The 72,089-nt window shown below is 38.3% G+C and overlaps 3 protein-coding genes across 4 annotated transcripts; 2 read left to right on the forward strand and 1 right to left on the reverse strand.

Annotated features, from left to right (window-relative positions):
- Positions 1-12,279: 12,279 nt before the first annotated feature.
- LOC137809241 (uncharacterized) lies at positions 12,280-13,095 on the reverse strand. The gene has a single exon (XM_068610376.1). The coding sequence runs from the start codon at positions 13,093-13,095 to the stop codon at positions 12,280-12,282; it is 816 nt and encodes a 271-aa protein (XP_068466477.1).
- A 6,032-nt stretch (positions 13,096-19,127) lies between these two features.
- LOC137811015 (butanoate--CoA ligase AAE1-like) lies at positions 19,128-43,699 on the forward strand. The gene is made up of 2 exons (XM_068612562.1): positions 19,128-19,360; positions 42,061-43,699. Exons 1-2 carry the CDS (start codon positions 19,154-19,156, stop codon positions 43,495-43,497), a joined length of 1,644 nt encoding a protein of 547 aa, XP_068468663.1. The 5' UTR covers positions 19,128-19,153; the 3' UTR covers positions 43,498-43,699.
- Positions 43,700-48,573: 4,874 nt separating this feature from the next.
- Positions 48,574-49,926, forward strand: LOC137809663 (squamosa promoter-binding-like protein 13). 2 transcript variants are annotated; one of them, XM_068610763.1, is made up of 3 exons: positions 48,574-48,692; positions 48,983-49,289; positions 49,634-49,926. In XM_068610763.1, exons 2-3 carry the CDS (start codon positions 49,012-49,014, stop codon positions 49,731-49,733), a joined length of 378 nt encoding a protein of 125 aa, XP_068466864.1. In that variant the 5' UTR covers positions 48,574-48,692; positions 48,983-49,011; the 3' UTR covers positions 49,734-49,926. The 2 variants fall into 2 exon arrangements, with proteins under 2 accessions (XP_068466864.1, XP_068466863.1); XM_068610762.1 differs by lacking the exon at positions 48,574-48,692 and having other exon boundaries at positions 48,933-49,289.
- Positions 49,927-72,089: the final 22,163 nt, after the last annotated feature.

Genomic DNA, 72,089 nt, shown 5'->3' on the forward strand with positions numbered 1-72,089 from the left:
ATAAAAGCTTGTTAAACCATGAAAACTCTTAACCTCTCCTACATTTTGGGGAATTGGCCATTCTTGGATGGCTTTGATTTTTTCGGGGTCAACATGTACCCCATTTTTGTTAACTATAAATCCTAAAAAGACTACACTATCAACAAAAAAGTACATTTATCACTATTAGCAAACAAGCTATTGTTTCTAAGCACTAGGAGAACTTCCCTAAGGTGACTTAGGTAGGCTTTGGCAATACACTAATATATCATCAAAATAAACTACCACATGTTTACCTATACAATCCCTTAAAAGACATGATTCATTAGCCTCATAAATGCGCTAGGTGCATTAGTGAGTCCAAAAGGCATCACTAACCACTCATATAGTCTAAATTTGGTTTTAAAAGCGGTTTTGCACTCATCACCTTCTTTAATTCTGATTTGGTGATATCCGCTTTTAAGATCAATTTTAGAAAATATGGTGGACCCATGCAACTCATCAAGCATGTCATCTAGTCTTGGGATTGGATGCCTATACTTGATGGTGATGTTATTGATGGCTCTACAGTCACAACACATTCCCCACTTGCCATCTTTTTTTGGCACCAACAAGACAGGTACAACACAAGGACTTAGGCTCTTTTGAACCCAACCCTTCTCCAACAAATGTTGTACTTGTGATTCTATCTCCTTAGTTTCTTCAGGATTAGTTCTATAAGCTGGTCTATTGGGTAGATTGGCTCCCGAAACTAAATCTATTTGATGTTCTATTCCTCTAAAAGGGGGAAGTCCACTAGGGCCTTCCTTAGGGAATATGTCATCAAATTCTTTTAAAAGTTCTTTTACTTGAGGAGGTAGAATACAAGTCTCAGTAAGTGTGGCAGTGCATGCAAGTGTTCCTTTACAAAGCAGGAGGCCGAAAGGTTGTTCAAAAAGAAGTATTTTTCCAATTTTGTTTTTAAATGTTTCTTCCTTTTGAATAACCTTGTGGGAAGGAACACTCTTCTCCCACGCCTCTTTTTCCCTAAGGGATTTTTCTTGATTTTCTATCTTTTTTTCTTCCTCCCTATTTTGCTTCATTTGTATTTGATCTTTTACCACTTGTGAATGTGATAAAGGACAAAGTACAAACTTTTTTTCTTTGTGGGTGAAGGTAATCTCATTGGTAAGACCATTCTGTATAGTTTTCTCATCAAATTGCCAAGGTCTACCCAACAAAATATGACAAGCTTCCATGGGAACTACATCACATAAAATTTTATCTTTATAGTTTTCCACAGAGAATTTGACTTTCACTTGCTTATCTACAGTTAATTCCCCATCTTCATTTATCCAGTTTAGGATGAGGTATTAATAGTAGATTCAACTTCTCAACCATTCTAGTGCTACAACATTTGCAGCAGGAGCCACTATCCACAATGAGAGAACAAACATTTTCTAAAACTTTACATCTTGTATAAAAAATGTTCTCTCTTTGTGTCTCTAGGTTCACGCTAGATTGATTGTTGAGGGTTCTTCAGATCATCATTAACTTCCCCTCACATGGATATGCTCCCTCACTATTTTCTTCTTCTATCCCGCTAGGTTCATCGTCATGGTTGCTATATTCATCTACCCCTCTTAGGAACATAGTTTTCTGATTTGGACATTGGGCTTTTACATGACCTCTACCATAACATTTGAAGCATTTGACATCTTTACTGCGGGTTAGTGGGGTTAGCGCATCCTTTTCTATACTCTTGGGAGTTTCTCTTGGTTTTTCCTTTGGTAAGCTTTCCTCCCTTTTATACTCCCTTTTAGGATAAGAATTAGAGTATGAGCTTTCTCTACGACTTGATCATTTTCTCAAATTTTGTTGTTCACCTTTGATACAAAGTTGGATTAAATCATTCAAGTCTTGGTAGGGCAAAAGTTCAACTCTATCTCTAATCTCAAGGTTAAGTCCACTTAAAATTTTTGCTATGGTGGTGGGTTCAAACTCCCTAATTGAGTCTCTTATCATATATAATTCCTCTACACTCATAGTCTTTTGTTGGAGTCTTTGGAGCTTGTCCATTAACTCCCTATTATAATAGGAGGGAATATGGCGGCGTCTTAAGTCTCCCCTAAGATCATTCCAATACTCTACGGGAGGGTCCTTATGAAGACGCCTATCTCGCTCAAGGGCGATCCACCAATACATAGCATTACCTTGAAAACATAGGGTGGCTAAGGGTACTTTTCTCTCTTCACTGACATGGTTGCAAACAAACAATTGTTCTACCTTCATTTCCCAATCTAGATATGTTTCTACATTTTATTTTCCATAGAAATGAGGTAACTCTACCCTTACCTCCCTTGGACTTTCTTTTCTTTCCTTTCTAGCTCTCCTAGGTTGAGGTTGATAATACTCATGCATTCTAAGAATTTTTTCATCATATGAATCAATCAACCTAGAGCTAGATGCTTTTGAAGATCTTTTTGATTTTGTGGCGTATTCACCCTTTTCTTTAACAAGTTGTAACTCTTCTTCTATTTTAGCAAAGTGAGCATCCCTTTCTTTTAGTAGGGTTTCATGTTGCAATTGTCTATATGAATGTGCTTAAAAGTCTCTTGCTAATTGTTTCAAAAGAGTTTTGGTAGACTTTCAATCACTTTCATTTGGACTTGAAGAATGAGAAGACATGTTAAAGTTGTGTTAAAAGTTATTACTATAAAAAAGATAGGTTGAGTAATGTGGGTAGATTCCCAGGAAAGGGAGGTGGATCACTTGGATCACTTAAGTGCCAAGCCTTTCCTAGCCATATTCTATCCCTCAACACTTTCACAAACCTTTCTCTAAGTAATTCACTTAAAGCACAATCAAGAATGAAAACACTATTTTGATGCAAGAAAACAAAATGCAAAGCAATAAACAAAAACACAATTAAAGATTGCTAACTAGAAAGCTTTAAACTAGACGTATCCTAAGGTGAGGCTTCTAAGCACTTAGAACCATTGAAGACACATTCACCGTCTAATGCGCAATTAATCCACTAATTTTTCAAGGTTTAATACAATCACAACTCAAAGAAAATACAATGAAAAATTGGATCACAACTTTTTAGCAAATCCTATTCTATGCACTTCTTTCTTTTTGGTACTCCTTTTCTTTTTGGCACTCATTCTTTGTGTATGTGTTTAAGCTCACTTGTTGTTGTCCTCTTGCTCAACCTCTTAAGGATATTCAACTTGGTATTCAAATTTGCACCTATTTAAGTGAGAAAGCTCTCACCAAAGATGTTAGCTCCAAACTTATCAACGCTCCTTTAAAATTCTCCCACCAAGAAAGAGGTCAACAAAATTTAAAGCAACAAAAATTCAATTTGTAATTGGACTACAACAAAGAGAGTAGGTATATGACATAACTTGAAAGAGTAATTGAATGAATATGACAAACAAACAAAATAAGGCACTCAACAAAAGGTGGCACACAAATTGAACCTAAAGAATGACACTAGAATTGGATTAATAAAACCAAAACAGTACTACTGAAATTTTGATGTATAAAATGCGTGACTTAAACAATTTATGCTGAGTTGACCAATTTAAATTTGAATTTGATATTTAAATCACAGACATTTCAAGATCTTAGCTCAATTTTGGCGCTGGAATCACACCAAAACAATGTGCTAATTAATTGTGATAAAATTTTCAAATTTGTTGCCACTTCATCGTTTTTGTTCGCGCTAGATTGCACACTGTTTGTTTTTGATTTATCATTTTTTCTGTATTTTTAATTTTGTTTCAATTTTTTTTTGCACTTTTCTTCTAACACTTCAATCTATTCAAATCTAGAGTTTCACAATTTTTTTTCAACGAAATTAATTTTCATAAACAAACTCAGCCAGCACAATTTCAAGAAACCTATTATGGAATTAAAAACAATACTAATAAACTTCAAAGACACAATATAATGGATGTATAGGAACTTGTATGGATCTAGCACACAAGTATGAACTCAAATCTAAAAGTTAAAATGCACCAAAGGTTCAAAAACAGAATTATAAAACTGTACTCAATTTTAAAATCAAACAACCAAAATTATCAATAAAAGGACTACATAAAATTGATGACATTTTAAGATGCACATGACTTGACAAAACATATATGGATTCAAAAATCAAAATGACTCAAACACAATTAATATGAACCGATTAAATTTGCAAGAAAGACTCAAATCCTGCAAAATGAAAACAACAACACAAAAACTCAAAGGAATCCTACACAAAATTGAAATTAGAAGCTCAAGAACAATTTGAACACATTGCACCGATTGGATTTGTCCAAACAACAACCAAATCAAAATTAAAATTAAAAAACAACAAGACATTAAGGAAACAAGATAAACAACATGGAATTAAGACAAAAACAGAATTAAAATGAAAAAAGAAGGCACACTTAGCTCTTGAAGAACTTAGGCTCAAGATACCACTTGATGGAGTATGCCTTCATCCGATTTGCGTTTTCTTTGGAGGAATGGCGGAAGCATCAATGAAGGAAGATGAAGGAGCTCACGTAGAGTTTTGGTTTCCTTCGAGGTGCATGCTAGGTGTGGAGAGTAAGTGGTGAGACCATCTCACTTGGAATAGGTGAAAAATAAAGATTAAGTGTCTATCCTAGGGAGGTAGGAGACAATGAGTGAAATTGGCATAAATTTGACAACAATTCACTCTTCATTAATCTTACCCAAATCATGAGTCAATCACCTCCTTTTATAGTAATGGAGGGTCGGAATTACAAAGCCAAATTCAAATGAAAATGGAGCACATGAAGCATATTTAACATGTGATGGAAAACTTTAGCACATGTTGCATATGGAACATGTGGAAAATGTGTACTCTTCTCCATGGCTTAATCATAATCGGCCTTAGTTAAATTAGGTGTTTTAGAATTCCTAATTTAACCTAGGTTGTTTTTTAGGTGCCAAATTTGGAAAAATTACAAATAAAATTTCCTATTCTACTTTGACAAAAATTAAATCCTAATCTACACTAGAGTTATGGCATTTTAAACATATACAAGAAAGTTTCCCTGCCATCAGTAGCAGTATTCCAGTCTTCCTGAATCTTCTTGGCCATGACTCTAGTGGTAAGCCCAAATCTTCTCTTTATTGGGCTTGCATTTGGGCTTGTGCTTGGGCCTCTTCCATTAGGGAGGATGATTGGCTCGGGTAAATAACATACAGGCTTATACTACATGTCCCCTCTTTCAAACCAAGCCCACGCATCACAAATTTCGACCGACCATGATTTATGACACAAGCGCCTCGAAAACCCTTCTCTGGCGTGTCTACAACTTGCATCTTCATTACTATCTATCAGTGAAAATCTGATTCCCATTCATAATAATTATAGTATTTGTCCCAAAGATAAATAGACAAGGCTACCCTTTCCTTTAAGCACAATAAGATCTCATTCTTCATTTAATCTATTGCATTGTGACATTTGGGGTCCTCATAAAACCCCAACTCATTTTGGAAATCGTTTTTTTTTCTTACTATAGTCGATGACTATACTAGATGTACTTGGCTATTTCTTATGACTCACAAGTCTAAAACCCAACATTTATTAGAATCATTCATTACTTTTGCACAAAATCAATTTCAAGCATCTATTGAAACCATCCGCGTTGACAAGGGATTGGAATTTATTTTAATGCGTAATTTTTTTCTCAAAAAAGATTTTGAATGTCAACGCACTTGCGTCTACACTCCTCAACAAAATGGAGTAGTAGAATGCAAACACAGACACATTTTAAACACAACACGAGCCCTCCTATTTCAGTCTCATTTACCATTAGAATGTTGGGGGCAATGCATTTTAATCGCCACATATATCATTAATCGCTTGCCATCATCTTTACTAAAAAATAAATCACTTTTTGAGATGTTATATAATCGCCCACCTTCACTTTCTCACCTAAAAACTTTTGCTTGCCTCTGTTACGCAACTGTTGTTTCACCTAAGCAAAAATTTGATCTATGCGCTCGACAATGCATCTTCATTGGTTATCCTCTCAATAAAAAAAAGGATATAAATTATTTGATATAGATGCAAACACTATTTTTACAAGTCGGGATGTCACCTTCCATGAAAGTGTTTTCCCATTTTGCCAACAGTCCCAGACACAACCCTCACCTCCATTACAAGGTATTTTGCCTGCTATTGACATTGACTTACCCACTCCTGTCCAACATTCACTCGATCAACCTTCTTCTCCTACCCGTCACAATGCACCTGAACCTCTAGTAAACCAACCTTCTTCTCCTACTCGTCACAATGCACCTGAACCTCCAACAAACCAACCTTATTCTCCTACTCGTCACAATTCACCTGAACCTCCAGCAGACCAACTTTTTTCTCCCATGCCAGGAAGTCTAGCACCCATTACTGAACCTTCTCCAACTGACCTTCCTGTTCGACGATCTAGTCGCACATCAACCACACCTTCCTGGCTTCAAGACTACGTAATGGAATCCCAAGCCAATCATTCGACCACTGCCCAATCGGCCGAATGGAACCAGGTATCCTATGCATTATTTTCTTTCTAATTCACGATTTTCTTCTACACATAGTGCATATCTTGCTAACATCACAACCACCAAAAAACCTCACATTTATGCTCAAGTTATCCTTGATCCAAGTTGGCAAAAAGCAATGGACGAAGAGCTTTCCACCTTGCAGCTAAATCAAACGTGGACCTTGACACCGTTACCTGCTGGGCAGAAACCCATCGGATGCAAATGGGTCTATAAAATAAATTACAACTCAGATGGCAACGTCGACAAATATAAGACGCGCATTGTCGCAAAAGAGTACACTCAGATTGAAGGTGTTGACTATTGTGAAACTTTTTCACCAACAACAAAATTAACAACTTTGAGGGGTCTCCTCACCATTGCAACAACCAGAAATTGGTTTACTCACCAGTTAGATGTGCAAAATGCCTTCTTACATGGCACATTGCATGAAATTATTTACATGAACTTGCCACTCGGGCATCATTGACAGGGGGAGAACATTGTATGTCGACTCAACAAATCCCTTTATGGTCTCAAATAGGCATCCCAGACATGTGATTAAATTTGCAGGATTTCAACAATCCAAGATAGACTACTCTCTATTCACAAGACAAAATAACTCGTCATTTACTGTCCTTTTGATTTATGTGGACGATATTCTTTTGTCAGAAAATGATTTGACAGAAATTCAGCGTGTTAAAGACTGTCTATTACAACAATTTCGCATTAAAGATCTTGGAGACTTAAAATATTTTCTAGGGATTGAATTTTCCCGTTCCAAAGCTGGGATTTACATGTCACAAAGAAGATATGCGCCTGATATTTTGCAGGATACGAGACTCACAGGTGCTCGTCAAGACAAATTTCCAATGGAGCAATACCTAAAACTCACACCAGACGGTGGAGAGTTATTAAAGGATCCAGTCAAATACAGATGACTTGTGGGACGACTGATATACCTCACGGTTACTCGGCCTGACATAGTATTTTCGGTTCGAACCCTAAGTCAATATATATAGGCTCCATGGAAACCTTATTGGGATGCTGCAATTCGATTCCTAAAGTACATCAAAGGATCACTGGGACAAGGATTGTTATTGCCATTTGAGAACAATTTGACATTGACAGCTTATTACGACTCAGACTGGGGAGGTTGTCACACAACTCGGAGATCAGTATCTGGGTATTGCATTTTTCTTGGTTCCTCTATTATGTCATGGAAATAAAAAAAAAAACAGACAAACGTATCAAGATCATTTGCAGAAGCAGAATACCACGCGATGGCCAATACTTGTTTGGAGATAGTTTGGTTGCGACGAAGGTCACCACTGCTTCATTGCCTGTTGTTTGGGTTATTGCTATGCCATATTTGCTCTGTTGTTCCTGTTGCCACCGCTATTGTTGCCTCAGGGTTTAGGGTTTTAAATTTTCTTTTAAATAAGAATGCGGCTATTTACTATAGCCGCATTTATAAATCGCATTTACGAATGCAGCTAAAGAGCCGCACTTGTAAATTTCCGATTTAAGAATGCGTGCTGATCAAGCGCGACTATATAGCTGTCCTTATAAATGTAAAATAGCCGCATTCCTTTTGTCTTTCTGCACTAGTGCAACTTGAGGGGGAGTATTAAAGAAATAATAATTATAAAATTTATATGCAATTATTGTACGATATTGTATGCAATTATATGCAATTAATTTAATAATTATAGAATCCCATGATTAGTGAATCCCTACCTAATTAACTTGTAATTTGGAGAGAGAAAGTCTCCATATATTAGGTTTGATGGCTACAACAAGATGGGAGGGGGGGGGGGGGGGGGGTGAATTGTTTTCAAACTATTTTCACAAATACTTTGCTTAGAATGAAGCTTTAACAAACAACACACAAAAGCAGTTCAGAAAACCAATTCAATAGCCAAACAGAAATTGGAATCAGAAATTTAATCGGTTAAAGTTTCGATTTAACCGGTTGTTTATGACAACGGAATATACAAACAATTTAATAAGAGATGAGATAGAGAGAATTACACACAGAGATTATACTGGTTCACTCAATCACATAGCTACATCCAGCCTCAGTCAAACCACTGAGTTTTCACTATGCAATCAATCACAGATTACACAAACACCACACACAAGAAGGTGACTTTGAATCCCACAAAGCTTATTCACCCTTCTTGCACACAACAACCACCTCAAGCCAGAATCCCACTAACTTTACAGGATTTTACACAGTTATACAGAAAGTTACATGAACAATACAAGAACTTGAACAGGGTTAGAAAACACCTGGTAAGACGCACAACACCAGCACCCTATTGATCGTTCTTTCAAAGCCAGCAAAGCATAAGGAAATCTTGCTAAAAAACTTGGTTGAAACCTTTTCACAAACAGTTTTGGTAATCTCTCAAATCAGTCTCAACTCAGAGTATCAAAAGGTTTTTGTTTCATCAATCTTAATCACTTTCATCAATTATTTTAAACGTTTGAACCAAACACATATTTACAATACTTGAAATGCTAACGTTGGAGCAAATCAGTTAAAAACATATTTTCAAAAAACTGTTACAAGCACACACACACTTAATCGGTTAAAACCACGAATTAACTGGTTGAATGCTCTTGTCAGTTATAAAACAGTTTTAAAACCTTCTTTGCCAGCTAAGTTACAAACAACCGATTATCTCGACATTTTAATCGTTTGTTTTTCCCTTTGCATGGAAAAACACTTTAATCTTTAAAACTGGTTGAAATGAGCTTTGTCTGAGATTCAAAACTGATCTTACAAAGATTATAAACCCCAAACCAAAACCTAAACCTAAAACATCACCCTAGCTTTAGGCTTCACTTGGATTCGACACATCAAAGCTTCCCATCTTCAACAATCTCCCTCTATTTGATGGAGACAAATCCCTGAGAGCTTTTGGAAATGTTCTTTGTTTAGAATCTGTTGAATCCTTCAAGCACTGAACAAACACAAAATAGTCTTGTCCAAACAGATGTACACTTTATATCAGTTCTCAAAACAAGCAGAACCATACAAGAACAATCAGTTATAATACAGAGATAACCGGTTGATATTATGCTAAAAACCAGAAATAACAGCTAAACAATAAACCATATACAACAGTTTATAAAGGCAAGTAATAAAGCAATGTTCAAAAGCAATAAAGCAATATTAAGAACTTTACAAATCCCACTACTTCTCCCCCTATTTGTCTCATCAAATAAACAAAAAGGTAGGATTAAAAAACAACATAAAAGAAAAACTTTTGAACTAAAAGGAAGGGCTATCCTCCCTTTGAAATTGTAATTCTAGAATCTGCCTTTGAACTTCTTCAATCTGTTTATCCAGAGTAGAGAACCTTGTATCCATGTTTGTAAACCTCGATTCGCACATCTCATAGAGATTCCTTTGATTATCGGCAAAGGTGTCCATTCTATTCAAAATTTGCATTTCAAAGGATGACATGCTTGGCATCCTTTCCTCCATGTTGATATCATGATGCATTCCTTCTTGAGGTCCAGCAGCATGATCATCTTGCATTGTTGCCTCTTCAGCTTCATTTCCTTCATTGGTTCCACTTGGGCCAACATAATCACCATCTTTGCTTACCCATCTTCCACCAATCTTAGTAAACCCCATTTTTCTTAGGGATCCACTATTGACTTCGCTGGAGGGCTTGATAAATTCTGCTAGCTCTCCTTCTATATCCACTTCAAAATAGTGAAGGAACTTAGAAATCAAAATAGCATAAGGATAATGAAAATCACATAACCTCATGGCTTTTTGCATTTGCTCTTTGATAGTGTGAATCCAATTGATATTCACTTTATTCGTGATGCAGTAGATCATGAGGAGATCTTCTTCAGAAAGAGTTGAGTGGTTGCTCCCCCTAGGTGTGATAATCCATGAAACTATGAAGGCCACAAGCCTTTGGAGTGGGCATTCTTGAGACAACTCTTGTAAAACTGGATTTTGTTGAAATCTTCCACAATTCCAAGGTTTCCCCTATTGATTCTTAGACCAGAAGACTTCAGCTCGGTCATAGCAGACCATACCTCATTTGTAATAACCATATCTACACCTTTGACATGAGAAACAAGTGAGTCACCATCAAAAGTAAGGTTAGTGTAGAATACCTTTACAAGATCAGGATAAATGTTCCCTGTGATTTCCAGAAATCTTTTCAACTTTTGTTCTTTGAGGACACTCCTTACAGAATCTAACTTCTGTTGTTTCATCCAAGAGAGGGAAACAACCTTTGGAGTATTCACATTTTTTCTACTAGTCTCTAGTAGGTATTTGTTGATGAGATTGGTATCCCCTGCAAACCAACCTTCAAGCTTTCCAGAACTTTTGACACCCCTGGACTTCATTATTTTTGCAGATGGAGGAGTTCCAGCCATTGCTTGAATCAGAAATAGTTTTTGCAAAGAAAATTGTTGAAGAAAGAAATAACAGTTCTAGTTTAACCGGTTATTTGTGAGTGAAAATTGCAGCTAAATGCATTGGGTTTTATAGTAGAGAACCCCTGGTCAAAGTTGAATGTATTCAACACAAAAACGAATCAAATCTGAACAATAAAGCTGACATAGTCAAATCAAAAAGTACAAATTCACATGTGATATTTGACCAAGCATTTAAGACAAATTTGATTTTCAAGATAGGTAGAGATCTGATCTATTAAAAGCTAATGTACTAGTGTTAAACTGTACTCAAACATCAATTAAAACAAGTTTGACCATACATGTCATTAGGTTTAACAAAATCACAAAACCCAGAATTAAAAAAATAAAAAAATAGATCCATCCAGAGCTTACCTGACAGAAATAATCGGTTATTTCGAGGAAACAATCGTTTAAATTTTTGTTCTGAAAAAAAAAACATTATTTTAAACCAGAAACACATGTTGCATGTAATTATTAGGTTTTCATATAATTGCAAGCTATAAAACATAAGCAGAGAAGATGGAGCACATAGAAATCATTCGTAGAGACACAAAGCAGCATATTGAACTGAATTTCGTACATTTATAACTCTTAACAAAGAATAAGAGTTTAAATCCATAGATTACTGATTTTCTAATTACAGAAGCTCAAGGAAATCAGCACAAGATCCTGATATGTTGACAAGTACAAAACATCCAGTCCTTGTTGAACCTTTCAAAAGAAATCATAAATCTGCAAAATAGAACTTTGTCAAATCTTAAGATTTGATCCCTTGAAAAATTTGGGACCTTCAGTGTTAGATTTATCTTTTGTATTGAAAATATATCTTGAAATCCACTTATAGATGCCTTTAGGTACAAGAGATTTACAAAACCTGCAATACCTGACAGAATGACCTTTCTTCATGCAATAGAAACATGTAACAACTGGTTGAAACAATTTTTTAACCGATTGTTTTTCTGGAAAATTTGAAAAAGGTTTTGCAATTCTTTTCTCTTTGCTTTGGGGATAAAATCCCAAACCTGATTTTCCAAACACACATTTCTGTGAGGCTAAAATATCTTCAAAGTTGGACCTTCCAGTTGTAAGCTTGTCCAAGGTTTTCAAAAGATAACAAACCTTCTCTTCAAGAAGTTCACAATTTTCACAATTCATTTTTTCACAACTACAAGAAGAATTCTTGTAGATTAAATCCAGATGTTCTAAATCTTCTTTGGTGTTGTACAACTCTTTCTCAAGATCCTTAACTTTATTTTCTAACCAGTTATTTAATCCTTTCAACCAGTAGAGAGAAAGGGCTAATCAGTTGACTTCATCATGAGTTTCATAAAAAACATTAAGCAATTGATCATAGGTGGTACCTTTACTTGTTGAAGTAGAACCTACACTACTTGTTACTGATGCTAGAAGACACAGATTTGCTTCCTCATCATCTGAAGAGCTTGAGGATGAGGCATCATTGTCATCCCATGCTATATAAGCTTTCTTTGTTTTTCCCTTTTTCTCCCTTTTGAAGTCTCCATTTTCTTTGACTTCAATATTTGGACATTCAGACTTAATATGTCCCTGTTCACCACAACCATAACAGGTATACTTGTTAGAATTGAATTCACTAGGTTTCTTTGAGTCATACCTTTGAGAAGCTTGTTTCTTTCTCAAGAACTTGCTGAATTTTCTTGACAACAAGCTTATGTTTTCCTCTTCACTTTCACGGGAAACATGTTGTTGTTTGCTAGCTTTGAGTGCTATGCTCTTGTTATGCTTGTCTTCACTCTCTTGAACAACAAACCTTTGAATCTCCATTTCATGCTCTCTTAGTTTGCCAAAAAGAGATGCCATAGTCAATGAGGAGAGATCCTTTGATTCTGAAATGGCAGTCACCTTTGGTTGCCATGTTCTGTCAAGACACTTCAACACCTTGATGTTGAGTTCCTCTTCATCAAACTTCTTGCCAAGACTTATGAGGTGATTCACAATATGAGAGAACCTCTTTTGCACATCACATATTGATTCCCCCTTCTGCATTCTGAAGAGTGCATACTCTTGGATTAGAGCATGTTTCCTAGCTCTCTTTACATCATTTGTGCCTTCATGTGTGACCTCTAAGATGTCCCACATTTCTTTGGCTGAGCTACATTGCGAAACCCTGAAAAATTCATCACTACTCAAAGCAGATGTTATAATGTTCTTAGCTATCCAATCAAATTTAGCTTTCTTAGATTCTGCCTCTGTCCATTCAGATGAAGGTTTATCAACTAAAACATCATCTTTCTTAACTTGAGGTACAAAAGGACCATTTTCAATTGATTCCCAAATGCCTTTGTCAGTTGAATGTATAAAAATCTTCGTTCTAACTTTTCAGAATTGGTAATTAACTCCACAAAACAAAGGTGGTCTGTTTATTGAGGCTCCTTCCCCAAAGGGCATTTTATCAACCATCAAAAGATTTTCAAAAACTAAAAATAAAAAACTTGAATAACTTTCAAGAACCTGCTCTTGATGCCAATTGTTAGGTTTGATGGCTACAACAAGAGGAGAGGGGGGGGGGGGGGGGGAATTGTTTTCAAACTCTTTTCGCAAATACTTTGCTAAGAATGAAGCTTTAACAAACAACACACAAAAGCAGTTCAGAAAACCAATTCAATAGCCAAACAACAACTGGAATTAGAAATTTAATCGATTAAAGTTACGATTTAACTGGTTGTTTATGACAACGGAAAATACAAACAGTTTAATAGGAGATGAGATAGAGAGAATTACACACAAAGATTATACTGGTTCATTCAATCACAGAGCTACATCTAGTCCTCAGTCAAACCACTGAGTTTTCACTATGCAATCAATCACAGATTACACAAACACCACACACAAGAAGGTGACTTTGAATCCCACAAAGCCTACTCACCCTTCTTGCACACAACAACCACCTCAAGCCAGAATCCCACTGACTTTACAGGATTTTACACAATTATACAGAAAGTTACATGAACAATTACAAGAACTTGAACAAGATTAGAAAACACCTGGTAAGACGCACAACACCAACACCCTATTGATCAGTTCTTTCAAAGACAACAAAGCACAAGGCAATCTTGCTAAACAACTTGGTTGAAACCTTTTCACAGACAGTTTTGGTAATCTCTCAAATCAGTCTCAACTCAGAGTATCAAAAGATTTTTGTTTCATCAATCTTAATCACTTTCATCAATTCTTTTAAACGTTTGAACCAAACACATATTTATAATACTCGAAATGCTAACGTTGGAGCAAATCAGTTAAAAACATATTTTCAAAAAACTGTTACAAGCACACACATTTAATCGGTTAAAACCACAAATTAACCGTTGAATGCTCTTGTCAGTTATAAAACAGTTTTAAAACCTTCTTTGCCAGCTAAGTTACAAACAACCGATTATCTCGACATTTTAGTCGGTTGTTTTTCCCTTTGCATGGAAAAACACTTTAATCTCTAAAACTGATTGAAATGAGCTTTGTCTGAGATTCAAAACTGATCTTACAAAGATTCTAAACCCCAAACCAAAACCTAAACCTAAAACATCACCCAGCTTGAGGCTTCACTTGGATTTGGCACATTAAAGCTTCCCATCTTCAACACCATACACTTGTATATATTTTTCCTATACACGGAGCGATGTAAATACACGCAAAAGAATAAACACATCTTCATTTTTCTTACCATCTTATATAATTTTCTTATATATATTTTGGATTTTTTTAATGTATTTTTTAATTCTGAATTTTCAATTTCAAGACAATTTTAGAAATTTGAGAGCTGATTGGGTGCAAGTAAAAAATAATTGAATGCAGAAACAATTGCCTAATTTTAATCCATATAAAAAATCATTTTTTAGCCCGAATTGTTTCTCTTGCCCTCTTCATAAAAGATTGAGGTACTCTTTATCATAAGAAACAAACAGAAAATAAAGATGTCCAAAAGGGATTACCAAGGTACTATTTCATTAGGCAGTGCAAATTACAAACCAAATTTGCTCTCAGCACTTTAATAATTAATAACTACACCTCCAAATTAAGAAAAAAAAATTAAAATATTCTTCATTGTTCACCATTCTGCTTTCATTTCCTCCATCGCTGCCACTTCTTTCGCCACCTATAACTTCATTATCCATATGGTGTTGCACTTTTGGAGAGATAGAAAAAGAGAAAAAAAAAAAAACTTGTTCTAGAAGTTATCATTTACGTTTTGAAAAAGTTGTTTTAGAAATTTTATTTCAAAAACTTTTTTCAGAATTCATTTTATATGTTTGAAAAACTTGTTACAAAAATTATTATTTACGTTTTGAAGAGTTTGTGTTTGAAAATTTTATTCTAAAAAACTTGTTCAAGAAAATTCGTTTTAGAAAGTCCTTTTCAAAATGTATCGCATATGTTCTACAAATTTTGTTCTACAAATTTCATTGCAAAATGTATTTTATGTGTTCAGAAAAATTTATTTCGAAAAGTCTCTTCTAAAAATCATGTTTGAGAATTCTTCTAAAAATCATGGTATAGAAATCATGTGTTGATAAAGCTTGTTATAAAAGATTTTCTGAACAAATAATATAAAAATCACTTTTTTATCTTTAAAAATTATGAAGGTCCGGGAAGAAAAAAACCTTAGTGTTGAGGCAAGCAATGCTAAATCGGTGTCATTTGACATGTGCAACACCTGTGTGCCTATGGTTGCAACACACAAAAGGGAAAAAAAAACATGCAAGACAAAAAAGTTTAAAAAGCAGGCATAGTACTCATAAATGTAATTTACATTTATTTTATATTTAAAGAAATTATTATTTAATTATAATATAAAATTTTATTTGGAAAAATAGTTATAGGGTAGATTTATTTTTTGAATAATGGTGTGAAAAGGTATTTCCTTAGAAAGGAAAGAAAGTTGGATTGTGGTGACACAAAAGATTAAAGTGACTGATAAAGGAATTTAAAGATGGCAGAGAAGGGAACGGTGGAAGCAAAAGGTTTCACGTGAAAAAGTTATTCTTCATAACTATAATTTAATTGTTTTTTTTATAATGATTATTTTAAAATTAAGTAGTTCTTAATGTTTTATTTAATTAACAGTAAAAAATATACCGATAAATACGAAAATGAAATTTTATAATAAGTATTTTTCTGAACAGTTTTTTCAACATTAATTTTGTGATTCTAGTTACCCATTGACCTCAATGAACTTCTTATAACTTATCCTACACAACACGCTAGCCACTGCCACTTCCCAGTGTTCACACACCGAAACGAAGATCTAATTCGCGTTTTGCATTGTCATTCTGCGCCTTAAAGCGTGTTTGTTTGGCACCGTGCGTGATTTTTCACGTAATAATAAGAAACAAAAACATTCAGTTTTTCTGCCTTTTTTTTTTTTTACTTGAAGTGAGAGATAAGTCAATCGTATTTGAATGGTTATTTATTTTGGAAGTTGATGTTTTATTATAATTTTATTTTTTTAAAATTATTTTGACTTGAAGTGAGCTACTCAATATCATCGTATTTGAATTTTTATTTATTTTGAAAGTTGATGTTTTATTATAATTTTATCTTTTAAAATTGTTTTGATAGAAGAAAAATTGTATATAAACTGTTTTTTTACTCTTAAACTATATTAATAATTTTGGAGGGACATTAAATAAAAATCAATTTTAAAAATAATATATATTTAAAAATTATTTTAAAGATTAAAAAAATTATTAGTTTTTAAATTAATTTTTATTATTAATAATAATTTTTAAATTGGTATTTAATTAACTAACAAGATTTTAACTACTAATTATTTACATTTTAAATTTGATAGTTTGATAACTAATTAAATATTAATTTATAAATTATTTATCAATAACTTTAATTATTAAAATAATTTATAATTTAATTAATATAATAATTAATTATTTTTTATTTTTAAAATTGATTTCTATTCCATAGTTATTCCATATTTCTACTTGTAGTGTGATAAATTTTGGGTTGTTGAAACTATGTTCACCTGGGAGGTTTAGATCGAATTTATAAGCAGATAATAATTTTTTTAGTGTCTTTAATTTATTTAAAATTTTCAAATTTTTAGATGATTTAAATTATATTAATCTAATTAATAACAATTTGGTCTAGTTCTGATGAATAGTTAGATCCAACGTTATTAAATTTTACTTGAAAAATGTTAACACATACTTTAAACAAATAACAATAATAATTTTATATTAGCGAACTGATATCCATATTTTCAGTAGAACTAAGTAATAAATAATTTGGGTGATGACCTGTTATGATAGGGAATATATCATATAATCAATGCTAAATTGTTTTAATTAATGCATTTTCTGTTTCTTAAATTATATATCACTGTTTAATAGGAAAGTATTTCAATCAACATATCTATGATATTCAAAACAAATTAAATTTAAATCCCTTTCCAATTTTTTTTAATCATTTTGTTGAGATAAAAAAATTATTAAATTTTAATTTTATTATTTTGAATAAATTATTTCACTAATCACAAAATATAAATTTGATTTCAAATATTAAATAAATATTAATAATTTAAAAATATAAATAATATTGTTAATCTTTATTAATCAATCTTTGTTGATGCTACTTTTTGGTATGTCCGTCAATATTTTTTAATTGACATTTAATTTAGATTCGCTAACATTATTTTTTTTTTGCAAATGTTGACTATAATTATTTAAATTTATTTAAATTACTTTTACAACATTATTGGTTACAAAAAAAAAACATTAAAAAAACAATAAATTAGAACAAATGTAAATAAAAAAATAAGCTCACATATTAAAAAGAAAAACTCTTAAGCAACCACTCTAGTTAACATAAACAAAAATAATTTTTCTAATAATATTCCAATCTTAATGAGGTCAATAACATCTTGACACAAAAATAAAGTTAAGGAAATAATAGAAAAAAAAAATAAACAAATTTAAGAATACGGAAAATTTTAAAATTTTACTTTTTTATTTGATATTTAAAATTCTCAAATTTTAAAATTATTCTCATAAAATCCTAATTTTTCAATGTATTTTTGAAATGTTTTATCCAAATAACATATTTTGTTATAAAATATTTCAAATCGTATTTTTTTTAAAACTTATTAAATTTTCTTATTAAAACACACATTTTAAAAGTTCTCATTAAAATAATTACAGAAAAGGGGAAGTTAATGTTATATGGCCATGTTGTAAACAAATAGCCATGAAATTTATACATTTACGAGTACTAGGAATCTATGTTGATATTTATTAAAATACAAACGTTAAGATAAGAGTAAACTAAAAAAATGTATATACATTTACACTAAAATAAATAATTTATTAATATATAGTTATACAGAAAATAAATTATTTTATTTTCTCTCTAACAAGTATCCTATTATTATTTTTTCTCTCCTTAATAAGTATAACATCCATTAAATTTTATTTTTAATTGACAATGGGTTGTATTCCAAGTATGTCATTTCTAAATTTTGTATGGTGTAAAGTTATTTTTATTAATAATAAGGTTAAAAATTATTTTAAAAGTCAAATGTAAGATGTTTAAGAAATTCAAGAATCTAAATAATTAATGCAAATTATTAATCTAAATCGTAAAACATAGTTTAAAAGTCAAATGTTGAAGAAATTAAGGAATCTAATTAGTTAAACCAAATAATAATCTAAATCGAGTTCAGTAAACCAGTTTGAGTTTAATATTACATTATAAAACTAATGAAACCATATAAGATAATTTTTTTTTGTATATTTAATTCAAAGAACCTTTTTGATGAACTGGGATTATTCCCTCTAATACGTATGTGCCCATATACGTCAGATAGCAATTAGGTAAAAATTAAAATTAAGAAGACGATAAGTTAGTTACTGGTGCAGATGAATTAGTGTGATGATGCATGAATACTCCATTAATAAAACTTGCGTCTTCTTCTGGAACGGTCACACCCAATTTGACACGTTAGATCCAATTAATTTAGTTTATTTATAAAAAAACATTTCTTTTCTGAACAACCATTTAAAGTAATAATAAAAAAAATGATTTTTTTGCAAAATGAGTCTGACTAGGAAAACCAAAAACACAAATCATATAGAAATGAGATGGTATAAAAAATATGATGCACTGAGAAATAATTTTAGAATCATTTTACACGATGAGTGAAGAAGAGTTGGTTGAGTGCTCCAGAAAGACCATGCCATTGTCACCTATCAATTTCTTGGAACAAGCTTCCACTGTCTATGGTGACAACATCTCTATCATCTTCAATGATAATGTCAGATTTTCATGGAGACAAACCCATCAGAGATGCCTCAAACTTGCTTCTGCTTTGCTTAACTTAGGACTTTCTCACAAAGATAATGTAAGTTTATTCACCTTCCAATCTCTCTATCTCTCTATACATTTTTTCTCTGCATTTTCTGAGATTCAGAAAAAAGATAATGCCTTCAAAACTTCTCTCCCTCCTGCTTTCATCAATATTTCTTGTATGCCTACATGAATACTTCATGTGTATGCATAACAAATTGCATGTATGTTGTTTTTGTATGGAGTAGGAAGATGTCTTCTCCTTTAATTTTGCTCTTGGAATCTTGAATCTTATCACATATAACATATAAGATGTTTAATTACTTGAAAAAATTATCTAGTATAAATTAGTATTTAAAATTAGAGCAGAAAATAGGTTGAAAAAATGTATCTAGTAACATTCACTAAAGGTGATCAACAAGAACACAATTCATATGGAATATATATTATCATAGTTCTTTAGATTAACCTTATTTAATCTTAACAATATGAACTAATTAGAATATTAATTGAACTTTAATCACTATTTAGACCTATTGGTATTTTAGGTTTACGATGTAGTCTCAACCTCAATATAATCTTGACAAGTCATTAATTTCGATCATCTACAATCCTTGAGAGCCTAATTTATTAAAAATGTTTATGATATGCTGGTGATCTTGGTCGTCTAGATTACATATTATAAATTTAAAAATGTGAATTCTTATCCTAACTAGATTCACATGTTTTCAATTTGTTAATTATATATATAGTAATATATATCCAAAACATCCTAATTTCAATTTGTCTTCATTTTTCTTGTAACATTATTTTTCCATACCCTAATTGTACGCCAATCAAGAACATTGCAATGTGGAAAGTCAATGGTCTAGTCTTATATATATAATGCTTGAAAAATATCCTATTTTTTAAGCCATTTTTTAGTGTTGCTAGGTAGTTAGAAAAATATCTGAAATATTTTCGTATATAGTTAAGTGCTGAAATTAATTAACCCAACAAATAAAAATAAAAATAAATCTTACTAATTGTTACACCATAAAGTTTTATAATGCTGAGAATTGTGTTAGACTTTCAAAACTACTCTGTTTAATTATTTGAGTAAAAAACTCATCATATTTTATGTTAAATATTTTAATATATCTAGAATATTATATTAAAAAAGAATAAACTTAATTTATATAATATTATTGGAGTGACCTTATAGTTAGTAGTATATTGACTTGACCACGTGGTACATACATGGTATGGTTGTTAGGGTATCATGAAAATTCTGTGTCCATATGATAAAGTCACCTCTCAGGTACACCTTTTTCTGGAGGAAAAAGTCACTCATTCTTTTTTTCTATTTTAATTCACCAAATCAACTTCACATTTTAGATATTCTCACTTTCTTTTATCGTTTTCATACTTATTCCTACTTCAAATCCATATCACATATAACAACTATTTTTACAAACCTATTACACAAAAATTATAATTCCAAACAAAAACTCTTAAAGTTTAAATTTGAGTTATTTAGACTACAAAGACCAAAATAATAATATTTAAATTTGACAGAAGAAACTACCTAAACCCAAATTTAAAATATCAGAAACTATTTATTATATTTTTTTTTTACAAATATTACTTGATATAATAACACCCAAACTTAGGCACACAAATTAAATTTGAAACAAACTTGTATTGGTATAGTCGGATGATACCGTAAGTTGGTAAGAAACCCTAACCATCTAAACGCTCACCCATGATAAGAAAAATCGCATGATAACACGTGGTCGACCGACCCATGACGACGAATCATGGGTTGACCAAGTCAACATGGCTAACTCATAATTAAGGATGGTTTAGTTCAACCCTAAACACGAACCAACCTCCTAATCCGACCCATCAACGAAGGCTCATTAAGGTAATATAAATAACGTAGATTTCAAGAATCAGGTACGTCATTATCTACAGTACCGACACCCTTACTGACTTGATCGTCGAAGTGCCTTCTGCAGGTACCAGCCAAGCCTGTGCTACCAAACGACCGAGAGGAGGAAGGAGAAGGAGAAGCAGAAAGCAGAGTGCTGGAACGACCGACCGAGTGAAGGAGCAAAGCAATCGTTCTCTGGGCCCCAACATCCGTTTGAGAACAATTGGCGCCCACCGTGGGGCCCAAGAGAGTCGGCGTGAGAAACGTTAGTAGATGGTATCAACCCGAAGTATGACAAGCGAAAGGATGTTGGAAACAGATCAGGCAGCAATGTTGATGACTTAGCTGAAGGAGTTGGCTGAAATGAAGAGGACGCACGAGGAGACCACCAAAAGGAACGAGGACGAGATTAAGAGCCTCAGGAAGGAGAATCAGGAGATGAAGAAGCTTGTGGAGGGAGGACCGTCTGTAGATCCGACCAACCAGGTCGGTAGGTCTTTTGCCACCACTGGTCCTTACCTTGGAAATGGGTGGTGAATACCACCCCAACAAGTTGCTGAACACGACCAGAACTGCTATCACTGGTTGTCGCCACCCTTTCACTGACTTTGTCATGCAAGCTCCCCTGCTGGACAAGTGGAAAGGGTTCAACAGGGATCATTACGATGGGACGACTGACCTAAACGAGCACATGGATGTGTATACCACAAACATGCATATACCAGGTCAATTATGTTGCCATCCGACCAAGGATGCCTCATATCACGTTCACCGAAGAAGACTTCAAGGGTGTCGACCCCTCTCAAGACGACCCGATGGTGATATCGGTCAACATTGACAACTTCACCATCATGAAGACCCTTATAGACCAGGGGAGTTCGGTCGACATCCTCTATTGGAAGACCGTTAAGGCCATGAGGATACCAATATAAGAAATGACACCCTACGTTGATCACATGGTCGGCTTCTTCAGAGAGCGAGTGGGCACGAAGGGGTATATCGAGCTATACACCACCTTCGGCCTGAAAAAGGAGACCAAAACCCTGAAGATTAGGTATTTGGTTATTGACGCCAATACCTCGTACAACATTCTGCTCGGGCGATCGTCTCTCAACAAGCTTGGAGCGATCGTGTCCACCCCACATCTCGCGATGAAGTTCCCATCTCTGTCGGGAGATATCTTGACCATCCATGTGGACCAGAAGGTCGCAAGGGAATGCTACACAGAGAGCCTGAGAGTGGAACCCACTTGTCAGAAGGCGTTAGGTAGTCGGCCACCCAGGAGTAAGATGCCTGGACGAAGGAAGTCCCCCCGAAGAGGAGGACGGCCAATAGAGCACATGGTCGCCATGATTGACCTCGACCCTCGAGAGGTGGAACCGAGGTTCAAAGCCAAGGACGAGTTGTGTCATGTCCCGCTTATCGACAAAGAACGTTATACGAGTATCGGCACGACAATGGCAGTTGTTGATGCCGAACTTGCCGAACTCATAAACCAAGCTTTAAAGAAGAACTTCGATCTTTTCACTTGGATAGCCGCAAAGGTACCAGGTGTCAACCCTGAAGTCATCACCCATAGGCTATCGATGTACAAAGAAGTGCACCCGGTCGTGCAAAAGAAGAGAAATCACAGAGAAGAGAATAGGCTCGTGGCCCAAGTGGAAGCTAAGAAGCTTCTAACAACCGAGTTCATCCGAGAGGCTCGGTATACCACTTGGTTGGCCAATGTGGTCACGGTCACCAAGTTCAACGGCAAGTGGCGAATGTGTGTTGACTACAAAGACCTGAACAAAGCATGCTCGAAGGACTCCTATCCCCTGCCCAACATCAACCAGCTGGTTGATGGGGCAGCCAGACACAAAGTATTAAGCTTCTTGGACGCTTACTCTGGTTACAACCAGATAAGCATGCACCCCAGGGACAAGGAGAAGACGACATTCACGACCGATGGCGCAAATTACTTCTATGAAGTAATGTCGTTCGGCCTAAAGAATGCAGGAGCAACTGATGGATACAATCTTCAAAGGGATGATCGGCAAGAGCGTGGAGGTCTACGTGGACGACATAGTCATCAAGTATGACTCGTGTGACCAGCACATCAAAGACCTGCAAGAAGTCTTTAACGCTTTGAGAAGGACCACCATGCGCCTCAACCTCGAGAAATGTGTGTCTGGGGTTGAGGGGGGCAAGTTCCTAGGTTTTATGCTAACCCATCGGGGAATCGAGGCCAATCCCGATAAGTGCAAAGCAATAACTGAGATGAGAAGCCCGAAAAATCTGAAAGAGGTGCAACAACTGCTCGGCCAATTAACAACACTATCCAGATTTGTTCCTCGGCTTGCCGAGCAAATCAGAACGATGGCACATATGCTCCGAAAAACAACAAAGTTTAGTTGGAACGAAACCTATGAAGACATTTTCAACCAGCTAAAGGAATTTCTTTCATCACCAGCCATCATTCAAAAGCCAAGGCAGGATTAGCTGATCGAGGTGTACCTGCAAGTACTGGAAGAAGTGGTCAGTGCGACCTTGGTACAAGAGGTCAACAAAGAAGAACGACCAGTGTACTTTGTGAGTCACACGCTCCACGCGGCCGAGACAAGGTACCAGATGATAGAGAGTGGCACTAGCATTGGTTCTGACCGCAAGGCGGACGCGACCATACTTTCAAAACCATGCCATAACGGTAAAAACCAACTACCCATATATGAAATATTGTATAATCCCGATCTTGCAGGACGAATGATAGGGTGGTCAGTCGAGCTATCAGAGTTTGACATCCGATACGAATCGAGAGGCGCCATCAAGTCCCAGTGCTTGGCAGACTTCTCGACAGAGTTAACGCCACAACAAGACGTCTCGACCGAGTGGACGTTGTACGTGGATGGATCATCCAATAAGACTGTCTGCGACGTTGGGGTCATTCTGGAAGGACAAGGTGACCTTCTGATTGAAAAAACATTGTAGTTCTTCTTCAAGACGACAAATAATCAGGCCGAGAACGAAGCCATCTTGGTCAGCCTAAACCTTGCCCAAGACCTCGGAGCTCGCGAGGTGATATGCAAAAGTGACTTCCAACTCGTTGTTGGGCAGATCAAAGGTGAATTCGAAGTAAAGGAGCCCCTCCTCCAGAGATACTACCATATGGTCGGCAATTCAATTGCCAAATTCGATAAAGTCACTATCAAACACATACGCCGGCAGGACAACGAACAGGCAGACACATTATCTCGCCTCACATCCAAAAAGAAACAAAGCCACCATCGGTCTGTCGTTCAGATTCATCTAAAGCAGCCGAGCGTGGGTGATGCCGAATGTTTGGCCATTACGGAAACCGATACTTGGATGGGTCCAATCATCTAATACTTAGAGCATGGAACGTGCAATTCGGGTGATGAGAAAGCAATCAGACTGTAGTGTGCCCGATACATGATGATCGGTCAGGATCTATATGAGAGAGGCTATTCAACACCGCTCCTAAAATGCATCACCAAAGAGCAAGCACAATACGTGCTACAAGAGATTCACGACGGAGCGTGTGGCAACCACTATGGAGAACCAATGATGGCGGCCAAGGTCATCTGAGCAGGGTACTATTGGCTGACCGTTCAGGGAGATTGTGCAGAGTACGTGAAGACTGCTCGAAGTGCCAAGAGTGTGGTCCCCTGCGTCATTCGAAGCCGGAGGAGCTCCACAACATGACGTCGCCCTGGCCGTTTGTCGTATAGGGGATGGACATCATCGACCCTTTCTCACCCGACAAAGGTCAGACGAAACACCTATTGGTCGTAGTGGAGTACTTCACGAAGTGGATAGAGCTTGAGCCTCTCGCTTCTATATCGGTCAAAACTGTCCAGAGTTTTGTTTGGAAGAACTTCGTGTGTTGGTTTAGAGTGTCGCACACGATCATATCTGACAACGGACGACAATTCATCGATTGAGGGTTTGAGACTTTTTAGGATGATCTTGGCATCAAATCTGTGACCAGCTCAGTCGAACATCCTCAGACGAACGGTCAAGCCAAAGGCGCTAACAAAGTCCTCTTAAACGAGTTGAAGAAGAGACTTGGCACAGCGTAGGGAAGATGGATGGAAGAACTGTTAGAAGTCTTGTGGGCGTATCGGTGCACACCTCAGACGACGACACAAGAGACGCTGTATAGCCTCACATATGACACTGAAGCTATGATCCCGATAGAAGTGGGTGAGCTGTCCATCAGACGACAACTCTTTGATTTATCTCTAAATCAAGAAAGCCTGGCGGTCGGGCTTGACCTCATCAACGAACTCCACGACAAGAGCAAAATCCACGAGGTCGCATGCAAACTGCTGGCGGCAAGAAGGTACAACACGAAGGTTCGACCGAGAAGCTTTCACAAAGGAGACCTTTTCTGGAGGATGCGCAGCGATGCCAGGAAGACGAACGACAAGTTCTCATCAAATTGAGAAGGTCCATTCCGAATCCGTGAAGTAGGTGAAGGGGGGGCTTACCACCTAGAGTGGCTATCAGGCAAGGTTGTACTGAGGACGTGGAATGCCACACACCTCAAATTTTATTTTAGTTGAATGATGAATAAAATCTACACACTCTTTCCTCGCTCGGCAACGCACTTCAGTCGGAGAGGTTTTAACGAGGCATTTCTATCAAGCAATATGCAAATTTTAAAATCAACCTAAAAGACACGATTCAGCCAGGATGAAGCCCTAACCGGCATACCCTCCCGACACCTAAACACAAGTGTCGGCCAGGATGAAGCCTTAACCGACATACCCTCTCGACACTCCAACCACACGGTTCGACCATGATGAAGCCCTCACTGACATACCTTCTTGATACCTAAACGCAAGTGTCAGCTAGGATGAAGCCTTAACCGGCATACCCTCTGGCACTCCAACCACATGGTTCGACAAGGATGAAGCCTTAATTGACATACCCTCCCGCTACCCAAAACGCAAGTGTCAGCCTGGATGAGACATACCCTTTCGACACTTCATCTACACGGTTCGGTCAGGATGAAGCCTCAAAAGGCATACCCTCTCGATTATCATACAAGCACATCGATCAATCCCGATAACGCTAAACGCCACACCGATCGCACAAGTCAACTCGTCAAAACACTCGTCATCTTATTAGATGTCATCAACCGAGCGACTATTCGATTCACATCGCCACACCGACCGATAAGAATAACTTAAGCAAAAGTCATTGTTTGATCCAGTTTTAGTTATTCAATTCACATCGCAACACCGACCGATAAGGATAACTTGAATATATTTTTAGAAACAACTGATTGCATTGATATTAAACTAAAGAGGAGGCCACACCCTGGCCTCAAGGGAATAAAATGAGCGGTTGCATCCCGACTGAGGGAAACGAAAACTAAAAACCTAAGCTACGGTCTTCAGCATCCTCGCTCAAAGGCGGTCTACAATCTTTGGACGTCATTCTTCATCCGGGCATTCTCAGCTACCCTATCGGCCTCAAGCCGCTCCAACTCGGCTATCCGAGCCACGGTCAGCTCCGGAATGGCAGCCTGATCGCACAGCTTCTTCTCATAAGCTGTGTTAGCATCAACAACTTTCTTCATTCTGCTCGACGCCTCGAGGAGCTCATGCTCCAAACGAGAAATCTCCTCCACGTGCCGACCGCGGGCACATGCTCCAAGGCGGGTAAACACCTGACCTCGACAAACCATTTTTATGCCATCTTCGAGCAGGTCGTCCTTGGGCACCGCCCAGATTACTTCTTCAGTACTGGGGGGCAGATTCACACTTACCCCCCCAGAAAAACTCAAGTCACCCCTTAACACCAAGAGGGGTGACTGCTGGACGGCCCCCACCGGCATGGTGATCGTTGTTGGGATGGACCGATCCTCTTCCCCAGCCGGTGTGGAGTCAAGGTTGATGGTGGCTCGGCTTGGAAGGGGGACGGGCATCTCGCCGGGAGAGCGGTATGTCCGTGCGATGTTTCCACCGTCTCATGCTCTCGTATTCCCGAACGACTCTTTTTCTCCTTGACGCGGTCCTTAAAAGCCTTCAACATATCGACCACCTAGAGGACTTCTCTTTTCACGATCGGTGCAACGAAAAACACAAAGCGTTAGTTAAAATTTTGACGAACAACCGAAAGTCTAAGATGTTAACATACCCTCAAAAGCCGCCTCTCGATCAGACTCGGTGTACAAAGCCATCAACGACCGTGCAGGGAGTTTTGTAGGAAGATCTCCTGCTCACCAGCACTTGGGTTGACCGGACGAGGCCAATCCTTATTCTTTGTAGGCTTCCCATTCGAAGACATAGAAAACCTAGGTTAACTGACGACATAAAAAAAGTGCGGCATACCCGCGGGCTCCACGAACACTTTAAAGAATATTTCTTTAAAGTTTTTGTACGAGGCCGTGAAGGCTTTAAACAAAACATTGCCCGACCGAATGACTAGAAAATTCCAACTAACAGGGTCAGACGGGTGAGATGTGTAGAAATGCAAAAAACAAGAAGAAGAAGGGTGCACACCAAAAATTTGACATATCAGGCGGAAGGCCTGCATGGACGCCCATGTGTTCGGGTGCAATTGACTCGAAGCAACCTTGAGCGCCTGAAGGACGTCCACCGTGAACGTGTCTAAAGGAAGCGACACATGTAAATCATAAAAAAAAAAAGCAGGTGTACATGAAGAAGAAAGAGGGTTCGGTGGATGATCGTTCCCTGTACACACGGTCAGTGAACGAACAAGGACCGAAAGATAAGAGAGATTCCTTGGCAGAGGCTCCAAAACGGGAACCCTCCTAAAAAAATCGAAGACAGAGACGTCCATTAGAAAGACAGATGTGATCCCAAATACTTTGGGATCAATCCAGCTAGGGTCCTCATGAGGGCACGACCGCTCGGAGGTGCTTGACCGGTCAGACGCACTGCTCGGGTCATCACCCCTCACTTCTTCCCCTTCAGGGAAAATAGTTTGAATTGCCCCGACCGAGAGGATTAGGGTAGAAGAGGAAGCGGACGAGGAAGACAAAGATGACGAACACGAAGGGGGTTTGGGGAGAGGAGAGGGAGCGACCAAATAAGAAGAAGTGGGACGAGATAGGGACAACATCAATAACCTTGGAAGGACGACAAAAGCAGCACAAATGGATGAAAGTCGTTCGGGACTCGGAGCAAGATTCAAGGAAGGAAGCGTAAGATGCCATTGTTGAGAGCCCCTATTTATAGCCCGAGGGAGTCTCGAAAGTCGAAATGTCGCAACATCCTCAATCGTTGGATCTACTTGATCCAATGGCCCACGTCATTTGGCGCCCAAAACCCCCCTCATAAATGCATGTCACGTCATCCGTTCAGGCGTCGCTTTCCATCACGTCACCCATCATTACGTCACCGAACGCCACTCAATTATTAGACTCTTCGGCTTCATCAACCCTCGAGCCTGGGAGGCAAGTGTACCTGTATAACTAGACGATACCATGAGTTGGTCAGAAACCCTAAACCATCTGAACGCTCACCCACGATAAGAAAGACCGCGTGATAACACGTGGCCGACTGACCCATGACGGCAGATCATGGGTTGACCAAGTCAGCAGGGCTAACTCATAATTAAGGGTTGTTTAATGCAACCCTAAACACGAACCAACCTCCTAATCCGGCCCACCAACGAAGGCCCATTAAGGTGATATAAATAATGCATATTCCAAGAATCAGGTACGTCATTGTCTTAAGTACTCTAACAACCGAGTGTCGACACCCTTACTAACTTGATCGTTGGAGTGCCTTCTGCAAGTACCATCCGAGCCTGTTCTACCATACGACCGAGAGAAGGAAGGAGAAGCAGAAAACAGAATGATGGAACGACCGACCAAGTGGAGGAGCAAAGTAATCATTCTCTAGATCCCCACATCCGTTCGAAAATAAAACTTAACCAATGCGGTATACACTAAAATTACTATTAAAATATAAACGAGTTTGAAAAAAAATTGTTCCTCTCCTTTAAACGATGTAATAAACCATCAATTTTATTTTAAAGGATAATATTGTCTACTAAGAGGTGCCGTGGTCCTTACTATATAAAAGTTATATAAATAATGTTTCAACCCTAAAAAATTATACTATGTAATCTCTTAAATTTAATTATTTAAAATTGATACTGACATACATCGAGGAACTAAAATGATAAATATTTAATAGTAAGAAGATTGTTTATATAATTTTATTATTTTTAGAGACTATCTAATAGAAAGAAAAATAATTTTCCATTGATGAAAATTGAAGGTTATTTTTTGTTAAACAAGTGTGTAAAAGAATTCATATTTTGTTACAAGAGTATAAATTTTTTATTTTATATTGTATTACCTTATTTCTGACATCCAAGTTACTTTCCCTAATGATTATATCATAAAATAATATATATATATATATATATATATAATTTACATGTTTATAATATTATACTACAAAATAATATTCTTTTATAAGAACTTTGAAATATATTATAAGATAATTTTTTTTTCTATTTTCTATACTAACTCCTAGGTTTTTAGTGTTGAGATTCATCATCACCTATAATCTCTACTCTCATATATAATTATTACAAATTTTTACAAACAAACACAAAACAAGGAAATAGTGTAAGTTAATATTATTATTATTTTTTAATTTTCAAAATAACTTTATAATCAATAATTATTAGAGAATTTTCTCATATCTCTTAATTTACATTATAACATATTATTTAACAATCAAGTTTTAATTCTCTATTTTCATATCACATTTACCATTCCTGTCATAAATTCACTAACATACAACAACATATACTTGACTATACTTCTGGAAGACTCATACATTAAAATTATACTAAGAGATGTACACTTGTCATATCACTAAGTTGTCCTCACAACAAATACTCAAATTAGGAAGTTCATCTTTATATCATATGTATTTCTTATTATCTACGTGATACAATTTCCTTTCACACCACATGATGGATCATAGAAATCTCCTTCAACTCTTAACAACTGAACACCTTCATCTATGTGTTTCATTATATTAGAAGAGTCGTGATAATCTATTTCACAAAGTCCCAAAATCAATACACCATTGTACCGACCAGTCCTCGGGCGTCGTTGACCACTAGTAATGATGGGGCCACATAAGCTGGGTCCCACAAGCGGCGTGGGCCAGTGTCTCGCAAGGCACGTGATCAGGCGACGATCACTAGGATGTACTGATGTATCCTCGGTAGTATAGTGAGGACGATGAGAGATCAGACATCGGTGACTCAAACAGTAGAACTGGGCCATTAAAGGTGGACCCCAGACCACACACCAGTTATCAGTTAGGGAGAAGCCTAGGTTACAAGGGTCTATGCGTGTGGTGTGGATGACGCGTTCAGACATAACACAAGTAAAGAGCCACTGGAAAAGATACGACATGTGAGGGTCACGTTCCAGGGGTGAGCTGCACGCATGGCACGTGAACAGCTAGGGCGCTTCCAGGATGGGTGACCCCAGAGATCAGGTGCACGAGGAGACATCCAGGTGGTCATCCCGTCAGAGGTTGCACTCTAGTTAGGGAACCTCACGCGCTAGGTTGCCCTAAGAGTGGGTAACAGTGACGCGAGACCCACCCCCTCAGAAAGCCTATTTTGGGAAGCGAAAACAGTGGAAACCCTAGGCTATATAAAGGGAAGTAACAAACTTAGTAAGGTACGCTATTCATTTTACGTCGCTTAACACACACAGTTACACAGAGCTTTACGCTTAAGAGTTTTGGTGTTTCCTAGCCCTAAGATTGACTTGAGCGTCGGAGTGCAAACGACCTCTAGGGCGCCCTCTGTCTTTGTGATTTCAGGTGTTTGATCGAGAGAGAGGCACGTACGAAGGCAACCGAGTCAACTGGCAAAACCATTTGTCGCCCACCATGGGACACGATCTAAAACACTATCCCACCAGCAAGAACCAGAAAGATCAAGAAGATGAGAAATACGAGGCAAGGATCTGTTGCACCAAACGGGGGCGAAAGCCTCACCCTACAACAGATTATGGAAACGATGCAGGCCCTCCAAGAAGAAGTGGTTGCATCAAGAACGGATCAAGAACGCATCCAGGCTGATTTGGTTGCGTCGCGGGCAATAAACGAAGAACTGCACCGATCGAATGAGGAGTTGCATAGGGATTTGCAAAACTAGGCAAGGGAACGTGAGGTGGAGGATCAAGAATCTGCGACACCACCCAAGGAGTTCCCGATGCCGTTCTCACAAGATATCATGGATGTCGTGATACCAGCCACGTTTCTAGGGCCCAAAGATACCATCTCACGATTTTTCATACGCAGATGATGCTGGTTAGGGGCTCTGACGCGGTGAGATGAAAGTTGTTCATGAGCACGCTGGTGAAAACAACGTTGGATTGGTTCATCACCTCCCTGATGGCCACGTGACGTCGTTCCCACAACTCACTAAGTTGTTCAGAGCATAGTACATTGCGAATCGGGCTCCTCCACCTATCTCTTATGATCTCTTTGACATAAGACAATATGAGGGAGAGTCCTTGAAGGAGTTTCTTCATCGTTTCGGAGCATAGGTGGTGATGTTGAACACCAAGGATGAAACGATGATGGTGCACATGTTCAGAAAGGGCATTGTGCCAGGGCCTTTCAGTGAATCACTCATCAGAAACCGCCCCAAAACTTTCACCGAGATAAGGTGTCGTGTAGTGGCTCATATCGCGGTGGAAGGGGAAGTTAACGAGAAGCACACGTGTGTGGTTTCCACGCGCCCGCGTGCATCAGGTCGACCTCAACCCCTAAGGGTGCACGAGGCAACGACATAGAAGAAGGACCCCGTGAAGCAGTAGCCCTACAAACCAAGAAAGGCCCAAACCAGGGGGCGTGCAAGGGAGAATGTGCCACCAAGGCACGACTTCATGGTAGAGTTAAAGGACCTCATCGCTATCGCCAACATAGCGGAGAGGCTGAAGATACCCCCCAAGACCGACAAGAAGCTTGGGCCTAACAAGAACGCCTGGTGTGAGTTCCCCCAATCGTTCGGCCACCCCATACGCAATTGTTTGGCACTGGGACACCAACTAGATGAGTTGGTGAAGAACGGCTTCCTGAGGGATTACTTGCAGGAAAAGCAAGGTGTCGAGGACGTGGCGGTGACAAGGGGTGACCAGGGGCATGAAATCCCCATGCATGGTTGAAATTCACACCATTGCGGGAGGTTTTTCAGGAGGAGGTTGCACCGCTTCTCAGCGGAAGAAGTATGCACGGGCGGTGATGTCGGTAGAAGCACAAAGGGCAGACGATGCCTTTGGCGTTGACCTTGTCTTCACCAAAGCCGACCTATAAGATGTCGTTCCCCACGACAATGATCCGATGATCATCTCAGTAGTAACCGCTGGGAGGAAGGTGCACCATGTACTGGTGGAGCAAGGAAGCTCGACAGACGTGATGTTATGGACGACTTTCAACAAGCTCCAGCTGTCCCCTGACATGTTAAGGACTTATACAGACTGCCAGTACAGTTTCGCGAGAGACCAGGTGGAGATGCGTGGGCACTAAGAACTGAGGTCCACCTTCACGGATGGTACTACGTCCCGTACGGAGAACATCAAGTACCTCATCGTCAATGCCCCCTTCGCTTATAACATGCTGCTAGGTAGACCTACACTGAATAGGTTGGGGGCGGTACCGTCGACAAGACACATGAATAAGAAGCTACCTGACTTGGCGGGAAAGGCTATTACCATCAAGTCAGATCAAAAGGAGGCCAAGAGGTATTATGAGAACAGCCACAAAACGAAGAGAGGGGTATTCATGGTCACTACGCTGCACCGCACTCAGAAGAGGTCGCCCAGCCCGAGATCAATCATGCAAAAATCGCCCGGGAGAGGCGACCGAAGCCGGTCAGCGATGTGAGGGAAAGATAGATTGGAGGAAAGGTCTCCAAGCTTAGGAGCGCTCTCGACCAAACGACACAGGATCAGATTGCCAAGCTGAATCCCGAGAAGTGCGTGTTCGCAATGGAAGCAGGGAAGTTTCTGGGTTTCTTGCTCACCAAACGTGGGATAGAAGCAAACCCGGAAAAGCGCGCGACAATTGTGGTGATGAGAAGCCCAAGTTCAGTGAGGGAGGTACAGCAGTTGACAGGGCGCATGATCGCCCTGTCCAGATTCGTATCAGCTGAAGGAGACAAGGGTCACCCTTCCCAAGAGTGTAAAAAGGCGTTCCTCATATTGAAGGAGTACCTAGCCAACCCTTCAGTCCTGTGCAAACCACAACCAAGCACATTGTTTCGCCTGTATTTTGCAGTGACTGACTGGGCGATCAGTTCAGTCCTTGTTCAGGAAGAAGATCAGGTTCAAAAACCCATATACTTCGTGAGCAAAGTATTGCACGGGCCTGAGGTAAGATACCAGGCGCTGGAAAATGCGGCCCTGGCGGTCCCATATCAACTACACAACAAGCTCTCCCCCAAGTGGACTAGTCCTTTCAGAGTGAAAAAGGCTCTTGGGAATGGAGCATACAGGCTTGACACGCTGGAGGGAGGCTCGATTCCTCGTGCATGGGATGCTGTCAACCTCAAAGTGTATTTCAGTTAAACAATAACATTGTACATTGTCTTAGGGGACGCTCTTTTTCCCTTATAAAGGTTTTTTAATGAGGTCACCCAATAAATTTTGATTGAAATATTTTCTCGAATTTTGTACAATGTAGTTAAGAACTTGTTTCCTTTGCGTTAGAGGTCTCGAGAGCGAAATGGTAGGTTCATAGAGAACACCTCCCCCCTCAAGTGAGAAAGTCAAGGTTGAACGAAATAGTTCACCAATTAAATCCTCCTCGCCCTTAAGCGAAGCTGAGGTCAGTTAAGAACTCGTTTCCCTTGCGTTAGAGGTCTCGAGAGCGGAAAGGTAGGTTCGTAGAGAACACCTCCCCCCTCGAGTGAGAACACCAAGGTCGAACGAAATAGTTCACAAGTTAAATCCTCCTCGCCCTTGAGCGAAGCTAAGGTTAGTTAAGAACTTGTTTCCCTTGCGTTAGAGGTCTCGAGAGTAGAAAGGTAGGTTTGTAGATAACACCTCCCCCCTCGAGTGAGAACGCCAAGGTCGAACGAAATAGTTCACCAGTTAAATCCTCCTCGCCCTTGAGCGAAGCTGAGGTTAGTTAAGAATTTGTTTCCCTTGCGTTAGAGGTCTCGAGCGCGGAAAGGTAGGTTCGTAGAGAGCACCTCCCCCCTCGAGTGAGAACGCCAAGGTCGAACGAAATAGTTAACCAGTTAAATCCTCCTCGCCCTTGAGCAAAGCTCAGGTCAGTTAAGAACTTGTTTCCTTAAAGTTAGAGGTCTCGAGAGCGGAAAGGTAGGTTCGTAGAGAACACCTCCCCCTTCGAGTGAGAACACTAAGGTCGAACGAAATAGTTCACCAGTTAAATCCTCCTCGTCCTTGAGCGAGAATGAGGTCAGTTGTGCACCGTTCGCTTGGGTTAGAAGCCTCGAGTGTGGAAAGGGTAGGTTCGTAGAGAACACCTCCCCCTCGAGCGAGAACACCAAAAACAAACGAAACAGTGAACCAAACAGCTCCTCTTCCGCCTTCGAGCGGAGACGAGGTCAGTTATAAGTTGTCCCTTGGGTTAGAAGTCTCAACAAGAGTGGGAAAGGTAGGTTCGCAGAGAACACCTCCCTCCCCTGAGTGAGAACACCAAGGCTGAACAACCCAATTCACAGTTAAACCCTCCTTGGGCTTTATACAGCAAGGGTGGGGTTAGCACAGGTTAGTAGGCAAACCCCCTACCTAACGGAGTATACGGTAGGGTGGGGCGGGGAAGCGCGCTACCTAAAGCTCGAGTGTCGTCAAAAGCACTAGTAGAAGCATCGTGACACGAGGCACAACAGTTAATAGTTGAGCAAGATAGAAGAGCCATTTTCAGACAAATCAAGACAAAGGAAGTTACAGTAGCCAAGAGTCTGAGGCATCCAAACAAGTAAGTTACAAGTGAATAATAGAAATTGTTCGTTTGGTAACCAAATACAAGCTAAGAGGGAAGAGCCCTTGGAATGATCTGTCTATCTACAACATAGTTCAATGCTGCGAAGGGTGAGGCGTCCATCTCGGGGTGCGTGCAGGCAACCTGAGCAAGGGCGTCCTCGAACCCGCGTCATATGCATCAACATCGTCCTCGGTTAGCTCAGCCTCAGCTTTTTTGAATTTCTCGGCTTGTTGAAGGAGCTCGGCCTCTACACGACCCAACTGAACTTCTTGATTGGTGGACCTTTCTTCAAGCCTCGCCATCTTGGCCTTAGTTGCCTCAGCCGCCTCTTCCAACTCGATGGCCTGGGTTCACAGGGGCTGGATCTTGGCCTCCAGCTCGACAACCTCTTGACTCTTGTCATGAAGCCGTTTGGAGAGGTCATTTTCAGTTTGGCGGAGGCTGGTCAACTCCTCCTTCAGGGTAGTCTCGCAGGTGGTGAACGCACAGGCCAGCAGGATCATTTCCTCCTTAGCTTTGGCCTCTACTAGTGCCACATGTTCCGTAACCCTCACCTCAGTCTTGGTTATGAGGGTGTTGGATTGAGCAAGGAGAGCACCAAAGTTGAGAACCAGTCTTTCCCTTGTCGTGACCTCATCCGAGTCCTCTGTCACCCCTATTTGGAAGCCTTTGAGGGCATGTTGAAGGACAGCGGGCAGTTCGGGGGCGGATGGGGTTGCAGGGACGCTCTCACCACCACCTTCAAGTGCAAGGAGGCCAGGGGGCGAGGAAGCATTTGGCGGTTGGCCTCAGAGCGATGCAGGGCTACCAGCAGTGGAGGACTGGAAGGTCGTCGCCGTCATTGGCCTACGCCTCTTGAAGACCGGCCCCTCTGTGAAGTTCTCATCAGATTTGATCTCCACTACCGCTTTGTCTTCCTCACGGGGAGGCGGAGCTGGTGATGCTTGAGCGGCAACGAGAGGGACCGCGACAATAGGGTTGCAAGGAGTGGGGGAGGGCGCAGCAGTAGAGACAAGGGCGTGAGGAGCAGAGGTGCCCACAGCCCCAGACACCCCTTAGCGGCAAGTAAGGGAGTCAACCAGCTTGGCCTGTTTCTCCTCATTCAGCACCATACCTATGCCCAAAATTCATAATATAAGAGATTAGAAATAAATCCAGAACACGGGGGTAAACATACGAATATGAAGAGGCAGAATGTACAAGCATAATAGTATGGTAACATGCATAACCAAGCAAGACAGGGTGAAGACGATACCAATGTAGCCCTTGAGGGCCTCTGCATCATACTCATGCTTGATCAGTTGAACAGTGTTGAACACTGCTCCCAAACTAGCAAAGACCTGGCAGAACTCACGATCATGAGGAGTTAGTTCCTCAACAGTCCTAGGTTTCTTGAACTCTAACTTTCTCACCCAATAGAGTGGTAAGCCACCCAGGAGGGTGCAGTCGTGGTCGGTGCAACACACTCTGAAGAACTTCCCTTTGAAGCCCTTATACGGTTGTTGGAACAGCGTGAGGAGAACTCTTCCTACCACGCCATTGAAACTCACCCAGAGATTCTTCCCCGGACTCTTAGCCTCGAAAAAATGGAGGAAGACATCCACTGAGTGAGGATGCCCAAAGTTATTGCTCAAAATTGAGAAGGCCCTCACGAAGGCCCAACTGTTGGGATGCAGCTAGGCGGGGGCCACGTTGATTTCTGTCAACAATGCCCTCTCAAAGCCAGTAAGAGGGAGATGCAGCTTAATCCGTTTGAAGACGGTTTGGTACAGGAAAAAGTAGGGCTCTCCATCGTTGGTTTGTTCGTCGGAGCACACGGGTTCGCCCTTAGCGCAGGGTCAAACGAAAACGTATGCGTCACTCTCACGCCCGAAGACACGCCCTACACAGTCAAGCTCTCCGTCCCTGTGTTTCCTCACATCCTCGCTAGAGGTGAGGGTAGAGGTCTCGGCTGTTAGAATATATGGCCTTAAACGAGAGGGGGGTGAATTGTTTAAGAAAGATTTTAGTAAACTTTTAAGCTTAGAATGAAAAATACTCCAAGAAAACCTTGATTAAGAATTCAGTTTTTCAAAACATAAAGCAAAAGCACAATAATGGAAAAACAATCGGTTGTTTTACCGAAACAATCGGTTGTTTTACCGAAACAATCGGTTGTTTTACCGAAACAATCGGTTGTTTTACCGAAACAATCGGTTGTTTATACCAGTTATTAATTGACAAAACTGAATTTAAAGAGATAGGGATAGAGAGCTTGTACACAGTTGTTTATACTGGTTCACTCCAAATCCAGAGCTACATCCAGTCTTCTCAGAACCCTGAGGATACTCCACTAAGCAATCACCACTTGATCACTTACACCACAACCAAGAGAATGACCTTAAACACCTCAAGAAACACACTCTTCTTGGCCAACACTAAGATTGTTGATCTTGAACACCTCAAGAACACACAGCCAATCTCAGCAAACACAGAAACGAATTGTTCAATAAAGTACAAGGATTACACTTGTTACAGAAGATAAATCAATACAAGCAGAATCCTATTCCAACACTTTGATTAACCATAAACTCTTAGCAATCTCAGCACTTTGAAAAACTCTCTTGAAAGACTTTGTCAAAGATTCTTAATTGTCAAATCTGTCTTTTTGAATTTTTTTAAAGATGTAGTTTGTTATCAAATCTTAACAAACTCTTAAATTGCATTAAAAGATTGGTCAAAGCATTTAATGACTGGAGCGTAAGCAGTTAAAACATTTAAAGCTCAGTCAAAGAAAACAGTTTTTCTGTTATGGTCCCAAAACAAGCAATCGGTTGTTTCCTCGAATCAATCGGTTGTTTTGGTACTTAACAGTTCAACCATTCAAAACAGTTTTCAATCTTTTTCTCAAAACACCTAAGTATAAACAATCGGTTGTTTCGACAAAACAATCGGTTGTTTTAACTTAGTTTGAAAACATTTTACTTTCACAAAGATTGAGAATGCTAATGCTTTAGATTTAATCATAGGGTGGATTACAACATATAAACTACCCCAGAACAAAGCGTAAACCAGCACAGTAACATCAAGCATAGCAGAGGCTTCAACATCCTTCAAAGGATTTGGATCCTTCAAAACTTGAACACCACTTGGTTCAACATCGGCGAGAAGCTCCGCAGAGGCCCAGGGGTACAAGGCTTTGTAATTTACTTGGGGTGGAGGGTTGGATGTCATTTTCGTTCGAGCCATGTCTAAGAAAGCTAGAAAAACAAGAAAAAGAGGGAAACGAAGGTTCAGAAAGGGACTATGGCGTAACTCAACGAAAACTCAGAAAAACCCCGCACTCGAAGAAAACCCAGGAAAACAAAGGTACGGAGAAAAAACAGGGAAAGCTTAAAATGCAAGGAATCTAAACAGTCTCAGGCAGCTATCAAGCATCAAAGTCGATAAATAAGGGCGATCGATGGGTAAAGTTCGTACCTTTTGATCGAAACAGGATGAAAGTTCTGGACTTTGTAGAGGGAAACGCGAGAGCGCTCGAGGAAGAAGACGAAGCGATCAAAGGTGTTTCTGAGAATAGTGGAACAGTGATTGGGAGGGCGCGTTTTCGAATACTTAACGTAAACTAAGAAGCGCAAACGACGTTAAGCCTTGGTCGTTGATCAAAACACGTTTGCACAGATTAAAACGCGCACTGAGAGGCGTCACTTCGGCACACTGTTCACGCCCTGTCACACAGAGCCACGTAGGTCGTAAGGGGCATGGACTTAGTCTCTTCACTGAACAAGTTACAACTCGAGACTAAGGGGCTTGTGTACTGACCAGTCCTCGGGCGTCGTTGACCACTAGTAATGATGGGTCCACGTAAGTTGGGTCCCACGAGCGCCGTGGACCAGTGTCTCTCAAGGCACTTGAACCAAGGTGCCAAGGAAGTGGTCAGGCGATGATCACCAGGATGTACTGATGTGTCCTCGGTAGTATAGTGAGGACGATGAGAGATCGGACATCGATGACTCAAACAGTAAAACTGGGCCATAAAAGGTGGACCCCAGACCAGGCACCAGTTATCAGTTAGGGAGAAGCCTAGGTCACGAGGGTCCATGCGTGTGGTGTGGATGACGCGTTCAGACGTAACACAAGTAAAGAGCCACTGGAAAAGATACGACATGTGAGGGTCACGTTCCAGGGGTGAGCTGCATGTGTGGCACGTGAACAGCTAGGGCGCTCCCAGGACTGGTGACCCCAGGGATCAGGTGCACGAGGAGGCATCCAGGTGGTCCTCCTGTCAAAGGTTGTACTCCAGTTAGGGAACCCCAAGCGCTAGGTTGCCTTATGAGTGGGTAACAGCGGCGTGGGGCCTACCCCCTCAGAAAGCCTATTTTGGGAAGCGGAAACAATGGAAACCCTAGGCTATATAAAGGGAAGTAACAAACTTAGTAAGGTACGTTATTCATTTTACACCGCTTAACGCACACAGTTACTCAGAGCTTTACGTTTAAGAGTTTTGGTGTTTCCTAACCCTAAGATTGACTTGAGCGTCGGAGTGCAAACGGCCTCTAGGGCGCCCTCTATCTTTGTGATTTCAGGTGTTTGATCGAGAGAAAGGCACGTACGAAGGCAACCGAGTCAACCGGCAGGAACATAGAAATCTCCTTCAATTCTTAACAAATGAACACCTTCATCTATGTGTTTCACTGTATTAGGAGAGTCGTGATCATCTATTTCACAAAGTCCCAAAATCAATACACCACCTAAACATCTCAACACGGTATGTTCTTTCCTAAAAATATTATGTCTCAATCACACTGCAACATGATTCATAATTCATATCACACATCATACAATTCTTGTAAATCAATATTCAATTTACATGTATAAATAAACATTCACTTTTAAGTCAACTAAAATCATTACAAAATAACCAAACAAACAAAAATTAGAAGTGTTTTCATTAACTTGGGCAAAAATAAACCCGAGACAAGACTTCATTTCCAATACTATTTTTACTTGAGCGAAAATTCCTTCACTTAAGAGAAAATAGAATTGAAAAAAGAGACAATTTCTACTCCATTTTTACTTTAGCAAAAATGAATTTGAGAGCAAGGTAAGTTTTTTGTTATATTTTTTCTTGAGCAAAATTTTATTGTTTGAGCAAAAATATAAAAAATTTAAGTAACATAACTAACTTAATTTCAAGTCTTCACCCAAAATCAATACCTCAATTTGTACTTTATATAACCTACAAAATCAATATGATACCACCTTATTCATATTATGAATTGTACTCTCATTGAACTCATATGCAAGCATATTTTTAAACATGATTACCTAAATTCAAACTCAAGCAATCAATTTTCATTATTATTTAAACTTCAAACAATTCATAACACCACTCAACACATTCAAGAACCTTTTCAACATCTAAACCAACATTTAGATATCAAACTATCAAAATGTAATATCTCAACACATTTAAAAGATATAGATTCAAACAATTTTCATCAAATTACACAGCTACAAGAGAAATTTAGAAGTTGTAACTACATCCTCTAGCCTATGGTACTATTGAAAAGTTAAATCTAGCTTCCTTTACCTTATTAGATGAGTGAATACCCAAAAGAGCTCCAACACCTAAAGACATAGAGATGACCTAACATGCATCACAAATTCCTGATCAACGATATAAACACATCATTAGGACCCTGAAATCCCAGGGTCAAATACCTCACATATAAGGCGTGTGTGGATAAAAGGAAACATAACCAAAATTGAACTTATTCTAATAAACAATCTTATTGGGCAGTTTTATTCTATTCACTACCAGGAGTCTAAATGTGGTCTTCGATAATCAATTTGATAAATGATGGGGTTAGAAATCTATAGAGAATGCATAAGAGAAAAAAAAAAATTCTAATAAGATGATAATTATTTTAAAAATAAAAATTAAATAATTGATTTTTCTATTTATATAAATTTTTTATTTTAAGAATAAAATATGCATATATGATTTTAGTTATATCATTTATACTAAAAAAAAAGTTATTTTCTAGTTTCTTACATCTCAAATTCCACTATGTCATCTTTATGTTAATAGTCTTTTAAGTTTTAACAATAATAATTAATAGTCATATTTAGTATAATATCTTGAGATTGTTATTGTTATTTTCACTAATTTTTGTTTATATTATACTTCCCAATAATTTTATTCTTTTAACAATTACACACTATAACATATTGCTAGTTTGAAAAGGTACACTTGCATTAATTTACAAATTTTTATATAATTAAAAATATTTTTTCTAAAGCTTATATTTAAGGTAATTTTTAATTGGTTGTTAGTATTAGGAGAGTTAAGCTTAAAGTGAGAAAAATGAGATTGAAACCCGTTATTGATTATTTGTACAATATTTATATACTAATAAATACAAGACAGATAAACTATTATAACAAGCTAAATATGTTCTGTTTAGTATTAAAGGGGTTATTATATCCTAATAGTTAGTGTAAATTTACACTGATGTATTAAAATTAAACCCTTATCTAAATTTTTACATTTTCAAACAATAGTGAAGTGCGATAATGGTTTCCACACCTTTAAAAAATAATAACTGAAAAAAAATTATTGATCAAAAAAGCAGAACTGCATTAAACATATTAAAATAAAGTACAGCTTCTCTAGAAGATTACACTCACTTAATTAATCGTTCTTTGGGAACTCAGTGATCTAATTAAATGTATACGATTATTGGTTCATTTTGTACTTGAATTTGTACTTGTTTTAGTTTAAATATATTTTCACCAATGTTCATGAAACTAACCATTTATGTTTTATACCAAAGGTGTTAAGCCCATGAGACTTTGATTTTCTTTGATAAATATAAGCAGGTTGCAGCTTTGGCACCAAATATTCCAGCACTGTACGAGCTTCATTTTGGTGTTCCTATGGCAGGGGGTGTTCTTTCTGCGCTGAATACCCAATTGGATGTGACAGCATTGGCTCTGATATTGGAACAATTAGAGCCATGCAAAATCATGTTTGTGGACTACCAGTTCATTGATTCTGCTCTCAAAGCATGTGAAATTCTATACCAGAGGAAATGCAAGCCACCCCATATTGTCCTAATACCACGTTATGATCTAGAACCATCTTTCTCAGTGAAGGATATCTCCCCAGGTACCTTAAACTACAATGAACTTCTTGCAACTGGACAAAAGGATTTTGAGACTTTGAAACCAAGCAATGAATGCAATCCCATATCAGTGAACTACACCTCAGGCACCACAGGGACCCTTCCTAAAGGGGTTGTGTATAGTCATAAAGGTGCTTATCTTAATTCACTTGCAGCAATTGCTCGTTTTGAGATGAAACAAATGGCAGTGTTCCTATGGACAGTTGACATGTTTCGTTGCAATGGATGGTGCTTTCCTTGGGTCATGCCTGCTATTGGTGGCACCAATATTTGCCTAAGGAATGTCTCAGCAAAAAGCATATTTGATGCAATTCACCGTTACAAGGTAACTCATTTTTGTGGCGCACCTACCCTTTTGGACATGATTGCAAATACATCACCCTGTGACCAGAGGCCTCTTCCTCATAGGGTGAAAGCCACAGTTGCTGGTGTGCTACCACCTATCCATGTTCTTAACAAGGTGTCACAACTGGGATTTGATGTGAACATAGGATATGGTATGACAGAGACTTATGGTCCTTTCATTGTTAGACCATGGAACCCCACTTCAGACAGTGAACATACAAAGTTGAATTATGGTATGTCAGGGTTTATGCAAAACGTTGATGTGAAGGATCCAAAGACTAATGAAAGTACACCTTGTGATGGGAAAACCATAGGTGAAATTGTGTTCAAAGGGGATGCATTGATGGTGGGGTACCTTAAGAATCCGGAAGCAACTAAAGAGGCTATTAGGGATGGATGGTATATGACTGGGGACCTTGGGGTTAGACAACCAAATGGTTCCATAACAATGAAGGATAGAAGAAAGGATATTATGTACTGTAAGGGAGAGGCTGTGAGCTCACTAGAGGTGGAAGCAGTGTTGTTGAATCATCCAAAGGTTTTGAAAGCTGCTGTTGTGGGGAGATGTGATGAATACTTGTTGGAATCACCATTTGCAATTGTCAAATTGAGGGAGGGATGTAGTGCCACTGTTGAAGAAGTCATCAAGTTCTGTGAAGATCATTTGGCTAGTCATATGGTTCCAAGGAGTGTGGTATTTGGAGATTTACCTGTTAATTCAACTGGGAAGGTTCAGAAATTTCGAATCAGGGAGAAGATCAAAAGCGAGAATGGTGTTACTCAATGATAGGATGTGCTTTGTATGATTACAAATAAAGTGTTGAGTGAAAATTGACAAATGTAATAATCTATTAATTTTGATCACATTTGTTGCTTTCTTCCAGATACATTATTTATTACTAAGAAGGTTTAGTAGCTTGTGAATTGTTGTAAGTTCTATGTTCAATTCTTACACAGAATTAAAAAAAAAAAACATGTTCTGATTCTAATTTTAAGAAAAAGGGTTACACAATTCTCTGTTCAATAACTTAAAAGTATGCGATTTTAGCATGATGTATATGAATTTGAAACCTCAAAACTTATCCAAAAACTATTGATAATTTCTAAGTGAGAAATTTTGCAATGTGTTTTAGAGAAGAATATTTTTTTTCTATGAATTTGACATTAGAATCTCACTGTGAGAGTTAAGTGTCATGTCTCACAATTGACTTGAACGAAAATATGTAATTTCTTATCCATATTCTTACTAGCTGAAAATTCTCAAGCTTGCTATTTTTTTTTATATTTATCGATTTCAGTGGGAGCACATACACTATCCAACTAATTTCCTCACTATGTTTCAAAACAACATGAGATTCATTCCTTATACAGAAAACGCGCACTTCAAAGATTAAGCATGAGCATTAAAAAATGTAAGCATGAGTATGGTTTCTAAATTGAGCATCATAAACTACCTCAGCAAACAACAGAAATGATTGAATGAACATTTCAATATAAAAGATACAATGACATCAAATTGGTCCGTCCATGTGACATTTTTGCCATCAATTTGGTTAAGAAACTGATGGTGTTCATTATTAGGGTGGTTTTCAAAATCCTAGATCCAATCCAAATCTAAATAAAATTCATATTTATTTTAATTGGATCAAATATATTTAAATTTTTTAAAATTCATTTAAAGTGAATTAAATCTAGATTAAATTCACTTCGTTAATTATATTAAATCCATTTTGTCAATTACATTAAATCAATTTTGATATGGACACAAACCAACTTGGCTCGAACTGAGCCTAAGCCGACTCAACCTGGACGCGGATCAACTCGGCTCTACATCAGCCCAGACCCGAACGGCTCGACATCGGCTCGAGTCCGAACGACTTGACATCGACCCGAGACCGAACGACTCGACACCGGCCCGGGCCCGCTCAGCTCCACATTGGTCGGGGCCCTCTCAACTCGACATCAGCCCAGGCCCCCTTGGCTCGACATTCTTCTGGGTCCGCTCGACTCGACATCGGCCCGGGCCCACTCAGCTCCACATCAGCCCGGGCCCGGACGACTCGAAATAAGTTCGGGCCCGAACGACTCAACATTGGCTCGGGCCCGCTCGACTCGACATCGGCCCAAGCCCGAACGACTCGACATCAGCCTGGGCCTGAACGACTCGATATCGGCCCGACCCGAAGGACTCGACATCAGCCCGGGCCCGAAGGACTCGACATCAGCCCGGGCCCGTAGGACTCGACATCGGCCCGGGCCCAAGTCCGAACGACTCAACATTGGCTCGGGCCTGCTTGGCTCGAGATCGGCCCGGGAGACTCGACATCGATCTGGGCCCGGATGACTCGACATCAGGTCGGGCTTGCCCGGCTCGACTTTGGCCCGGGCCTGCTCGACTCGACATGGGCCTGAGACTGCTTGGCTTGACATGGGCTCGGACCCACTCGGCTCAACATAGGCACGGGCCCGCTCGTCTTGAAAGACTCGGGTCGACTCAATATCGGCCACTCAACTCGACTTGGCCCTGGGTTGACTCGGCTTGACTTTGGTCTAAAATGACTTGGCTCGACTTTGGTCCATACCAACTCGATTCGATTTGGGCCCGGACGACTCAGCTCGACGTGGACTTGGGCCAACTTTGTTCAACCTAGGCTCGAATTGTCTTGGCTCAACCTGGATCGGGCCAAGTCAAAATCCAACCCAAAATGCAATTTGGATAATTCAAAAATGTATCCAATCTATATCTAATCCATATCTAATTAAATGGATTGGATTTAGAATCCAAAAATATGGATTTAGATTTGAGATAAATCCATTTAAATGGATTAAAACTAATATGGATTTGGATAATTATGGATTGGATTTTGTAATTTGGATTTTTGCTCACCCTTATTCATTATCATTGACGAACCAATTTGAGAGGACTAACATATTGAAGTTTTGTACTACAAGTGAGAGTGGTAAACTAAAATCCTCATGAGACCTTGTTACACCAACCAAATAAAATAGCTCCCGACTAAAATCAATCCATCAATCTCTTAACCTAATAAAAAGCCGAAATAATTAGCGATTAAAAAACTCAATAATATCCTTAAAGCATGATTAGGAAGATATGAGTTTGCATGGATCTGCCATAATCTTCCCCGTAGATAGGGGTGCATAACCAAAACTATAAATAGATTAACATTCTTAATTTGTAAGATAATAAAATTTTAATTATCACATATAATTTAATTCAGACACAACTGACCTAAGCGTTTGAATACTTATTGCAAGTACCAAATACTTATTGCAAGTACCACGTGTACTTCCAATCAAAGACGAGATCATAAACAAAGGTCGACTGACCAAAAGGTGTGAAATCGAAACATAATCTTTTGAGAAAAATTTATAAATAATCTTTTGTAAGAAAAATTCAATATAAAGTAACACATGTCATTATGTCATTTCCATGTAACTTTCTATAAGAGAAAGTTAGTTTTGTAACTTATAAAAACAAGTCTTATTAGCACTACCTCAATGTAACAACAATTCGTCCTTACAAGAAAAAAAAAAAGTGAAGTTAAATCATTATGGATCAAGCTTCCACAAAAGAAGGAATAAGAAAAAGCATTTGTACTTAACTTACCCGTGGTTTTCAAACTTATGTTATATCTTCCTTCTTGGTTAATGTCTCATTTTCTCTCTATCTTTGTATGGGATAGAAGAATGATGCTTGTTATTTCTTGACTTCATTCTTTCTCTTTTGAACAATAATTTTTTCAAAGTTATTTGTACGGATGAACTTATCAATTAGAATATCCTACTCAAAATGAATTTTCTCTTATAGAAAACCAATTTAGAGTATGTTATGCAATAAGTAAATCAGTTAATTACATGTGTATAAAAGTTTGAAACATAGAATGAATAAAATTAATTGGAAAGTGACACTATGGTTGCTGCTACTGCAAAAGACAAACAAAGCCCGAATCCACTTATTGCTTACTATTGATTGACTGTCAAGTCCAATCACCAAGACTAAAATATTTAGTATTTCTATAAATATTTAATAAACTATTAATATTAAATTTCAAAATGTTATATTTATTAATTTCAACCATAAAATATAAAAAAAAATCACTTTAAAACTCAACCCAAATCCCCACCCATGCCACCTCCAAAACCCTTTCATTATTATCCTGTTATTTATTCGTCAAAACATAAATATTTACATTTTTTAATTATTTTAATAAAATGGTCTATTTACCATTTATTGATAATGTAACGAACATAGGAATGAATATATATATTACAAGTGTATCTTACATTTGAAAGAATTTTTTTTATTTACAATAAATAATTAATAAATAAAATGAAACACAAGGTATTATTTAATTTTTTTTATGTGAACTTTACTTGAGTTAAGTATGAGTGATAGTTTTCTATTTTCTTTTATGAAAGTTTTCTTCTTTATGTTTTGGTTAAAATAAATATTGATAGTATTGTTAGGAGTTTTATGTTTTGGTTAAAATAAATATTGATAGTGTTGTTAGGAGTTCTTTGTTATTTGTGGTAGTATTTTTTGTGAGAGTGTGAATGAATTTATTGGTGATTTCTTTGCTTTTCTTGATGTTCAGACTATTTTGGTCACTGAGTTGTATAGTTATATATATTATTAAACAAATTCAAAAGATAAATTTTAATAGTTTTTGACTTGAATGTGATTCTACATTAGTTTGTGGTTGATTTGTAGTGTAGTTGAGTGTCAAAATTTTATAGTGATTATTAACAAAAACTTTTATTAAAAAAAATAGTAATAATTTTAAGTAGTTTAATATAATTAAAAGTAAAATGTAAACCAGGGTTTAAGTTGAATCCCAGCCCATTAATTCACATAGATTTTGCACCAGTCAATGTGATATATTTAAATTAAATATACAAGTTTACATGTAAAACCTAAACACCCACTAATCTCATAGATTTATGAAGACAAAAAAAAAACCAACTTTAAAACGGAAAATAATTATTTGACATCCATTACTCTATCTACATCCCACTAAATATTAATTTTTTAATTTTTGTAATTTTTGTAATTTTGAAATTTATTTTAATATTTTATATTTTGCCTATATTTTTATTAAAGATATTTTTTCTATTTTTTAATTTTTTTATTATAAATATTAATATTTTGTTATATCTGTAAAGTGGAACAAAGTGTTTATTGTTACCCTTTTAAAAATCAAGTTGTCATTGGTCCAGCTGATACGGAATCTGAATAATGTAAGAAAAGCTTTAAATCTACGCTTCATTTATAGGAAAAATGAGTTTATAATTGATACATAGAAAAAAAAATACATACTTAAAATTAATTAAGAAAATACCATCAAATAAAGAAAAAATAGTTATTTTTTATGATTAATAAAAATTAAAATTAAAATGTATTCATATTTAATAAAAATGATATGAGAGAGTATTTACTGCAGTAACTTGCATGGAATATAGATGTTGGCAAGGATGGGGTTGCCGATAGATGACCCAGAAGAGGAGATCCAACGGTAGATCAACACACGTCACATTTCAGTAGCAGCCAGCAAAGCATATCGAACGGTGATTCTTAGATATGAATATTTTACATATTGAATCTTAGCGTGGATTGAATGACAGCGATTGAGAGTACACATTGGGGAGAAGTGGAGATCGAAGGGTGAGGAATGAAACAGCGCATAGAAGAATGAAGGGTGGAGATTCAATGGGCATATAGATGTACGGCACCCAGCATTTCAATTTCATGTGTGCCCAATTAATAACCGTACAAGTACTGCTTTTCTGTTTCTTTGTTTGATTTCATAGATCCTTCCAGAACCTCTTAATATACACGTTCTTTGACCACACAATAAAAAACCCTATTCTCCTCACCTATTTCATATTTCACATGCAAAATCTTCATCATCAACCTACTTTTTCGATTTATGGAAGAGAGAACTACAAGGAATAATATTTAAGGTATTTACTATTTATTTGTTTTATTGATTGTGATGCATTGAATTTTTAATTTTAATGTCTTGATCCTATCATCTACCGCATTTTAATGATGATTGATAGAAGTAAAATTCGTATATCATTAATAGTAACTTTTTAAAACACCAATAAGTTTGAACTTATTTTTATATTTTCGTATACAAGTTTTATATTTATGGATTAAAAATATATATTGTTTTTATTATTCAACTTTTTGATGTTACTGTTGAAGTTACACAAGATAAGTCTAAACTGAGTGCAGTGTTTGTTTGCAGTAGAAAAAACAAGATCAGAAGAGAAAAGCATGGATAATGGAGATGACAAGGAGGAGAGTAGTGAAGGGGAAGCAGAGAATGGGGCTAAAATGGTGCAGAAGATAACGATAATGTTAGTTTGTGGTAATGGGAAGGGTTCAAGAACAGGGTCATCATCTTCTAGTTTTTGTCAGGCAGATGAATGTGGTGTGAAATTGAACATGGCAAAGAGATACAACCGCCGTCACAAGGTTTGTGAGAGACATTCTAAGGCTCCTGTTGTTTTAGTTTCTAGCATTCGTCAGAGGTTCTGCCAACAATGTAGCAAGTATGTATCATATCATATCATCTCAAACAATGTTTACTTTTTGTTCCACTTGTTCTTTTACATAGCAATACCAAGATTTTCATGTTTACTTCATTCCCTTTTAGATTGTGTTTCTCAGTTGTCATGAATAAGATTTGCTATTTGTGATTGAGTAATGACAACTACTTTGTATGAATGAACATTTTTTAGTACATTTTCCATGTTAGTGTGTAGTTTGAATATTATGGGTGTATGTGTGATTAAGAGAATAATGTGAGATTTGGGGAGGGTGGATGAAGTTTTGGGGAATTATGTTAAGGAGGGATGAATTTGTATGTTGTTGTTTTGGATTGAATGGCACACAGGTTCCATGAACTTGCAGAGTTTGATGAGACCAAAAGAAGTTGCAGAAAAACATTGGCTAGAAGAAAAACTCGCACAGACATGTCCTTAGGAGGTGATTAACATCATACACATGTTCATCTCAAGTGACTAACACCTTGCTATCACCAATTTCAAACTTGTAATTTTTTAGAGTTGTTTTCCTACCAAAGACTACTTTTACTTTGGATGGTTTAGTTTGAATGATGCAAACTGGTCTTGTTACTGAGTTTTGATGATTGGATCACAGTATGCAAACTTTATTCTCTGCCTAAAAGTTTATCAGGTTATGTTTCAAATTGTAAAAAGGGAAAGATGAAGACACAGATTTTAAAAATTTCTTAGAAGACAGAAATAAAAAAAAGTAATAAGAAATGAGTTAAAATCAATTTAAGTCTAATTGTATTTATAACAACACTTTCATTTATATTAAAAATAAATTTATATTAAAAAATGAATTTTAATTTTATTTATAATTTTTTTTCATTTATATTAAAAATAATTTTATATTAAAAGTGAATTTTAGTGTAATTCAATTTTATAAAATTTGATTTATAGTATATATGTCTTTATCTTTGTCAATGTAAAATCTTCCATATTTTAAATTTTTTATAAACTCATTTTAACTTATAAAAATATTTTACTTGTAAGTGGTTTATTAATAAATTATATTTGAATAGAACGAATTTATATTCTAATTTTATCTTTAATATTTTATTCTATTGTTCAAAATCTTTACATCTTACACTTAGATATCTATCATTATATGAGGCATAGTCATTTTATTCTAAAAAATAAAGCACTAAACTCTTAATGATTTTTTTATAAGTGACATTATTTTATGTCTTTGTATAATTGGTTGGGTTTTTGTTTCAGTATTTAATTTAAAAAATGAAAAAGTGTCACTTTTAACAAAGATAATTAGGACTTTAAATATTTTGTTGGTTTTAAAAAAATATTTCTTTTTTATTTTGCATGTGAAAGACATGTGCAAAGAGTAAACACCTGACTACTATATAAGTATTTGTTCTTCAATTAGAAATTGAAAGATTTTATTTGTGCGTATAGGATTTTTTTTAGAGAAAACATTCATCACAATATAACTCCGTATACACTGACACAATATATATATATATATATATATATATATATATATATATTTTTATTTTTTTATTTATGTGTGTCAATATTTTATATTTTTATAATTATTTATAATATATTAAAATAATATATAAATTCACCATTTTATATTTCAATAGATGATTATTTATATATTTAATAACTCTCAAGGATAATAGAACTAAGTTGTCAATGAGTTACTGATAATGTGGGTTAGTTTGTCTCGTATTTGGCCCACAAAATGCGAGTCGGGTTGACCCGCAAGCAAAATGTGAGTCAGGTTGGTCCTGCGTAATGAATGCGGATGTTCCCGTCACGCATAAGGTCAGTATCATCCATTGCTACATGTACGTATGGTTTTCAGTATCATTTTTCTCAATTTCAAACTCAGAGGGACATGTTAGTACAACATTACTCATCCATCCCAATTTGTAAATTAAGATTTTATCGAAAAATATAGAATAAACATATAATATAAAAATAATTAAAAAAGAGGTATTTTATATCAGAAGAAATAATAATAATTAATAATAAATAAGTGGGTGAGAAATATGTACGTAGATTAATGAAGTTAAATGTTTCATTTCAATGATGTAAATTAAATTAAAATTAATGGTTCAACCAGTATGGTCACCGTACAAAATAAATGGTGATCATACAAAATAATAGGTTTCCATTAATGTAATTTCTTAAACAACTCTCCTTCTTGTGCAACATATGTTTCAGGTCTCTGACAAGAAATATTTTGTCTCACGAGCATAAGACCAAAAGGAGCCTTGAATAATAAATTACACAAATTATTTTGTACAGATTATTTTGTACGATGACATATTGGTTGAATGTTAAACCACAAACATTCATTAATATACATACTATTAATACGTTTTTTAAATTCTTTTTAGATTATATGTTTAATTTATATTTTTCAACAGAATTTTAATTTGCAAATTGTTTGACTTGTAATTCTCTCTTTCAATTGTTTGACTTGTTCAACATCCACATAGTTCACTCACATCCACCATATATTTTTTTTCTTATCACAACCTTGATTAACATTGTTTCTCTTTATACAATTTTTTTTTCAGATGATGTATTGTAGTTCAGGAAAAACAAACTTCAATTTCATTGAATCCAATAGTTTATAGGATACCCATTTAATTATTTCTATTACTTTTTAATATTTTATGTATTGGTTTATTTTTTCCACATCAGAATATTTGACTCTCAATTTTAAGTACTCAAATGTGTAAACACTCTAGTACTCGTGTTTTGATATTTATGCAATTAATATTTTTATATTGGTATATGATATTGAAGAAAATAAATTTGTCCTTTTAAGAATGAATCCTTAATAATATTATGTCATATCATGTCTGTTGCGCGCAATTTTTTTAAACAATTTATCAATTTAATATTTAAAACATTAAGGGACAGCTACCGTTCAGGTTGGACAAAAATTTCATACCTTATGGATATTTTACTTCGGGGATGAGAATGGTCAATCTCACACACTGTTGTCATTCCTAATCACAATAAAAGTACCTTATTTCACCAAGGGAGTGATTGTACTAAGTTAAATTTTTTTTTTTAAAGTAAATCAGTGTCGATCCCTCATAATTACACCGTGAATTAATCAAAAGCTGATAAATAATTGAAAATCATGATTAAATAGCAAATTTGCATACCATGACATCAAACTGCTCAAACTTTGAAACAAACTGCATGCAACAGTTGTCTACAAAATAACTTCACTGTACTTGATACTAGGAATATACATAGGTAATGCTGAATTTATCTATAGATTCATGGGTAAAAATCTATAGATAATACTAATTTTTTTAGTGTAAGAATATCAAATAATTTTCATGGAGAATTCCTTATGTCTGATGACTTGCTAAAAAATAAAGAACAAGAGATCAATCAAATAGTAATAGTAATTATGAAACTTTAAATGATAGATAGTCTTACTATCTCATTCGAATCTTTCGGTCAATTTCTATCCCTTTCTGTCTCTTTCATGTCTCTATGTCTCTGACAATAAATGTTTTGTGTAATGTTTACCTGACAATGCGCAAGCATAAGGCCACCACACAGTTGCAGGAAGGAACGCTAATTAAGAAATTACATTAATGGAAACAGATTATTTTGTACGATGAACATTTATTTTATATGATAAACATTTATTTTGTACGGTGACCATATTGGTTGAATGGTTAATTTTAAGTTGAATAACTGAACAAGAGAACATTTCATTAATCTACATACATCTCTTTCACTTATTGATTATGCGGAAAAAAATAACGGAAATAGTCTTATTTAGAAGGTCAGTTATTTGATATCTTTCAAATATTGCCTCTTGATCAAGAATTAAGACTTCGATTTCATCAACAGAATAAAGATCAGTACGCGAGGTGACGGAGGTGACAAAAGAATCATATTCTTCCGATAGGCCGTCAAGGATAGATTCAATGTGTTCTTCGGTAGAAACAGGGGCACCCACAATGGAAAGCGTGTTCATAGTCTTCTTGATATCAAGAAGATAAGTGGAGTAATCTCATTTATTCTTTGGATTTTTAAATTGAAGTCGAAGTCTTGATCTTGGCACGCGTATGAGAGGCATAATATGTATCAAGATGTTAAAGGAAATAGAGAGAAAGAAAGATACAGTGAAAAATAAGATATTATATTCTGCATATAAGATGCATGGTGCATATATATATATATGGAAGTAGTTATAACTATAATAACCGAAACATATTCTAACTGCCTAATATCCTCCCCTAAGTTACGGTTTCACATTAATGAAAGAAGGCCCAGAGATTGTCTTTGTAAAGGCATCCACAACCTGAAAACAAGCTGGAAGATGGAGTAGTTTGACAAATTGTTTTTGAACGTAGTCTCTAACAAAGTGAATATCCAGTTCAAAGTGTTTTGTACGAGAGTGCATAATGGGATTTGCACTGAGTAAAACAACACCCAAGTTATCAAAGAACAGTTTGGGTTGGCCAGTGGATATGTGGAGTTCACGAAGAAGAGAATGAATCCAAATGGCTTAAGTGAGAACAGTTGCTATGCTTCGGTACTATGCATATGTACTACTCCTTGAGACAAGTTTTTGTTTATGAGAGGACCATATGATAAGATTAGCTCCAAGATAAACACAGTACCAAGTTGTAGATTTGCGATCGTCGACGTCGCTTCCCTAGTCTGCGCCACTGAATGCGAGAATGTCCATGGATGGGCTGCTTCTGATATGCAACCCGTGAGCAGTGGTTCCAGCAAGGTATCTGAGATACGTTTGACTGCCTTCCAGTGGTGTTCCTGTGAATTTTGCATAAATTGGCAGGCTTTGTTTACAGGTAGGAGAGGTCGGGACGTGTGACGAGGATGTACTGAAGGGCACCAACAACAACAAAACAGTATAAGGTGGGATCTTGAACATCAGAAGATGCATGCATCTTTGGAGAGACGAAGTACAGATTGCATGGGAAGGGTGAGCATCTGTTATATGAGTGCGTTGAAGAAGATCATTGATATATCTGGTTTGAGAAAAAAGAATATTGCCATCTTTGAGGTGCTGAACTTCGATGCCAAGAAAGTAGTGGAGATGGCCTAAGTCTTTGAGTGCAAAGAAGGAGCCAAGTCATTCTATTAAGGCTTGAATTTGAGTAGGTGAAGACCCGATAATGACAATGTCATCTACATAAATTAAAATAAAGATAGTGAAAGATTGAAGAAACTTAACAAAAAGAGATGTATCACTCTTAGTAGAATTAAAACCAAATGATTCTAAAGTGGAACGTAGCTTTTCAAACCTGAGCGCGATGCTTGCTTCAAGCCGTATATAGCTTTTTGTAACTTGCACACGAGGTTGGGAGAGGAAGATTCGAATCCTAGGGGTTGCTACATGTACACATTTTCGCGAAGATCACCATTCAAGAAGGCATTGTTAACATCAATTTGATGTATGGGTCATGCAGCAAACACGACGTGGAGAGGACAACACTTATGGTTGATGGCTTGACAACAGGGATATAGGTTTCAGTGTAGCCGGTACCTGCAGTTTGACTGAATCCTTTGGCAACAAGACGTGCCTTGTGCCTCTGGAAGGAGCCATCAACATTATACTTGTTTTTCAAAACCCACTTGCAGCCAACGACTTTGGATCTGTTGGGAAGAGTCGTGAGAAGCCAAGTTTTGTTTTGAATAAGTTCATTATATTCATCACGCATAGCTTGAAACCAGTGTGGTGAGTGAAGAGCTTCAGTGATAGTGGCAGGAATAAAAGAGTGCATATCAGTGTTAGTGGTGAAAGCTTTGGGTTTAAAAATACCTGCTTTGGATCGTGTTATCATAGGATGATTATTGGTGTGTGGATCATTGGAAGAAGTAGTAGAAGAGGGAGATTTTATTATGGTAGTAAGATTATTATCAATATCATTAGTGGGTGGAGGTGTGGAGATAGATGTAGAATGATGAGGAAGAACAGATGAGGGTTGCGAAAGAATTAAAGGAATAGGCGGTGGATGAGAAGTAGAAATGTCAGTGGCAGGAGGTTGGATAAAATTGTATTGCGGTAGATTATAAGGAAATAGATATTCCTGAAAAACAACATGTTGAGAGATATAAACTTTTCCAGATGAAGAAAGACAGATGTAGCCACGGTTGTGTATGCTATATCCAAGAAAAATACATCATGAAGAGCGAAAAATCTAGTTTGTGTCTGTTATAAGGTCAAAGAAGAGGATAGCATGCACAACCAAAGGTGCGTAAAAGAGTATAGTCGAGGGTATTGGGAAAAAGAAGAGAATGGAGGGATTTGTTACCAAGAACAAGGAGGGGAGAAGATTAATGATGTGCACAACTGTCATGAAAGCTTCAGCCCAGAACTTGATAGGTAAGGTAGCAGCAGAAAGAAGAGTGAGCCCCATATCAGTAATGTGTTTATGCTTTCTTTCTATTGACCCATTTTGTTCGTGTGTGTGAGGGCATATGAGACGATGATGGATGCCAAAATCAGTGGTGAATTGATTGAAACTTAGAAATTCTTTAGCCTTGTGAGTTTGTATAGCTTTTAGTTTATATCTAGTTTGATTTTTAAAAAAGATCTTAAAACAGGATAAAATAATAGAAGCATGCAATTTATGGGAAATAAGAAACAACCATGTATAACGACTCCAGATTTCAAAGGCAGTGTCTAAATCCACCATCTTGTTGAAGATCTGCGATGACATTGAAGCAAGCAGCCATCCTACAATTAATTGGTCCTGCTGATCGTAGTGAAGAAACTCAGGATTAGGTGTAGAAGCTGCAACTTTTGTATAAGGGTTTAAGAACACCCCTTAAATGTTCATATAATATTAAATTAATTCTTTGCTGATAAAAAAAATTAGCGTATAAGAGTTTAAGAACACCCCTTAAATGTTCATATAATATTAAATTAATTTTTTCTCATAAAAAATTAGCGTAGAAAAAGTACTGTCGGCAGAAGAAAGTAAGCCCGGATGAACAGTGGAAGCATTAAGAAATCTGAGAAGTTTGAGGCCCCAAATCGTCTCAAGTATTTGCTGTTTCCAAACCAAAAAGTTGTCATCATAATCGATAGATGTAGGAATTAGCTTCTTCCCGACGTGTCACTTTGAATATTATTTATTGGAGTTAGAGGTTTGTAATTTAGGTTTTTGTGTTGTGGAGAATATTTATGGTTGATTCAGTGTCTTCGATGATTGATTCCTAATCAGGTGCCTCCAAGGGGAATGACAAAGTTCAATGCTAAGAGCCTGTTACCATGAAATATTTGGGTTATGTTCCTGCGTTGAAGCTCGATGAGGTTTGTGAGCCTATGCTGACAAGGAACTGATAGTTTTATGCATGGATTTAGTATCTAGTTTAAGCAACATTTTTTCTTAAATTTTTTTCTTTCGGTATTTTCTGTTTAGAAATTTTTATATCTAGGAATAAGAATATTAGAATTTTCTGTGGCTTAAGAAAAGTTGGAGTATAAACTAATCATATCATAAATATGCTCATCGTGCCAAAGTTGACATGGCATTAGTTTCTAGTTAAACTTGTATGTTAAAGTTTCATTTTTTCATTATGTGGAGCAAGCGAGGCAAGTCATTCCACATTGTCATCTCTCAAATTTGACTTACAACTATAATACTAAATCTCATTTTATTAAATATATAGATTCATATTTCCACTTTTGATGATTCACTATGAACATCAAAACTTAATTAAGTAGAAATTGTGTAGTTAAGTATTTTTCATTAAAAATATTGGTACAATCATAAATTTTTTTTTGGATAATATCAATCATTTGTCAGCCTACAAAATACATTTATATACCCTATAAAAAAATAACAATGTTGAGTAGATATTAAATAGTCTCAAGTTTGGCCTATATATTCACCTACTTGATAAGTACCTCCTCTTGAGATTTTCTAATAGGGGAGAGACGGAAAAGATTCACCACCAATGAACTATGAGTTGACCATATAAGAGATTGCGACACCACCTTTAACTCTTTAAGACTTAATGTTTGAGTTTTTTTTCATGTCATTCAATTTTATCATTTCTATTCACTGTAAAATTTTCAACTCTTACTTATAGTGAACAATTCATCATGCAGGACAGGACATCCAAATGTGACCTTTCAAACACAAATACACATGTATTGGCATGATCTTAACTTAATACAAGAAAAATCATTTTTCGATTGACAAACTCTATAACCTTTTCAAATATCACATAAGACGATGATGATTAAAATTCACTCATATTTATCTTAATTAATAATTCATATACATCATTCAAACATATATAAAAAAAAAGTATAAAATGATAGTAGAGCATATAAATAACTTTCTTCTATCCAAAACATTTAATAAACAAAATTATTTACTTTTATTTTTTTTAAGTTATTTTATATATATTTATTTGAATTATAAAAAGGTGATGTTTAAAACAAAAAATCAAAATCAAAAGAATAAATTTAAATAAACAATTATATAAGAGTTAGAGTATCACATGCAAAATAAAACAGGATAATTTTTTTTACTTTAAGCAACAATAAATTTGTCCACGGATTTTATTTATATTATTTATAGTTACAAAAATTTAGAATATTGATTTATTTAATAATTTTATAAAAATTGAATAAATAATTTTTAATTGTTTATATATTTTACTATTACCATAATAATGATCAAAATGAATTGGTGGCTTAATGCATTAATCATATTTTTAGAATAGGATATATGTGGTCTAAAGAAATAAATCACATTTTAAAATTATTATAAGTGTTGAAACTTTTCAAATACTACTTATAGTCTAATTTTATACAGCTTATAGTAACGTTTGTAAAAGTAATGCGTAAAGGGGTCAAAATGCAATGACAACAATTAAATAACTATGACTTAAAAATAAATATAACAATTAAGAAATCATTATTTAAACAAAAGGCAACAACTAAAACATGTTTAAAATTATGAACAAAATTGTTTTCTAAATGTTGTCTAAAAAGTGTGACAATGTAGGAAACAATGTAGTCTTGGGAAAACAATTCATTCACTTTGAGCAATGCCCACTGTGATATACCACACTACTGAAAAATTGTTGTTAATTCTTATATTTAATTTCATAGCACTTTTTTTAGTTATTATCCAAGATAAAAAAAAATAGTAAAATAACAAAAACATAATTGTATTGAAAACGAAAGAAAAAGAATAAAATCACCCACATGTTGAAAGTAAATTAAATAATAATATAACTATATATTACATAAGTAAAATAATTTAAATGACATAAATATAAATTAATAAAGAGAATTTGTGTATAATTGATGATAAACTAAATGGCATAACACTACAAGAAAATCATGAATAAAATATAAATTATTTTTAGTAACAAAAAATAATTAATTGTTATAGTGACTAAATTAGAGAATATTTTAGAGACTAAAAATTTTTTTATTTCAAAATTAGTTTATATTATTGTTAAATGATTTTTAAATTGATATTTAATTAGAAACCAAGGTTTTTCTACTAAATTAAGAAACTAAATAATTGATAGTTAAAACCTTTGTTGCTAATTAGATATTAATTTAAAAACCATTTAACAATAATAAAAATTAATTTATAAACCATTTTTTTAGTTTCTAAAATGTTCTTTAATTTAGTTACTATAGCAACTAATTTTAATTTTTTTTCTAAAATTGATTTTTATTTCATGTTTTTCTTGTAATGTAAATAAAAATAAATAAAACTTTGTAATTGAAGATAAATTGAATGATATAAATAAAAATAAATAGTCGAGTAATTAAAAATAACTTAAATGACATGAGTATAAATGTAAAAAAATATCAGTTAACTCAAAGATAAATTAAATATATAAATATAACAAATAAAGAGAATAAGTGTATAACTAAAGATAAATCAAATTACATAAATATAAATAAATTAAGAGAATCGATAAGTGAAACTAAATTAAATTATATAAATTTGAATAAATAAAAATGATTTGTGTATAAAAAAATAAATTAAATGATTAAAAAAAATATTAGTCTAACTAAAGATAAATAAAATGACATAAAATTAAATAAATAAATAAAGATGGTAACTAAAAAAAAATCATAAGTATAGAAAGAAAAATATAAAAATGTATAATTAAAAATAAATTATATAACATAAATATAAAAAATATCAATACTTAATTGAAGATAAATTAAATAATAAAAATACAAATAAAAATAAATTATTGATATATTACTATAATATGTTAAAAAATAAAAATATAAAAATAAAGAAAGTAAAATAATATATATTCAAAATAAAATAAAAGATTTATAAAACACGTATAATATTAATATAAAAAGAATTTTAACCTCACTTTCCTCTTTCACTTAATCTATCTATAATCCAAATTTATTTATCTAAGTTATGTTACATGCATTAAATGTAACATCATATCTTCTTATCATATACTTTTATTATTTTTTATCTTTTACATTTAAGATAAATAGAAAATTTCTTTAAATATTTTTTTAATAGTTAATTAATATTTTTATAATTATTCATTTTTTAAATGCATTTAAAAAAATCTTCTTCTTATTATTATTTTAAAAAATTATTTTATTTTTTTAATATTCAAACTTAATAAAATAAAAAATATTTTTAAAATATAAATTTCATCACATTACAAGATTTTCTAACTCTTACTTTTAAAATAAATAAAAAGATAATATAGTTATTTAAAAACAGAAATATCATACAATATAACAATCACGTCGTTATAGTAAACGATACAATCAAATAGTTGAGATTCAATTAAAAAGTATATAAACTTTTAGACGAACAAAATTTGTTGGACGCTCTATAAATATTTTTTAAAAAATAACTTAATTTAAAATATGTAAAATTATAATGAAATTAAAACTTAATTAAGTGATAGTTACATGATTAACTTAACTCATACCATATTTACTAGTGGTATAACAATAAATTTCGTACTATACGGTTACAATTTGATAAACAATAGGCAACATCAAATGCCAATAATCCTGATCAATTGAATTCAATTATTTATTAAATATTGGAATATTAAATAAACTGTATAAAAACAAATTTAAAGAAATTAAGATCACAAGACTATAGAGATGTTTATTCATTAGATCAATTCGATAATCTAAATTAAATAATTAAACATTTTGAGATCTTTAATATAATTAGATCCAAACCAAATCAATCTAAATTAGTTTGAACTTGGCGTGCTTCAAAAAAAATGTGATACTTATTTTTGAAAAAAAAAATTCAAAAAATAGTGGTTATAATACAATACGTTTTAATATAGTAGATGTTCCTGCTAGGGAGATGGGACCTAGAGAACTATTGAAGTCTTCTTCTCCTTCCTTCGGTCGGTCAGGTGACTGGGTGGTGAGTTGGGATTCTTCTCGTCCTCCTGCTTCTCCTTCGACACTCGGCCTCGGATGAACACCGGATGGTGGGGTACCTGCGAAGACACTCCGACGCTCAAGTCAGTAAAGCGGGTGGTCAACTCTCAGGTAGGTGAACAGTAATAAATGACATACCTTACTCCTTGGGATGCGTGCTATTTATATTATTCTAATGGACCTACCTTGTTGGGCCCGTTTATCGAGGTGGATACCGCTTAGGGTTGCATTACCTAATTCTTAATGACGGATTAACTTCACTGATCTTGGTTTGAGCGTTAACTGTAGTAGGGGTCGGCCGTTGGCCAAGTTCCCATGGTATGGGACAACCATCGGGCAAATCCCAGTGGTCTCGCCCAAGTCTTCTAAGGTCTCGGCCGGGTGGGCCATCGGCCTCGGCATCTCGGCCACATCTCTTGAGTTTCAGCCAGGTTCCCCTGGTTTCGGTCAAGTAGGCTCGACCTCGGTCAACCAGGTGGGCCTCGGCCTCGCCCATACCTGTACACTTGCCCCCCAGGCTCAAGGGCAAATATGTTAGATGTGCCCGATGAGTCTTCAATGATGGGTGTCGGTTGGTCTCCCTTGATCGTGCGGCTATTCCATTTCTCGAGGTGTGACGTGACCTCAGACGGCATGACGTGATGTGCATTGATGAGGGGTTTTTTTGGGCGGGATCGCTTATGGACCGTTTGATCTAAAAGATCTAACGATTGAGATTGATTCGACGTTTCGAATTCCGAGGCCCATGGGCCCTATAAATAGGGGTCCTCTACAGTGCCGAAACCTTGTGTTTCCTTTGTTTGCGCAAATTGATAGTCGAGTGACTTCTCGCCCTTAGCTCTGAGGCCCGAGTGACCTTTCAGTCATCCTCTCTCGCCCAGTTTAGCTTACCAGCCGAGGTTAGTTATGTCTTGTGAGCCTTGTCTTTCCCCCCCTCCCTTGGGTGACCCGCCTTCTCCCATCGGTCACTCTTCTTCGAGGGAGTCTTCTAAGTCATCATCCTCTTCCTCTTCTTCCTCTTCGTCATTCACCATCGACCCTGTTTCGATTGGGGTGGCCGAGGCACCACCCCTGGTGGAGGTTGTCAGGGAGGACGCCCCGGCCAACGCTGTTGATCGATCGGGCTTGCCCCCAATGGCCGTCCCCCTAGAGGATCTTAGGTGGGTGGATCCTAGGGTATTGGATATTTCTTCCGCCTATGGGACCGAGGAGTCTGTGGCAAATTTTTTGCTTAGGCATCCGGTTTTAAAGGCGGAGGAGTATTCTTCCCACTTTAGCATCCTACCCTGTGGGGCGGCCGAGAGAGTGAGCATGGGGCGGCCTGGTTCCGGCCCCCCTTTCTTTTACATGTACACTTGTCTTTTTGTTGACCTTTTTGTTTCTCTTCCTTTTGATGATTTTACGATGGGTGTCCTTCGGACGCTTAACGTTTCTCCCACCCAGGTTCATCCAAATACATGGGCGTCCCTTCAAGCCTTTCGCTTGTTGTGTGACGTTATGCGTCTTCACCCCACGCCCTCGTGCTTTCTTTCTCACTATAACTCCCACCCTGCCAAGAAGGCTGCTTGGCATTCGGCCGGCCTGGTAGTGTTCTTTTTTATCTCTTTGCCCTTTCCTATAAGCGTTTCAAGGAGAGGTTTGTGAAGGTCGTGATTCGGCCTGAGGCGACCTCCTTTTTTTTTACTCGACCGGTCGGTCGAGGTTCCCCCTTTTTTGGACTCGGCGGCCTTGTGATTTTAAGGAGTGGCCGAGGCCGAAGGAGGGTGAGGACGAGCTGGGTGTCCTTGCCCTTTTTGACGCCCTCCCGAGGAGGCTTCCGTGCCGGGAGCTGATCAGTGCGTATGCCGAGTCTGTGCGATGGGCGGCCGTGAGGGATACGTATCTTGGTTTGTCTTTGTCGTTCGGTCGGTCACTTTATCTGTTTTAACTTGCTTGCTTTGTTTTGCAGAAATCATGGTTAACGAACGACCGAGCGTCGTTAGCGTACTCGACAACCATCGGCAGAAGGCGGCCGATCGCAAGGGTCGTCGAAGCTTGGAGGTGATACCGTCGCCGAGTGATAAAGGGGTGGCTGGCCTTTCTCACAAGTCCAAGGGGTCGGCTGGCCCCACCCATAAGTCCAAGAAGCGTCCGAGGGACGTCAGCAACATTGCCACCACCACCCGATCGCCCGGGTCCATGCCAACGCCCCCTCCTTCTTGACGGGGGGTGGTCGAGGTGGCGGTGCACTCGCCCGGGACCTTGGTGCACGCGGAGGCCGGTCCATCGAAGGCAGACACCCGGGTAGCGCCCACGCCCTTCGACCTCTTGGGGGTGGGTATCAGTTTTCCCGGAGAGTTCGCGTGGCTCTTCCGGATGAGGCCCGAGACTCCTTTTGCGACGTCTCTCCCTTGGACCTCCTAAAAAGCGGCTTCGAACTGATGTGCCGCTCGGTCGTCCTCGTCCAGAACGGGCTTCAAGGCCGAGACCGTCAGGCCGAGGATGTGTCGGCCTTGGAGCATAAACTTTCTGAGGCTACCCAAGACCTGAAGCAATCTCTGGCCACAAACACCAACCTATCGACCCTGATTGCTACAGAGGCGGCCGAGAAAGAGTTGGCGCAGAGAGAGGCGACCGAGGCGAGACGTCAGCTGGAGGACGAGAAGCTGAGGGCGGCTGCCGAGATCGCCAAATTGAAGAAGCTGGTCGAGGAGAGGGGTGAGCAGCTCTCTGCCTCAGCCACTGAGATAGTCGCCCTTAAAGTTGCCAAGGAGCAAGCCGAGGCCGAGCTTGATGAAAATTACGAGGAGGCTGAGGAGTTGCTGAAGTAATGCTTCGAGAGGGTCGTGCGTCAAGCGCACGTGTTTTATGGTGGGCCGCCGGCCACTGGTAGCTTCGACCTTGATTGTGAGGTTTATCAGGGTCGGTTGATGCCAAGTGCTGAGGCGGTCGCTTTGGCTGCTCAAGAGGCCGATCCGGCCGGAACCCAGGGGGGAGGCAGAGGCTCAAGGTAGGGAGGCTGAGGCTGAGGAGGGTGAGTGTGTTGAGATTCAAGATTAGGTTCACTCTTGGCCGGGTTGTGGCCTTTTCTTTGCTTTGATATCCTCCGAGGTCGGGGCGTGGTCTCCTTATTTTGTTTTTTGATGTAACGCCCATCTTTCGTTTTGATGTACCGGCCACTTTTTGTTTAATATATCGTTCAATCTTCGTTTCATAATGGCTTTGCATAAAATTCACAAGTTAACTAGTCGGCCTTTAATTGAATCAGGCGTTCGGCCATACTTATTGTGATGTTAATCGAACCAGTAAAGCATAGGCGATCGGCCGTTAATGATAACGTATAAAATCAAACGAGTAATGTTGGGAACTCGGTTATTTGTTAAATCGAACAAGTTTGGTTGGCGTTCGGCTGTTGCTTGTGATATTTAATCGAACAAGTATGAGTGGGCGTTCGGCTGTTGCTTGTGATATTTAATTGAACAAGTATGAGTGGGCGTTCGGCCATTACTTGCGATGTTGATCGAGCAAGTGTGGATGGCGGTCGACCGGTAATTGTGATATTTAATCGAAGAAGTATGAGTGGGCGTTCGGCCATTACTTACGATGTTAATCGAGCAAGTGTGGATGGCGGTCGGCCAGTACTTGTGATATTTAATCGAACAAATATGAGTGGGCGTTCGGCCATTACTTGCGATGTTAATCGAGCAAGTGTGGATGGCGGTCGGCCGGTACTTGCGATGGTAATCGAGCAAGTGTGGATGACGGTCGGTCGGTACTTGCGATGTTAATCGAGCAAGTGTGGTTGGCGTTCGCCCAACACTTGCGATGTTAATCGAGCAAGTGTGGTTGGCGGCCGACCGGTACTTGCAATGTTAATCTTGCAAGTGTGGTTGGCGGCCGGCCGGTACTTGCGATGTTAATCGAGCAAGTGTAGTTGGCGGTCGGTCGGCGCTTGCGATGTTAATCGAGCAAGTGTAGTTGACGGCCGGCCATTGCTTGTTCGGTCTCGGGTGTGCGTAGCTGAGAGGTTGTAGCAGAATATTGCCAACACTTTGATGAAAACGCCTCGTTAAAACCTCCCTGGTTGGGTGAGGAAAGAGTGCGTGATTTTATTGACTTTAGCTGTAATAGAACTCGAGGTGCGTGGCATTCCACGTCCTCGGTATAATTTTTCCTGAAAGTCATTCTAAATTATAAGCTCCTCCCTGTGCGACTTCTCGGACTCGGAATGGCTCCTCTCAGTTGGATGAGAACTTCTCTTCATTTTTTCTTGCGTCGCTGCGCATTCTCCAGACAAGGTCGCCCTTCTGAAAACTTCTCGGCCGGACCTTTGTGTTGTATCGCCTAGATGCCCGGACTTTGCAAGCGGCCTCCCGAATCCTGCTTTTGTCACGAAACTCACTTACCAGGTCGAGGTTGACCGCTAGGCTGTCCTCGTTTAGGGTGAGATCGAACATCTGCCGTCTTATGGTGGGCTCGGCCACTTCGACCGGGATCATGGCCTCGGTCCCGTATGTCAGGCTGTAGGGTGTCTCTTGTGTAGTAGTTTGGGGGGTGCACATGTACGCCCAAAGTACCTCGATCAGCGCCTCGGTCCATCGGACCTTTGCCTTCCCCAGCCGCTTCTTCAGCTCGTTGAGTATGACCTTGTTGGCGGCCTCGGCCTGTCCATTGGTTTGAGGGTGCTCTACCGAACTCGTGATGGACTTGATGTCAAGGTCGTCATAGAAGGACTGTAGGCCTCAGTCAATGAACTGTTGGCCATTGTCAGTTATTATCGTGTGCGGGACACCGAACCGGTAGACAATGTTCCTCCATACGAAGTTCTGCACATTCTTTGTCGAGATGGAGGCAAGGGGTTCGGCCTCGATCCATTTGGTGAAGTAGTCGACTCCCACCAGGAGGAACTTGGTCTGCCCTTTCCCCAGGTAGAAGGGACCGATGATGTCCATCCCCCCTAATGGCGAACGGCCATGAGGAGATGATGTTGTGCAGCTCTTCAGGCCTGGTGTGGTGGAGGGGGTCGAACTCCTGGCACTTGGCACATTTCTTCACATATTCGGCACAGTCGCCTTGTACGGTCGGCCAATAGTATCCGGCCCTCAGAACCTTGCGGCCATCATCCTTGCCCCAACGTGGTTTCCGCAGATCCCTTCGAGGATCTCGGCCAGAATGTACTCGGCCCGTTTGTTAGTGATGCATTTCAGTAGGGGGGTCGAGTAACCTCTCTGGTACAGGTCTTCGTTGATCATGGTGTATCGGGCACATTGTTGCTTCATCGCCTTTTCTTGGTCAGCCTTACATGTGCCGACCGTTAGGTATTGGATGACTGGTGTCATCCAGTTGTCGGCCTCGGCCTCTTCTATAGCCAGACACTCGGCCTCGGCCTCAGTCACACTAGGGTGTCTTAGCCATATTTGTATGACTGACCTCTGGTGGCTCTTCTTCTTGGTAACCGATAGTTTGGACAGGATGTCGGCCCTTTTGTTGTCCTCCCTTGGTATATGTTCCAAGGGTGCTTTGCTGAAGCGGGCGATTCTATTTTTGGCCGCGTGGTAGTATCGATGCAGCAGAGGTTCTTTAACTTCGAACTCCCCAATGACTTGGCCGACCATCACCCGGGAGTCGCTTTTGCATGTCACTTCGCGTGCTCCCATGTCGTAGGCTAGGTTCAGCCCAGCAAGCAAGGCCTCGTACTCGGCCTGGTTATTGGTCGCCCGGAATCCAAATTGGAGAGCTTGTTCCAGGAAGAGGTCACCCGGACGCTCCAGGACGACTCCCGCCCACAGGTTGTTTTATTTGAGGAGCCGTCCACATAGAGCGTCCACCTGCCCCAGAGGGTGGGTAGTGGTGTTAGCTCGACCGAGAAGTCGGCCAGGCATTGAGACTTGATGGCGCCCCTCGGCTCGTAGCGTATGTCGAATTCGGAGAGTTTGACTGACCATCCTATCATCCTCCCTGCAAGGTCCGGTTTAGACAAAATTTTAAAAATAGGGTAGTCAGTTCTTACAGTTATGGAGTGATTTTGGAAGTAGGGGCGCATCCGTCTTGCTGTGAGGACTAGGGCGAGGGCCACCTTCTCTATCATCTGGTACCTGGTCTCGGCCGAGTGGAGGGTTCAGCTGACGAAGTACACCGGTCGTTCCTCGCCCTCGGTCTCTTGTACCAGGGCAGCGCTGACTGCTTCCTCCGAGACTGCTAGATATACAAGGATAGGGTGGACGGGTCTCGGCTTCTGGATGACGGCCGGGGATGTGAGGAACTCATTGAACTGTTTGAAGATTTCCTCGTATTGGTCGTCCCAGGCGAATTTTTTGCCCTTTCGGAGCAGCTGGACCATCGGCCTCGTCCTCTCGGCCAAACGGGGGACGAACCGGGAGAGGGCGGTCAGCCGCCCTAGGAGCTGTTGTACCTCCCTCACACTGTTCGGACTTCTCATGTTGAGTATGGCCTGACATTTGTCGGGGTTGGCCTCTATCCCCCGGTGGGTGAGCATGAAGCCTAGGAACTTCCCTCCCTCAACCCCGAAGGTACATTTTTCGGGGTTGAGCTTCATGTTGACTCCCCTTAAGGCCCTGGAGACCTCGTCCGAATCCTTCAGATGTTGATCAAACGAGTCGAACTTCACGACTATGTCGTCCACGTACACTTCTACCGCCCGGCCAATTAAGCCTTTGAAGATTTTGTCCATGAGGCGCTGGTAGGTCACCCCTGCGCTCTTGAGGCCGAATGGCATGACCTCGTAATAGTAGTTGGCGTCGGCCGTCATGAAGGTCGTTTTCTCCTTGTCCCTCGGGTGCATGCTTATCTGGTTATAGCCAGAGTAAACGTCCAAGAAGCTCATAATTTTGTGGTCGGCTGCCCCCCGTCCACCAGTCGGTCCATGTTCGGGAGGGGGTAGGTGCGCTTCGGACATGCGCTGTTGATGTTTCTATAGTTGACGCACATCCTCCAGTTACCATTCGGTTTGGTGACCATGACGACGTTGGCCAACCATGTCGTGCATCGGGCCTCCCTTATGAACCCGGCCGACAGGAGCTTTTCGTCGCCCAAGTCCCTCTTCTTTTGGGAGATCGGGCGGGCTTCCTTGAATATTGACAGTCGATGGGTGATGACATCCGGGCTCACCCCCGGCACGTCGGTCAGCGTCCATGCGAACATGTCGATATTCTTTTTCAACCGTGCTGTGCTCTTCGTCGAGGAGGGGGACTCTCCTCAGCTCCTCTCTCGCCTCTAGCCTGTCCTCGGTCGCCCGGGGGTCGAGGTCTACTAGTGCCACGGTTGGCTGGACCATCCTCGGCCGATCCTTCCTGGGGTTGCAGTCCTTTCAGGAGGACTTTCTCACCTTGAGGGGAGAGGTGTCGGGCCTTAAAGGCTCCACCCGGAGGCTCTCGGTGTAGCACTCTCGTGCTTCTTTCTGGTCTACGTGGACTGTGAGAATGTCCTTTGTCCTCGAAGGGAATTTCATTGCGAGGTGAGGGGTTGACACTATGACCATTAGCCGGTTGATGGATCGTCGACCAAGCAGGATGTTGTAGGAGGTGTTGGCGTCGATGACCAGGTATCGGATTTTGATGGTCCTGGTGTTCTTCCCCTCTCCGAAGATGGTGTACAACTCGATGTAACCCTTGGTACCCACCCTCTGGCCCGAGAATCCTACCACGTGGTCGTCGTATGGCATCATCTCGGCCTCGGCCATCCTCGTAGCCTTGAAGGTTTTCCAGTAGAGGATGTCTACCGAACTTCCTTAGTCCACAAGTGTCTTCCGTATGGTGAATCGGTCTATGTCGACCGCTATCACCATCGGGTCGTCCTGCTGACGGTAGTCTACACCCTTAAAGTCCTCGTTCGTGAACGTGATGGGTGGCATCCTCGGTCGGAATGCCCCTGTGTTTACCTGGTGTACCGCCTGGAGGTGTTTCTTCCAGGCGTTGTTCGTGCTTCCTCCCCCGACGAAGCCGCCGGCTATAGTGTTGATAACCTCTCGGTTACCTCTCCTATCGGCCTCCCTGGGGGATCGTCTCTTCGAGTGGGGTCGGCTCTCGCGGGTTATCGGTTGCCTCTGTTATCTTGGTCATTTCGGCCGCGTTGAGGTGACCTCGTCCGCTTGGGTGGATCCGCCCGGCCGGGTGTGTCTCAGCCATTCCTGACGAAACGGCGGAGATGCCCAGCCTGGATAAGTTCCTCGATCTTATCCTTAAGGGCCTGACACTCGTCGGTTGAGTGTCCGGTGTTTTGGTGGTACCGACACTGCTTCCTTCGATCGGCATTATTTGGGTTGGCCACCTTTCTTGGGGGAGGTATCAACTCGGCGTTGAGGGCCTCGTCCAGAATCCTCCTCCTCTCGGTCGTCAGGGGTGTGTACCTCGAGAACCGGATCGGTCAGTCTCGGTTGTCCCGGCGTCGGTCATTTCTTTGACTCGGCCACCCTTGGCGATCCTTTTCTTCCTTGTTTTTCTCCCCACCGGCCTCAGCACGGGCCTGGTTACGAAATTCTCTTAGCTCTTCCAGTTGCATGTACTTAGCAGCTCTCTTTCTCAGCTCGTCCAAGCTGTCGGTCGGCTGCATGCACAGGTTGTCGACAAAGGGCCCCGGACGCAGGGTCGTCAGCATGTGGTGCATGGCAACGTCCGGACTCAGATTCTGGATGCTCATTGCCACTTTACTGAACCTATCCACAAAAGTTCTCAGCGACTCTCCCTTCTCCTTGCGGATGCCTACCAGGGTGATGGAGGTTAGGTGGTGCGGCCGGCTGGTCGCAAACTGAGTTTCAAACTTTGCTACGAGCGTGGCAAAGCTATCGATGGAGTTGGGTGAAAGCTTGGTGAACCAACTAAAGGTTGCGCCCTTCAAGGATGTGGGAAACACTCGGCACAACATGGCATCGTCCGAGGTGTAGAGACTTATATGGGTGGTGTAGGCGTCCATATGCTCGTCCGGGTCGGTCGACCCGTCATATCGGTCTCGGTTGAAACCCTTCCACTTCTCAGGCAGTGGGACTTCGATGATGGTGTTGGTAAAAGGATGTCGGCGGTTCGGGTCGGCCATTAGGATCGTTCGGGGGGACCTCATTAGGCACGACTCGTCGCCCATCTCGGTGTCTCGAGGAGGAGGTCGGCCTCTCGTCCCTTCAGCCACATCTGGGTCGGGGGGAGAGGTGTATGACTTGCCGACAACATTCGTCGGTATGACGGAGGGTCCTCCCTCCCCCAGCTTCTTCTTCATCTCTTTGTTCTCCCTACGGAGGACTTGCAGCTCTTGCTCGTTTTTCTGAGAAGCCTCCTCGGTCTTCCTTCTCATCTCGGCCATCTCTCTCTGGAGAGATAGCAGCAGCACCGTCTGGTCGGCTTCGGTCATTCTCTCCATGCTTCTGGTTGAGACCATCTACTTTTTTCCTTCAGCTAGTTTCCCTCGGCCCCACGGTGGGCGCCAATTGTTCCTGCTAGGGAGATGGGACCTAGAGAACTATTGAAGTCTTCTTCTCCTTCCTTCGGTCGGTCAGGTGACTGGGTGGTGAGTTCAGATTCTTCTCTTCCTCCTGCTTCTCCTTCGACACTCGGCCTCGGATGAACACCGGATGGTGGGGGTACCTGCGAAGGCACTCCGACGCTCAAATCAGTAAAGCGGGTGGTCAGCTCTCAGGTAGGTGAACAGTAATAAATGACATACCTTACTCCTTGGGATGCGTGCTATTTATATTATTCTAATGGGCCTACCTTGTTGGGCCCGTTTATCGAGGTGGATACCGCTTAGGGTAGCATTACCTAATTCTTAATGACGGATTAACTTCATTGATCTTGGTTTGAGTGTTAACTGTAGTAGGGGTCGGCCGTCAGCCAAGTTCCCATGGTATGGGTCAGCCATCGGCCAAATCCCAGTGGTCTCGCCCAAGTATTCTAAGGTCTCGGCCGGGTGAGCCATCGGCCTCGGCATCTCGGTCACATCTCTTGAGTTTCAGCCAGGTTCCCCTGATTTCGGTCAAGTAGGCTCGGCCTCGGTCAGCCAGGTGGACCTCGGCCTCGCCCATACCTTTACAATAGAAAAATGTATTATTTACAGATCTTATATGAAGAAGTAAAAATACATATTAACATAATAGTCATTTAATAATTCGCTTGTTAATAATAAATTTATTCTTACAAATATGGATAAATACAATATTTGGAATAATATATATTTATTCAATTTTTGTATCTATATTTAATATTGTTTATGTACGTATAATATTGGCATAAAGTAATTTCGAGTTTCAATAATTTTTTAAATATTAATGTCGTTTAATTTATTTATTCACTTTTTTTTTTAATAAATTTCAGATTTACTTAATATTAGCATGAAGCATATTCTTTTAAAGATACATAATATTTTGAAAATATCATTCTTTAACAAGAGATAAACGATTATATTAAAGATGTAATTGACATAATATTTTTAACATTTACAATCATTCTTATTTTAAACGATTATTTTTTTACCAAGTACTAAATAAATTATTTAATATTTATGTCCCTAAATAAGTCACGATAATTCACTTCCTAAAGTATATACTAGCCTTAATATATATAAAATAAAAAAAATAAAATAAAAACGTTTATGCTATGTTTGGATTAGAGGGAATGAGGGAGTGGAAAGTTGAGGGTGTGGGAGAGTGGAAGTGTGAAGATTTGTGAAGAAAGTTGAGGGTATTTGAATTTAGGTATGTTAGAGTGAATGTGTGAGGAAAGTTTATTCAAATATGTCAGTGATGTGATGACTGTAAGGATATTTTGAATTATTTTTAATTATGTAAATTGTAACATTACAAATTTACTCTTGTATATAAAAAAAAAAGAAATAAATGATAATTAATTTTGTACACATTATATTTAATTAAAAGAAATTAAAGTTTTAATTATAAATAAAAGAAAAAATAATTTAAAATTCAAAGAAATAAATAAATAATTTGTATATTTAAATAATTTTATTATTTTCTATTTTATTAAGATAATTTTAATATTATTTATGTTTCTTGTATATAAGATAAGAATAAAAAATTATCAATTTTGTACATATTTTAGTTAATTAAAATAATTTAAAATTTTATTTATAAATAAAAGAAAAAATGTAAAGTTCAAAGAAATAATTATATATAATTTTAAATGTAAGTATAATTTTATTATTTTCCATTTTATTAATTTAAATTAATTTTATTATTTAAGTAAATTTATTTAGATAATTTTAATATTATTTATGATTCTTTAAATTATGTTATATATATATATATACAAAATTATTAATAATAATAATTTTCATTATTATTATTAACAAAATTAATGTATTTTAAAAATTAAATGGATATTTAAAACATAGTTGTCAAAATATATAATATAAAACTTATTACTTTTTAAATTATA

The sequence above is a fragment of the Phaseolus vulgaris genome, chromosome 2 (assembly GCF_000499845.2).
Source record: "Phaseolus vulgaris cultivar G19833 chromosome 2, P. vulgaris v2.0, whole genome shotgun sequence".
Lineage (NCBI taxonomy): Eukaryota > Viridiplantae > Streptophyta > Magnoliopsida > Fabales > Fabaceae > Phaseolus > Phaseolus vulgaris.

What these genes read in the sequence shown, in the direction of transcription:
- LOC137809241 (XM_068610376.1), bottom strand. Translation starts at nt 13,095, where the DNA reads ATGTGGGACATCTTAGAGGTCACACATGAAGGCACAAATGATGTAAAG.
- LOC137811015 (XM_068612562.1), top strand. Translation starts at nt 19,154, where the DNA reads ATGAGTGAAGAAGAGTTGGTTGAGTGCTCCAGAAAGACCATGCCATTG. An exon ending in GACTTTCTCACAAAGATAAT is followed by an intron (nt 19,361 to 42,060) that starts GTAAGTTTATTC and finishes AAATATAAGCAG; the next exon opens with GTTGCAGCTTTGGCACCAAA.
- LOC137809663 (XM_068610763.1), top strand. Translation starts at nt 49,012, where the DNA reads ATGGATAATGGAGATGACAAGGAGGAGAGTAGTGAAGGGGAAGCAGAG. An exon ending in TTCTGCCAACAATGTAGCAA is followed by an intron (nt 49,290 to 49,633) that starts GTATGTATCATA and finishes AATGGCACACAG; the next exon opens with GTTCCATGAACTTGCAGAGT.